Below are 53,901 nucleotides of genomic sequence, written 5' to 3'. Positions count from 1 at the left end.
ATTATCAACATATGATATTATGTCATATTAATAATATTATTTTTTTGTTCAGAAATAAGTTAATCAAAACATGGTTGAATTTTTAAAAATAGGATGGGCTAACCAGTGTACCAAAATCATGCAATTGGACCAATAGGCAGCCCTGCACCAATAGCATACGACGTCGTTTCGCTAGTTCAGTCTTCTTGCAATGTAAAACCCCTCGCATGGTTTATAAATCTCATGTAGAGAGACAGGGACCCCCAGATCTGTCCTCTCTCTCCTTGAAGCTCTAAATATGGCGATTAGAGAGGCTTTGATATTCTCGCTGACTGTTATCTATATCACTTCACTCGCTGCCGCCGATTCCATCCAAGGCTGTGGTGGATTCGTCGAGGTCAATCCCTTAAATTCATCTTTAACTTCGTCTATGTGTCTCTACTAAGTTTCCTGCCCCGTTTGGTTGCCGAGAAACCGTAGGAAAAAACAAGAAAATTCAAATTGTTATTGTCGTTTAAGGTTTCCAGTTCTTCTATTTTCTATGTTTTTTTTTCAGACTTTCTCCAAATGGGAGAAAAAAAAAAAAAAAACGAAGGATCTGAATTTTTGGATCTCTTCTGCAATTATTGAGTGGAGTCCGTCCTTTTTTATTAAATTATTTGATGTTGCTTGAGAATTTATTTCTTTAATCGGGAACATTGTAGTGTAGTTGTTGCTGATTTCTCTGACAAGAAGTTGTTATTGTAGGCAAGTTCGGATTTGATCAAGTCGAGGAAGCCAACTGATGGAAAATTGGATTATTCTCATATTACGGTATGAATTTTATACTGATTGTTATCTCTCCAATGAAAGTGCATGTTATATTGTATTGGTTTATAACAATGCCTAGGCAATTGAAGCTCATCCATAATAGACCCAAACATTTTTTGAATTGTTATTGAGCTGGAACAGTCCCTTCTTGTTTTTTATTTTTATTTTTTGGCAGTGATTTAAGGAATCATTAATGGAAGTTTGAGAAAGCAACTGATTTTAAGTGATTTTTAGCATTTTCCTCCTCTATCTGAGACTAAATGGAGCATTATTTGCTGGATTTAAGAATGAAATTATAATTAATTTTAACAAAGTTTTGATCTGGAACTAAAGAATTGTCTGTATATGTTTGAAATGCTCAGCCCAATCTGGGATTGCTTCCATAACCATAATCGATGCTAGGTTGGACTATTTGGTGTTTCACTGGATCTCATTGATTATATGTTGAAGTTGTATGCATTGAATGACAAGGCAGTTCATTGCAAGCTGAGCATTAGCACTTTCTTAACTATTAGGCATTTTTGCTCTCTCTGTATATCATGCAATTCTCATTTGATGTCCATTTCTCCTTGTGGCATCAAATGTCCAGTTGATGTTCCTGCATCTAAATTGAGAAAATGTCCTAAATTTCTTGTTTTCTATATCATTTAGACTTTGGATACTTTACTGGGAAGGGTTGGTGATATTGCTGAAACCACATTGGAAAGAAACTGTATGGGTAGCCCATTTTCGATTCTGATCTTGAAGGAAAAGAAAAAACCCAAAATACTATGTGATAATGTTTATGGACCTTTTTAGGCATTGATGTGAAGTTTAAATAAATGGATTGTTGTCTTGGTAGTCACAATTTTTGTAGTTTTCTTTTCTATCTACACCAACATTCTGGTTAATTGCTAATTTTGTGCTTCTGAAACATGGATACTTAAATTGAGGTTCTGAATGGTTTATTTTATCAAACTGTAGGTTGAGCTTCGCACAATTGATGGATTGGTGAAGGACAGAACTCAGTGTGCCCCAAATGGTTACTATTTCATTCCTGTCTATGACAAGGTATTTTTAAAGCAATAGTGTGGTTCATTCTGCATGAATGAGTAGAAAATGTAGTTGATTCTCATCAATAACTAACATTTCAATCAAACAAAGAGATAAAAAGAAAATTGGCACAACAAAACAAAATGATCATTTTCCATGTAATCAGTTGAGTCAGTGGAAAATATAAGTTTAAATCAAAACAAATAAAGTCAACATTAGTTCATTTTGCCAACATGCTATTATACTACCTTTTTTTTTTAATTGGAAAAAAGTGAAAACATATTAGAAATGCCTAAGTAGAGGTTCATCAATGTACACAGTCTATAGAAACATGCTATAATAATACTTGAGAATGTATTCCTTATGACAGTATCTTTCTGTAAGATGTTCTGGAAACTGGGCCATGGCTGATCATATATCAGTGGGACAGGTTTGTCGAAGCTAGTTTACCTAGCTAATCAATTACTTTTGGCTCTAAATATGATGATTTTATTTAGTCTTCTAAAAAATTTAGGAGGAAGTGGAGGCCTAGCGTAGTGTCTTGTCCCTTGGATGGGTTTGAGATTTATGCAAAAAGGACTAAACCAATTAAGCTTGGAATTGGACGTGTTGTGAGTTTTAAGTTTTTGGGTGGATTGTGGGTTCAAATTAGAAATGGCTAACTCTCTTTTGAAGGCACTTACAATTTTATACATGCTTATTTCATCATCCTTATATCTGCATGGACTCTCTGTTCTTTTCATTGTAAGTATTTCTTTTGCAGGGTTCTTTTGTAGTCCAAATCAAGGGACCAGAAGGATGGTCATTGGACCCTGATAAGGTAGAGGCTGTATTCTTGTTGAAATAATTTTCCAAATTGACAGTTACCAAATTTTCCTTTTATGACACAGATAGTCTTGTTATGAATTCAATCTGTAAATGTAGTTGCCATAAAATGACACCAACAATATCTTTTTTCAGGTTCCTGTCGTTGTTGATCATGCTGGTTGTAATGCCAATGAAGATATTAACTTCCGATTCACAGGGTTTGTCTGAATTTTTGTGTTATTATTTCTGTTTGCATAATTTGAAGTGTTTTTTTTTTTCCAAATAACTTTTCATTCCATTTCTGTTTGCATTATGGATCAAATAAGTAGTTTACTTTTGTTTCCTTTAGATATATAATATATTAACTTCCATATCATATTTGTACCTATCAAAAAAAAAAAAAAAAAAAAAAACTTCCATATCGTATTTGTAGGTTCACGATATCTGGAAGAGTTGTGGGAGCCGTTGGTGGAGAAAGCTGTTCACTTAAAAATGGAGGTCCATCTAATGTAAATATTGAGCTTTTGTCTCCTTCAGGGAATCTCATCTCCTCTGTTTTAACATCATCAGAGGGAAGTTACTCATTCAACAACATCATTCCAGGTTGGGGATTTTATTACTTTCCTGTCACAAGGTCAATGTGTTCTTATACATCATGCCACATTTTCTTTATCTGAAGTATTCATTTGCTAACTTATTAGGGTTTTGCTCTTGTGTAGGAAATTACAAATTACAAGCTTCACATCCTGATTTGACGGTTGAAGTTAGGGGTTCCACAGAGGTTTCATGCTTCTTGATTGTGTTTCCTTTTTTGCTTTCATTTTTTTTTCTTTTTGCTCTCTCTCTCTCTCTCTCACTCACTCATTCTATCTCTTCCAACTGAAAAAGGCGCACAAACATGCAAACATACTTGTGCATATATATATATATGTATGTATGTATGTATATATTTTTTATGAGATGCTTTTTCGTACTATACATTTATTGATTTCTCTGATTCTGAATATACATATGCTGCAGGTGGAATTAGGGTTTGGAAATGGTTTAGTTGATGACATCTTCTTTGTCCCTGGATATGACATTAATGGGTTTGTAGTTGCTCAGGTAAATTTACAGTAACAATAATTGCAGAAAAATGCAATTGCTATATGATTCTCCAAAACACTTTGTTTTCACTATGTTAATTGTTAAGAAATCAATATGCTGATAGGAAGCCCTATATACCTAGCAGCATGTCCAAATTGTTATGCTTGTTTGTTTTCGTTTTTTGGTTACATAATTGAGAAATGCTTTACTTGACTTAATTCAAGATAGATCACCTTGCTCTAATTAAATTAAAGGAAAAAAAAAAAAAGGAAAGAAATAAGATATCACATTGTAGTGTTATTGCAGCAGATATTTTACCAACAAAGATTTCAAGACGAATTTACTTTCCCTGCAAATAGTTGTGGTGTTCTAATCTTGCCATCTATCATTTATCCATCTTCTGCATCCTAGCTAAGGTAGCCAAAATTATTGAGAAAATCCAAAGGCTTATAAGTCAGGGTTGGGGGATAACAATAAGGTTCAAGGTTCATCTATTGCGCTGGGATACTGTTGCAAGCACTCTGGTCTTGGGTGCAAAGTGAAGTAGGAACCTTGCATGAATTGGAAAAGAGTTGTGGAGGTATCCCTTTTTGTCCCATGTGTTAGTGTATGCTTTGGAACTGGTGTACATGCTTTATGGTTCAAGGTTTGGAAATATCCCTTTTATTGTTTTGCTTCCTTCACCTATCATATCACTGCATTTAAATTGACATTTATTGCATATTTAGGCTCCTTTCCAAGGGTGAATTATCTTTGAACTTTTGTTTTCCTGGAATCCTGTGGATATAATTCCCCCATCTCATTGATCTCCTTGAAGTTTCCAAGGATTTGCAGGAGTTTAGATTTCGGATTATTTTAGGTTGATGTTTCTTTTCATGCAAGTTTTTTTTTTCAAGGTTAGTTTGAATTGATCCAGTAATCATCAATCTAAGCTGATTTAGTAATCATACCCATTGAATTCAACATAGCTGCTTGAACTGTAGCTCATAAGAAAGTATATGTGGAGCCCATCGGGGTGCCTACTTGGTTGCAAATTCCAGGATGTGTGATAGAGGCGCACGGTCCTTGGTTTTTTTCATGCTGCTGGTTGAATGCATTGCATTACCTGGTACTGATTGTGGCAGGCATGCTCAGCAGCCTGAGGTTTGAGTCCTCATGGAGAGTCCGAAGGGTTCAACCATAGAAGGTTCCTCAATTATCAAAAAAAGAAAAAAAGAAAAAAAGGAAAGAAATAAAAGAAAGTAGATGTGGAGTGATCCAAACCTCTCTCTATTTGTGTGCAGTATATGCTAGAGGTGTAGTGGGTCCTATAATCTATAGTCATTTCTTCATTGTTATTTTTATTTAATAATCATCAACTGCCTTCCCCTGTAATTGAGTCGATTTGGTCCTCTGAAGTGCCCATTAAATGAAACTAATGAAAGATTCATTTTTCTATTTTGGTAGGGAAATCCAATCCTGGGGGTTCATATTTATTTATATTCAAATGATGTATCAGAGGTTGATTGTCCTCAGGGTTCTGGTAATGCCCCTGGACAAGGAAAATCTCTGTGTCATGCTGTTTCTGATGCTGATGGGATGTTCACATTTAAATCATTGCCTTGTGGTATATCTCTATTTCTCTGTTTGCTTGTTTCCTTGCTGTTTGATATTCTCCTTATTTATATCATGCATGCACCTTTTAATGCTGCTTGCTTGATGTTCTTATATAGAGTTGTAGCTTCTATGATTACTACTTTTCTTAGTTATAAGTTTACAGAATGTTATATGGTCCATAATCCATTTGGCTTTGCTGTTTTCTTTTCCTATATCTGTCTTGGTTACAGTGCTTTTAATCCTATCATGACTAGGATTTGTGGTTGAAAAGTAATAATGTCCAGGTAGCAATTTAAATAGTGACAAGAAACTTCTTTTTGGTTGATTCCATGGTGATAATGGACATGGTTCTTAATTCTAGTGTTTTTTTTTTTGTTTCTATTAATGTGCCATTTCATCTTGAAAGTTGTCCTTTTAAAATATGTAAGCTATTTATATGTTTAATTGTATTAATTTGTTATAGATTAGTTGGACTATTACAAATATGTCCAATTGATTAGAATGTTATTAAGTCCTTTTCTGTCAGATTATTATAGAACTTGTATTTCACCTATCAGTTTCTAGGACTAAAACATTTTAATCCATATATGTAGAAAAAGAAATATGTGTTAAACTGGACAGCATCTTGTAACTTCATAGCATATAGAGAATCCAATATTCATGTTACATCGCCATGGACCAACTCTCAGGGGACTGGATGGAAAATTGGCTTGCATTTATATTCAGTGCATGTTTTTTTATTCCTGTTTCTGTAATCATTTGCTTGATTGTGTTAATTTTGTGTATCAAGTGTAGAAACCGAGGTTTTTCTAGCATTCTACTATATTAGATTGTGTAGAGAGTTGCTTTCATTATTTGGTTCAGCAAATGTATTGCCTTTATATGGAGCAAGTGCTTAGGTTGTGTGAAATGCTTACAGGGGTTTATGAGCTTATACCTTTCTACAAGGGTGAAAATACCATTTTTGATGTTTCACCACCGTCTGTGTCGGTGTCTGTTGAACATCATCATGTAACGGTTGCCCAAAAGTTTCAGGTATCATAATTTATTGGTTATGTAGTCAAAACTCAGACATTGTTTCCTCTCTTGCTATTTGTCACGTCCTTTTGACTTCAGCTTCTTATTCTTGCATGCCTCTATTTGAAATGTCTACAAACATGTCTATCAATATGTATGTATGTATGTATTCATGTATATGCATGCTGCTAATTGGGGTAAGATTATACATTATAGGACTATTCTTCTCCTATTTCTATCAGCATAATTATTATGATGACTGATAAGTGGTTATTACCCAACCAGTAGTACTGTGCTGGGAAAGAGACCTAACAATAATAATGTAAGAGGTAATTGAATGCATGATTTTTCGATGCCTAAGATGGGCAGCCTTCATCAGGCAGTGTCTTTAATTGGGCAATCCTTTCTCACCACTTATTGGTGTCATTCATGTTTCTAATTCATGTGAGATAGGAATACAGCTGTTCTAGTGGCTGTTTTAACTGGTATTAATATAGATTGCTTACCCGTAAATCTTATGCCATCTTCCTTTTTTTTTTCCTTCATTTTGCATCACATTTTCTTCACACCACTAAGTTTATGCTATTTATTGGATTGTATCAGAACTTCAGCAAGCTAGTAGATAAATGATTCTTCTCTGTCATTCTTGTCTCTTATTGGGTCTTAACAGAAAAATAAAATGGAACATTTATTATGTTTAGTGGAGCAACAAGTTTGATTTATTATTCAAAGATAATCTATCTCTCATGCAATGAAATTTATGCTATTTATTCAGATTGACCATATTAATGTTTTAAGTTTTCGTATTATAAACCTGATGTTGTAGTTACTGAATGTTGTTTCTATTTTAATTTTCTTTCATTTTAATCTGCTCCAGCTTCTTACAATTTAAAAATGTGCCATGCTTGTGATTGTTTTCCTATGAATATATTCAACTTAGAATCTTCTGGTATTGCAATTCTATATAGGTCACTGGATTTTCTGTTGGGGGCCGCGTTGTTGATGGAAATGATGCGGGAGTAGATGGTGTTAAAATTATTGTAGATGGTCAGGAAAGGTCCATCACTGACACACAAGGATATTACAAGCTTGATCAGGTATGATTATGTGCATGCTCTTAATGACTTAATTGACTCGATCAATTAATTTCTCTTGGAGCAAGATGTGCTGGTTTGTAGTGCTAATGGGGTGAAACTTTCTCCCTTTTAGCTTCCCCTTTTTGCCTTTGGCCTCCCAATTACAGCTACTAGGATGATTTTTGGCTTTGCGATCGTTCCATTTTCTTTTGGTTATTTGTTTTATCTTTTAGACCTCAAATTTCAACTTGATGAAGTAGTATCAGTAGGCGTCTTTATATTGTTTGTGCAAATCTCTTGCAAGATCTTGCTGCTGCTTGTGGAATATTTAGCAGATAGATTAACTTGGTTTGTGCAGTTGCACTGGGCCAATGCGGGTTTTAGTTTCCTGAGTTTTTCATTTTGTCATTTGAAGAGATAGGAGTTGACCTGGTTGATGCTTACTGATGGAAGAAATCGATTTCATGATTTAGGCTGTCCAAAACTCTTATACATGAAATCAATGAAGTTCATGAAACATTTTTATTGCAAGGATTCTGCCATACCTTTGACCATTCAGCTGATGGTTATGCTGAAGTTTTCATTTTAGTATTATTGAAATTGTGATCCTCTTCTCATGACATGGAATAAAATCCATATAAGTGCATCCATAAAATAATCCAGCCACTAAATTTGACAAAAAAGTACCTATTATAAAAAGATAATATTGATAACATCGGACCATCCCCTTGCACACATGTGCGCACACACGCACAAACACATGCCCACCCAATTGTTTGTTTTGTTGGTTCATATTTCTAGATCTTAACAAATGTATGATTTTGAAGCGACTTAATGAAACATTTTTATTGCCATTTTAGATGTGTTAGCGGTATTAATTAGTTCTAAAATATGTTATGTTTTTGGTTTTTATCTGATTTTTGTTTTTAAGTTGCCAAGTTGTTGAATGTCTAGGTTACATCAAATCGCTATACGATAGAAGCCAAGAAGGAGCATTACACGTTCACAACCTTAAAGGATTTTTTGGTAAAGTGTATAAAACAAATCCTACATTTTTGTGTTTTTAATCTTTGATGATGTTTATATTCCTTTTATGATGATTAGAGAATCTTTTCTTTTTTGGGTTATTTTTCTTTATGATGAATGACTTTGCTGTCCTTTTCTCTTTTATTGTTATTATTTTTAATTTTTTTTGTCTAGGTTCTGCCAAATATGGCCTCAATTGAAGATATTAGAGCAGCGTCCTATGATGTATGTGGTGTTGTTCGTATGGTTAGTGCTGGTTACAAAGCAAAGGTAACTTCAGATTTTATGTTTATCTTTCTTTTGCTCCTGTTTATAAATATTATAATTTTTATATTAAAATAATGTTGTAATATGGTACTTGATTTTAGTAATCTATCAAAAATAAAAAATAAAAATTGGTACTTGATTTTAGTTGGATATCACACTATTTTTTGTTTTTCTCATCTGCTACATTTTTATTTTAGGTGGCCTTGACACATGGACCAGAGAATGTTAAACCCCAGATGAAACAGACTGATGACACTGGAAATTTCTGCTTTGAGGTATGTCAGCCTAATGCTATAGTATTTGTTGTACCTTCACCTTCTTTTAGTATGAGTAATGTCTTACTTAATGCCATACACCATATTTGGAAATTAGGAAGGTGCTTGACTTGCTGCTTCTTTTACCTTGCCATATCAACACATGGTATTGGTGTGTTAACTCATGAGACTATAATTTCATTCACTTGTTTTCAAACCCTGTTTTCTTCCAAATACCAGAATTTTGTTCATTTGATTTCAAACTCTGTTTTCTTCCAAATACCATAATTTCATTCATTTAATTTCGAACTCCTGATAGAGAGACTCTGTTTTCTTCCAAATATCATATTTTCATTCATTTGATCAGAGAGGAAATGTTGCAGTTAATGAAAACTAGATTTAAATAAACTTTTAGCTTTGGTGTATAGTTGATCCTCACAAAGTTTGCAATTGTTCAAGGTTGTATGAATTTGTTACAATCGAATTTTGTATGATATCTGATTTAACAGAATAAGAAACCATAATATAGAATATCATGCTATTGTTGCTATGGTATAGGAAAAGTACAAAAAGGAAAATTGTTGATGTCTTCTTGTAGTTTTTTAAGAGCTTATTAAGTTAAAAGAGAATGGTGCTATGGTTATATTAAGTTAAAAAAAAATGGTGCTACTGTTATTAACCTAACCCTATAGGACACACAAGCACAATTTTAATTCTGCTGAATGGCCAGAAAAGGTAAGGTAATAGTTAATTGAACATAATTTCCTACTATGTTTTTGTCCATCCTTGTTAGTCATTGATTGTTGGAACTTCTTTACCCTTTCCTTGTCAGTTTTGTCTCTCTTATCACCTCAATATTTTTTCAGGTTCCACCTGGTGAATACCGTTTATCTGCTTTGGCAGCCACTCCTGAGAGTGCTCCTGGGCTTCTCTTTTTGCCATCTTATGTTGATGTTGCGGTCAAAAGTCCATTACTGAAAGTTGAATTTTCTCAGGTAAATTTTTCCTAGCTTAGCAATGTTAAGGTTCCTTCTGGGTTCTCTCCTCATTTTTGTATTTTGCCTTTGTCTGTGTCTTTACCAAAAACTTGCGCTTTGTTTTTATCCTGCATTCTTCAGAAATTGATCTTTAACTAATGGTCTAGTAACTTGGCTTTAGAGTTTGGCATGGACATGAAGTTTAACTGGTTTTTCAGGGTATAAGAGTGAGTTCCAAGATTATTATGAAGCTATAAATAACTTTGTAATTGTCTATCAAAAAAAAAAAAAGGTTGTAATTATAAAGTTATAGATAACGTTATTAAAGATCCATTTTCTTAATTATTCATATTTTTCTCTTTGAAAAAATTATGAGTCTTTGAGCAATGGGTGTTTAAATTACCTTATTTCGTTATGTTAGATGTGCAATTTCGAGAAGAGAAAACACTTCTTTCTGATATGTATTCTTCTAATATTCAGGCACTTGTCAATATACATGGTGCTGTGGTCTGCAAGGAGAAGTGTGGTCCATCTGTTTCGGTTACTCTTGTTAGGTTGGCTGGCAAACGTAATGAAGAGAGAAAGACAGTCAGTCTAACTGATGAGAGTAGTGAATTTTTGTTTTCAAGTGTCTTTCCTGGAAAATACAGGCTTGAGGTTAGAGTTCTCAGACTTTTATTTTTTCTTTAGAATTTATTCTATGTTTGATGCAGGTCCTTGTTGGGAAGATGAATGGAAAAAATCATGTGGGAAAACTATCTTATTTGCTATTTGCATGTATGTGCTTGTGCAAGTGTGTAACTTAATCAATTTTGGCCATTTTGTGATGCGTTACTGGGATGTCATTTTTCTTCTTCCATGCCATAAAAATCTTATCTCAATGGAGTAACTCTGCTCATCTCAGTTTGAAGAAGTTATAAAATTCTTTACTCTCCAGGAAATTTCTTTTCTTTCCCCCCCCCCCCCCCCCCGTAGCCAGAACTTCTAATTTAAAGCATCTGTCAGAGCTAAGGATGCATTCAAATTCAATTTGTTATAAGTTTGTCTCTGCTTAAGCCTCTTAATTTTAATGGTTGTTTTCTTTTTAGGTCAAGCATCTTTCTCCAGGAGCCGTGTCTGGGGAAGATAGCTGGTGCTGGGAACAGAGTTTCATTGATGTGGATGTTGGTGCTGATGGCATAAAAGGAATTGTATTTGTCCAGAAAGGTTATTGGATTAATATAGTTTCCTCCCATGATGTAGATGCTTACATGACTCAACCAGATGGTTCATCTGTGAATTTGAAGATTAAGGTTATCTCCATCCATTAATAATCTCATTATTTGAAATTTTCATATAACTATTATAGGACACTGTTCACACCTCTATGCTAAAATGTGAAATTCATAGTCTGCATTTTCATTTTCTCTTTCCTTCTTTGAACTACAGAAAGGCTTGCAGCATATTTGTGTAGAATCTCCTGGAGTACATGAACTTCACTTTGTTGACTCATGTATTTTCTTTGGGAGCTCGTCGATGAAGATTGATACATCAAATACATTGGTACAACACTTATATGGTTTTTCTTTCTCATGGCATGGATCATTTCCTTTTCCTTTATTCTCATATTTTCACATTGTTTTATAGCCTATCCATTTGAAAGGAGATAAATACCTCCTTAAAGGGCATATCCATGTTCAATCAAGCTCACTCAGTGGTGAATATGAGTTACCTGAAAGTTTTATTGTGGAGGTTTTGAATAGTGATGGCACTGTCTTTGGTGGTAGTCCTGCCAGACTTATATCCGGTGAAAATGATCAAACAAGTGCTTCTGTATATGAGTATTCTGTATGGGCCAATCTTGGAGAAAAACTTACCTTTGTTCCTTCAGATGCAAGGTACATATAGTTGGCTTGTTTTTATTTTGTTTTGTTCTCATATCTTTAAGGTTGAAAAATAGGTGTATATTATATTGCTAGAAATTCAAAAAGATTTGTGCCTTTTGTAACCTTAGAAAACACCTTAATCATTTTTCTGTGTATGTTATGCTTGTGCTTTCAGTAAGTTGTGGTCTGCAGACTTCATATCACTGTTTTGTACTCTGAGATGATATGCCAGTTCTCTTGTATGCTTGACATTGAGTAATTTTGACATGATGCTTCTCCTAGAATTAAACCTTCTGGGCCATTAACCTAAGCTGCAACGTGCTGCAGGAATAATGGTGAGAAGAAGATCTTGTTTTATCCTAGGCAACGACATGTAAGCTGTATTGGAGTACTTACACCTGCATAATTATCTCGATTTTGATCTGTGAACTCCTGCTCAATTCTTTGTCTTGTTCTTTTTTTTTCTTTTTTTTTTTTTTCAGGTCTTGGTGACAAATGATGGTTGTCAAGCTTCAATTCCTCCGTTTTCTGGTCGACTGGGCTTGTATGTTGAAGGATCGGTTTCACCCCCTCTTTCTGGAGTCAATATCAGGATTATTGCTGCAGGAGATAGCCCCAATGCTCTATTTAAGAAAGGTGACTTGGTACTGGGAACTACAACAGGGACAGATGGTTTCTTTGTTGGGGGACCTCTATATGATGATATAACTTACAGCATCGAGGCTTCAAAGGTTCGGAACATCTACAATGAACAGTTCCTTTAACATTCTTATATCACATTTGTGCAATAAAATTTATTAAGTATGCTTTCCATAACCATCTTAAAAGGTGATGCTTCTGAATCTTATTGTTGGAAACTTGGAAGTGATATCTGAGTAAATGCTTCTGATGTGCCTAACCAAGTACAGCATTGTGATGTTTTACCCAAAGCTGGAGTTTAAAACACTGAGGTAGTTACAGTGTTGTGTGCTTTATGTTTAGATTTAAACTTCAACATGAATTAATTCTCTCCTTGGAATGGCAGAAGTCTAACATAGAATTTAAACTTTTCTTTCATGCTCTGTTTACTGTGATGGTCTGGATGCCCTTACATTTGTAGTCAAATGTCTATTTCCCTCCTTTCTGGTCAAAGTGCTAACTCAATTGCTTTTCTCTTGAACTGCTGCTTTTCCATTGCTCATGTTCCATGTAGTTGTGATGTTTCACTGACCCACTTGTCTGCATTTCTTTGCCAATCCCTAATTAATAAAAATCTTCGTCTGGGCAAATATATTTTACAAATTGTATGTTTTTGGATAAGCTTCAATTCTGTTTGTCTTTCTCTTCTTTTCCATTGGCTGTCTTTTCCTTTGACTTGTTCAGAATCCCTTGGGGATTTGTATTTGTTACCTCCATTCTTCTCTTTGATGGTACTCTTATGTTTTTCCTAGACAATGTTTATTTATGCTGACTTTACTGTTGTTGTTCTTGCTGTATTATATCTTCACATAGCAATTCCTGTCCAGGACAAAGGACAGCTGACAGCCAACTTACTCTTGCACCACATTTTCATTGAATCTTGAACATGTCTTCCAAACTCTAGGTTGTGTATAGCCCCTAGATATAATTGAATGATGGTTCACATAACTGAAACAAGTATTTGGGGTAAAGGATTGGTTGATTTGAGTGTGTGTGGATGTTGCATTTATGAAGGTGAGTCATCAACAAGGGTGCCCAACTTCTAATTTAATTGTTTCTCTGACTGATATCTTTTGGACATTTGTTCTTATCATTGAATCTTTTTTTATTTTTGGTATGTAAGCACTAGTTTATATTTTAAAACAAGATGAAAAGGGCAGGTTAGCACATCTATTCTTCTCCTGTTGAATATGGTAGAGTGCTGGTTTGACTTAGTTAAATAAGTTATGTTAATTTGTTGTATTGTACAAGATCTGGGTGAGCATAGTACATACACATGTAGCACATATTTTCTTATATCTGCAATTTTCCCCCTTTTTTGTGTGCATTTCCTGATGTTTATCTCATATTCTGCAGACTGGCTATCATCTGAAACAAGTTGGACCTAATTCCTTCTCTTGTCAGAAGCTTAGCCAAATTTCTGTGCATATATATTCTAAAGATGATGCTGAAGAGCCTATTCCTTCTGTGCTACTATCATTGAGTGGTGATGATGGTTATAGGAACAACTCTGTATCTGGAACTGGTGGTGTTTTTCTCTTTGATCACTTATTTCCTGGAAGTTTTTATCTGCGACCTCTACTAAAGGTACTCTTGGATTTTTGCCATGTGATACTTACATGTGAATTACTTTTATTTTTCTTTTATATTATTATTGTTCCTTTCTTTCTTGCTGTCCCTTTTGAAACGCCCCTCTGATGTGAAATGGAGAATGCTGCATATAGGTTCCAAAAGTGAATGATCTTGTAAACATTCCTCAGTAATGAAAATAGCATTGTAGCCAAATATTTTTCCACTTTTGACTTAATAAATAACCATATAAATTGTTTTTTTAAGGTGGCATAAAATGCCGGAACACTAGAATTTGGAATGATATATTGGTATTTTTTTCTGATTGCTTTCTCTTGATGAAAAAAGGATTGTGCACCATCAACTCACCAAACTAGTTAATGATCTTATTTTTGTAGGAGTATGCTTTTTCACCTCCAGCGCAGGCAATAGAACTTGGTTCTGGGGAGTCAAGAGAAGTCGTTTTCCAAGCCACTCGTGTTGCTTACAGGTGTTATTTATTTTCTATGCTCCCCTTTCATTAGTCATTTCTTTCATTATTAACATTATTATTATTTATTTATTTATTTATAATAATGCTTAGGATCATAACCTTCTTTTAAAAAGTTCTTGAGGTCAATGTGATCGTACTCTAGTTATTCCATATTCATGGCACAAAATATGTATTAACGAACCAAAGTTGTCTTTCTCTTGCTTAGTTATATTTCATACTGTGGCCACATGTTTTTCTCTCTCATCATTGAAAAGAAAAACAAGGAAGTGCTGCAGACTTTGTCAACCTCATCCACTATGATTTTCATACTCTAGTTATTAGATTTCCATGGCACCAAGTTTGTAGCAAACCAAAGTTAGTGTCTTTGTCTTGCATAGTTATGTTTCATACTGGAGCCATGTGTTTTTCTTGCTCATCATTGAAAAGAAAAATAAGAAAGTGCTGCAGCTATAGCTATAGGCTTACTTTGTCAATCTTATCCTGCATGATTTATTTTTCTACATAAATTTTATCTTCAAAAAGGACTGGAATCGGTGGTTTCTCAATATGCTTTTGGCTATTGTTTAACTACTGCTAGTTTTTGATAAGGTAACCTTTTTGTCTAATTTGGCTACTTTGTTTACATTATTGGTTTGCCCTCCTCCACGTAACTATTTGCAACCATAAACTTTTTTAGGCTCAGAGACAAGCATATATTGGGTAACAGAGGTTCTTTGCCTGTTGGGTTTCTGCCATTTTTTGTATCATTTCCTTATTCATTTTTATCATTCATTTGTTCCCTCTTGATTCTTTATGCTGCTCATATTGTTTGATTTGTTTTCATTTATGGGCATATCTATAATCGTTCTTCTCCCCTCTTGAGAAAAAACTGCTTTTCAGCACATCTTCAAGGTGTAAATACAGATTTTATCTACTATGGAAATGTTATAGATTAACCATATAGGTTTCCTTATCCCTAGAATCTCATTATTATGTTGGTTCCCCCAAAGGAACTATCTTAAATCTGCTTTTTTGCAATTCCAACCTCCAATCAAACTAAAACCTTGTTTTCTGAACTTGCATCTGCTTCTATTTGAGATGCCCAACCAAATTGCTTGTGATCAGGAACCTCAGGCTATGTTGCCTTAAAAGCTAAAATTTGTTTTTTCTTTCCTTTTGTCAAAACAGTAAAACTACATAACAAATTTGTACTGTTCCTGAAAATGTCGACCTGCAGTTCTTACTGCATCTATTTCCTTATTGGAGCCTGAGACCCTAAGATGGTTCAACCTCTTTGCAGTGCTACAGGTACAGTCACCTTGTTGTCTGGCCAGCCAAAAGAAGGCGTTTCAGTTGAAGCCCGATCAGATTCCAAAGGCTATTATGAGGAAACAGTAACCGATTCATCAGGAAGTTACCGTCTAAGAGGGCTTCTTCCTGATACAACCTATTTAATCAAAGTGGTAAAAAAGGATGACCTCAGTAGCTCCAGAATTGAGCGTGCATCTCCAGAATCTGTCTCTGTTAAGGTGAGTTATATCTTATCAATGTTGATTTATTCAAAACGTAATGTTTTTTTTTTCCATTGTAGTTTTAGCCTTTCACAATATTTTTCAGCATGCCTGATGCAGCTTTTATCTCTTTCTTTATTTTTTTTTCTTCATCTTCTCCACTGTTTTTTTCTAACCTTTTTGCATGATATCCTCTATTGGTTACTGCTGGTGTGTAAATTGTGATTCACACATATATGATTCATTTGTAGGTTGGATCTGAGGATATCAAGGCATTGGACTTCCTGGTATTTGAACAGCCAGAAATGACCATTTTAAGTTGCCATGTTGAAGGGAGTAGAATCGAGGAACTACATTCACATTTACGAGTGGAGATCAAGTCCGCTAGTGACCCATCTAAGATAGAGTCTGTCTTCCCACTCCCGCTTTCTAATTTCTTCCAGGTGAAGGACTTGCCCAAGGGTAAGCACCTTTTGCAGCTCCAATCTGGCTTCCCATCCACCACCCACAAATTTGAGTCCGAAATTATTGAGGTTGACTTAGAGAAAAACACCCAAATTCATGTGGGCCCACTCAGATTTAAAGTTGAAGAGGATCACCACAAACAGGTCTGTTTCACTTTCTTCAAACAAATAATAATTCTTTTCATGATTAGTTATCACCAACTATGCATATTGCTCACCTACCCACACTCCTATTGGAACTGCTCTTCTGCCATCCAAACCTTCCAAACGATCTAGTGAATTTAGAATGATTTAACAAAATTTAACCATTTTCTTCTCCCTACCATGTCCTACAGGAATTAACTCCAGCACCCGTGTTTCCTCTCATCGTTGGAGTTTCAGTGATTGCTCTTTTCATCAGTATGCCAAGGTAAACCTACTCATTTTCTGACTTTTAAGTACTCGTGTATAATGGATGCTATTCTACCTCTAATTCTAATTCTAATTATTTCTTATTATTTTCTGTCTTAAAGATTAAAGGATTTATACCAAACAACGATGGGAATGTCGATGTCCGGAGCCACCTCAACCGCAAAGAAAGAAGTGAGGAAACCCATTTTGAGAAAGAAGACTTACTAAAAGCTAGAGTGATAGAAAGTTTTGGGATCACGAGCTTGCTTGCATGGAGAGCATGTGTACCGTTTGATACTGACCAGAGTTTTTATCTTTTTACATGGTCGGAAAAATTCAGAATTAAATGTACCCAGTAAAATTAGCCTTTTCCCCACTTTCCTTTTTCTCTCAAATTTTTCTTGATCCAAGTCAAATTTTAGCTTTGTAATTATACCTTTTTTTTTAGCTGTTGTGTTTTCGTGATGGTATAGGATGTCCATGCCTTGCGACTTCATAAGATTTGCTTAATGCAACTTTTAAGTACGGACCTTTTTCTAGTTTTATTTTTTTTGGGTAACGTGTCTTTTACGGTTCCTGATTGAGGCAAACATTTGGGATCTCCTACTTTGAGGGAAATGATCCAGCTATCCACGTGATTGTTGATTCACCCCGAGGAGATGGGAGTCACTCCAGAATCTATCCCGTGTTTTATACCACTATCGGGTCAGACCGTTATTTCCACAAGAAAACAAATCAAGAAATCAAATTTGGGAAAAAGACAAAAAATTGAGTTACAGGAAAAAATAAATAAATAAATAATTGAAGAATAAAAAGACAAAAGGAAGTGGCAGCCAACTGGTCAGTCAGCTTTATCATTGTGAACTGGAATCTACCGTATCCCCACTTCTCGTCGACACATCTGGACCGTTCAAGAAGGGCCCACAAGGCAAGTCGCGAATGGTCAAAGAGTGGACTGAATTCGCCAAAATATTACGTGGTGAGGATCCACCAAAGTGAGTCCGATCATAATAATGGAAGGGCAAAATGGTAAAATGGAGACGGTATAGGGCAAAATGGTAAAATGGTAAAATTGAGAGAGTATGGCGAAGATTTCAATGTCTGAGAGAGGACGCCCAACTCAGCTGGGGAGTCACTCTCAGGCTCTTCCCTCTTATCCCCTTTCCTTCTTTCAACTCTTCCACTTTCTCTCTCCGAAATGGCGTCTCCGACTCCCCCTCACTGCTCAATCACCGCCGCTAAACCCTACCAAAACCTCCACTACCCCCAAAACCCTACCAAAAACCACCACAACAATCACCACTGGTCTTCCCACAAAGTTTCCCTCACCAACCCTCTCCCTTCACCTCGTAATGCTGCCAAGCCCGGTGCTGCCTCCCCGCTACCGCCACCTCCACCAACCGCAACTCTAATTTCCCTTCTCTCTCTCCTCTTCCTCCCTCCAAGTCCGAGCTCACCGCCGACTTCTCCGGTCGCCGATCCACCCGCTTCGTCTCCAAAATGCACTTCGGCCGCCCTAAGACCGCCGCCGCCGCCCGCCACACCTCCACCGCCGAGGAGGCCCTACGCCACGCCATTCGCTTCGCCTCCGATGATAAGGGGATTGATTCAGTGCTTCTCAACTTCGAGTCTAGGTTGTGTGGATCCGACGATTACACCTTCTTGCTCCGAGAGCTTGGCAATCGGGGGAGTGGGCGAAGGCCATTCGATGTTTTGAATTTGCTGTGCGGCGGGAGCAGAGGCGCAACGAGCAAGGTAAATTGGCTAGTGCTATGATTAGTATTCTGGGTAGATTAGGTCAAGTTGAACTAGCAAAAAATGTGTTTGAAACTGCTTTAAATGAGGGATATGGGAATACAGTTTATGCTTTTTCGGCTCTGATTAGTGCGTATGGGCGAAGTGGATATTGTGATGAGGCGATCAAGGTATTTGAGACTATGAAAAGTTCGGGGTTGAAGCCGAATTTAGTCACTTATAATGCTGTAATTGATGCGTGTGGAAAAGGGGGTGTGGATTTTAATCGGGCAGCGGAAATATTTGATGAAATGTTGAGGAATGGGGTGCAACCTGATCGGATTACATTTAATTCACTTCTTGCGGTTTGTGGTAGAGGAGGGTTGTGGGAGGCCGCGAGGAATTTGTTTAGTGAGATGTTGTATAGAGGGATTGAACAGGATATATTTACGTATAATACTCTATTAGATGCTGTATGCAAAGGTGGGCAAATGGATTTGGCTTTTCAGATAATGTCCGAGATGCCCAGAAAGCATATAATGCCTAATGTGGTGACTTATAGTACAGTGATAGATGGGTATGCAAAGGCAGGTAGACTGGATGAAGCCTTGAATTTGTTTAATGAGATGAAGTTTGCCGGTATCGGTTTGGATAGGGTCTCGTATAATACTCTGCTTTCAATATATGCTAAACTTGGGAGGTTTGAGGAGGCCTTGAATGTTTGTAAAGAGATGGAAAGTTCTGGGATTAAGAAGGATGCTGTCACTTACAATGCCCTTCTAGGTGGGTATGGAAAACAAGGGAAGTATGAGGAAGTTAAGAGGGTGTTTGAAGAGATGAAAGCAGAGCGGATTTTCCCTAACTTATTGACTTATTCGACATTGATTGATGTGTACTCAAAAGGAGGGTTGTATCAAGAGGCAATGGAAGTTTTTAGAGAGTTTAAGAAGGCAGGTTTGAAGGCTGATGTTGTTCTTTATAGTGCTCTTATTGATGCGTTGTGTAAAAATGGGCTGGTGGAATATGCTGTATCCTTCCTTGATGAGATGACAAAGGAAGGGATTAGGCCTAATGTTGTTACTTACAATTCTATAATTGATGCCTTTGGTCGATCAGGAAGTGCTGAATGTGTTATCGATCCTCCCTATGAAACCAATGTGTCAAAAATGTCTTCTTCATCTTTAAAAGTTGTTGAAGATGCCACTGAAAGTGAAGTGGGAGACAAGGAGGACAATCAAATAATAAAGATTTTTGGACAGCTAGCTGCTGAAAAAACATGTCATGCAAAGAAAGAAAACAGGGGGAGACAGGAAATCTTATGCATCTTGGCGGTCTTCCACAAGATGCATGAGCTGGACATCAAACCAAATGTTGTCACCTTCTCAGCAATTCTAAATGCTTGCAGGTATGCTTCTTCACCTGATACTGCCTATCTTTCACCAAATTGAGGACCTCGTCATGTGAAAAATATTGAATCCAGAAATGTGGGTTTGGTGTGACTAATCAGTCATCTAGGACTCAATTTGCAAGCACTATTGTTTTTACTCAATTTCCTAATATATTATATTCATAGAACTTCCAATGAGGTTTTGCATCGAAACACTGGGAAAATTTCAAAACTGACCAAATATATATGAGCAGCACCTTCAGATTTGCTGACACCTATAGTCCATTTACAACATCTGGTGGTGAAACTAGGAATAATTATATAAGGATGTGAAAAAAACAATGGTTCTCAAACCGTTAGAGGTTGGGAGAATGGTTAAGAGGGTCTAAATGATTTGAGTTTTTCCTTTTCTATAATTGCAGAGTTGTTGGAGCTGCTATGCTCCTTTCCCCTTTTTAATGTCTTTATGTTAATTGGGTAAGAAGTGAGGAAAAGTTTATTCTATTTTTTAGTGGTGATATGTTCAAAGACCGTGGTTAATTGCTTTAAAAGAACTAAAAGAAGGGCCAAATACCCAAGGGAGGGACAAATATTATTTCTCAGCTGTGTTTACAAAGCTGTCTTACCCTTAGAGACATCTCAGAACGCGGTGGACAACATATTTGGCTTCAGGCAGCATGGCCATATGAATGAGTTGAATTTTGAGAGATAGTACTGAATCTACAATGTACATCATCATTATCATCCTCCTCGTAAGAGTTGGTTGTTGAGTGGATGCACTTTTAGCTTATATCAACTACATCAGCTGCAGAATTATTTTGATGCCAGGGACATGATATATGGCACATCCAACTGCTCAATGACTATAATATTGGAGTGTTCTGATCGATACCCTAGGATCTCAGATCTAGGACTTGCATTCTTAATTTAAGAGGAGAAACTGGGAAGGTTTAAGTGGCCTTTAGTTATCTAGAATTCTGAGTGATTACCTTGATGTTTTATGCATTCTTACCCATGTGCAATTTAAAAATTGACTAATGCAGTCAGCCTGAAGGCTAGAAAATCAAATTTTCCCATGGTGAATAACATAAGACTATGTTAAAAATTTCCTTGAACCCAATAACGGTGTTTATGTCTCTTTAGTTTGTACTTTTTCCCTTTATATGTCATCACTAGTCCTCTAGAACAAGAGACATTAAAGCGGATGAAACTGGACACACTTGCCTTTTCATGATGGCTTGGGTGAAATACTAGTTATCCAGGATTCCCTGCTCTTCCAATTCATTTGTGCTCTAAATAATTAATTAGTGGATGTATAGAACAGTGGGAAATAATTTATTGCATGTTGCCTTCTGTCACTGCTGTGTCTTTTCCCATAATTCATATTTCTAATATTTTTACTGAAAGTATAGGTAATTTCAGTTTTGTAATTTGCCTCTGGATGCAGCCGCTGTAATTCATTTGAAGATGCCTCAATGTTATTGGAGGAACTGCGGTTATTTGATAATCAGGTCTATGGTGTGGCACATGGGCTTCTTATGGGCTATGGGGACAACATATGGGTTCAAGCACAATCCCTGTTTGATGAGGTGAAGCAGATGGATTCTTCGACCGCATCTGCCTTCTATAATGCTCTGACTGACATGCTATGGCACTTTGGTCAGGTAATTTGTGAATAACCGTTAACCCAAAGTACAGGATTTTACTTGATCTGAACATAGTATGAAGTACAAGGTGTATTTAACTGGAGCAAAGACACTTTATCAATTGAACCTAGCTGGATAAATTCTTCTTCTAAGTCTCTATTTCCAATTGACATGAGAAGATGCAAGTGAAAAGGAATATCAGGAGTTTCTTCTATTTGATTGCTTTTTGCTATGGGGCTTTAGTTTTGGAATTCTATTTTGCAAGTCGTCTCATGTATTAAGCATCAGGGAAAAATCTTCAAGCCTTAGGAAGTTCATAATGAATATAGATCTCATGGTTCCTTCTATAGGGATACAATTTAGAGCTTGAGACAAACATGTAGTTTGAAAGTAGACTAGATTAGCATATTTTGATCGGTCTAGTGTTCACTCTTCTGTAACTGTCTTTTCAGAGACGAGGTGCCCAATTGGTTGTGCTTGAAGGGAAACGACGGCATGTATGGGAGAATATGTGGTCAAACTCTTGCTTAGATTTGCATCTAATGTCTTCTGGAGCTGCTCGAGCAATGGTGCATGCATGGTTGCTCAATATTCGGTCTATTGTTTTTGAGGGTCATGAGCTGCCACAGCTCTTAAGGTAATGGGTTATCCCTGTACTCCTTTATCTGCGTCCTATACTATTTGAACCAGGTTTTGATTAAAGACTAAACATTCAAGCCATGTCTTTGTACAGTATATTGACTGGATGGGGCAAACACAGCAAAGTGGTTGGGGATGGTGCATTAAGGCGAGCTATTGAGGCACTACTGACTGGCATGGGTGCACCCTTTCGGGTTGCCAAGTGCAATCTGGGTAGGTTTATATCGACAGGAGCTGTGGTGGCTGCCTGGTTAAGAGAATCAGGCACCCTGAAAGTCCTTGTTCTTCATGATGACAGAACAAATCCTGATCGTGCAAGATGTAGTCAAATTTCCAATCTGCAAACACTTCCCTTGTAGCTTTTTCAGTATGTTGCTTTTCTTGTTTCTCTTCTAATGTGTTTATTCCCTGTAATTTATGCAAGTAATGGGTAAATAGACACCTACAAACCCGTGGGAGATATCCCAATTTTGGCTTTGTATGTTTTACAGCTCAAGATTATACAGTTTAGGGAGATTCATCAGTAGTTAGTAGTTACTGTCTTCCACTCACTGGTGGCCTTTAATAATTATTTGTCATGATGTGGACGGGTCCATGAAAGCATTCCTGGACTGAGCTCTCACACTAGGGCTGGGCATAGTTGGGCATACCAAGTCATAACATTTTAGAAAATGCTAGTAGCTTATGTATATGAAAAAATGTGTACGTGCATGTGAAAAAAAAAATATTTTTTCGAATAATTCAAATTTTATGTATTGTCAAAGTCAAAGCTACTATTAAAATCTACAAAATTTTTATTATTTTACTAAACGTATTAAATTTAAATTTTATAAAATTAAGAGTCCTTTTGGCATGACTTGGAAGTGTTTTTATTTTATAACGCCTTTGTGAAAAAAACGTTTTTATAAGAATTTGATAAAGTGATTTTACTAATGTTTTAGATAATATATAGTATAAATAAAAAAAACACTTTTAATAATAATAAATTATAAAAAAGGATATTTATTACAAAAGGGAAATATTATAATAAATCAAAAACTTTTATTACAAAAAGATATATAAGCATTTATATTGTTAAAAAAAAATTTTAAAAATTATTTTTATGGAAGAGAAGTGAAATATGTAGAAAAGAGTGAGAAGAAAGTGAAGAGTGAAATGAAACGAATGATAATTGAAAAAGGGTTTTTAAAAATATATGAATTTTTAAAAAAATGTTTTAGAAAATGTTTTTCAAAATATTACCCAACACTTTTTTTTTTTTTTTTTTTTTTTTACCTTAAAGCAATTTTAAAGTATTTTTAGGGTTATAAGAATTTTTAAAAAGCATTCGCAAATCGACTCTAAATTCCTATTTTTTATTCTTTTTCAAATATTTATATGAAAAGACACTTTTCATTCTCTAATAATGCGTTTGAGAGTGATTCTAAAAATCGTTTCTAATATTTTTAATATTTGAATAATAAAAATTTTTAAGTAAAAAAAATATCAAGAACGTTTCCTAAAAATAATACGAAATGGTTATTAGTATTTGTCAATTTTTCCATTTCTCCATTCTTGGTTAGTGTACATATTCTTTCTTCAATGCACCAATTAACCACCTCCCTTGTACAGATTCCTTATTCAATGCACCAAATTTAAAAAAAATGACAACTAGTTCCAAATTTATGATGGTATATGCCACATGAAAGTCAAAACTCGATTCAAATTCATTAAAAATGAAATTATGCCATAGAAATTCACTTACCTTGTAGGCAATCCTATGAAGTACAAAGTAGTGCAAATTTTATAAATGTAATTTGTAATTATGGACTATTACAATTTTTATTTTTAAATGGCTACCTCTATGTTTCCTATCACATATTTTGGTATCTAGTTTCTTTACTTTCTTTTCATTGACATTCTTGTTACTATTTTCTATACTTACTCTAAAATCGATTTGATTTGTTGGTGATCTTGCGTCATATTGCTATATATATTTTGTTTTTTTTTTCCTTTTAATTTTATGCTTTCCTATTTCTCCTTTTACCTTCTCTAAACTATCCTAGAGTCTTCTATAATCTATATGACTCTTGAGCTCGTTTATTGCTGATTGTGCCCCAAATGATTGAGAATTAGAATCTCCGTCACGTGCGCACAAAAATTAGCTTCTTTTCAATCTATCCAACACACAAAATGCCAAAGATTGGTAAACTCACATGATTTTCTGCTTAGACTAAGAAAACTGGCTTCAATATGTATTCTTGAAGAAGATAAGTTCTTTTTTGAGTGATTTTTTTTTTAAATATTTGTAATTTATAATATTTGTAGTGACTCTATTTTTATTAGAAGCACTTTTATTAAGAATTATTTAGAATTGGTTTGAGATAAATTCATATTTTTAGCTCTGAAAGTTGAACTCAAAGTTAAAGTCATAGGAAACTATAAAAGTCGTAAAAACTCTTTTCACTAGTTTTATCAACTATTTCTCAATTATTTTCTAAAGTGAATGCAACATCAGCCTACAATCATGGACATTGATGAAAACGAGGACATGGTCATGATTGTGGAAAATTTTTTCTATATTATGGTGTTTAAATCGCACAACAAAAAATGAAGCAATACTAAGACAACATAGAAAATAAAAAGAATTCACAAAACAAACTTCCTAGGTCCATAAGAATAGAGTTATAGGTGTGATAATAAATATCATTATTAACGTACTTATGGTACACTGACATTTAGCTAACCTCACCAAATTTCAATAAAAGCAAAAGGAAGGAAGATAAGGATGAATTTCACTTATGGTGAAAGGTTAGACTTGACCTACAATGATATTGATTTCTTCATAATTCCTTATGAAAAAACCGAGTTTTTAGTAAATGATAGAAATACTTGTATTGATTAATCTTACTTTATGTATTTATATTACATTTACTATATTATATTTAGTTTACATCTTATGTTTTTTTACTCAAATATTATTTTACTATACTATTGAGTTTCAAGATGCACGAATAAAACATGTCTTGTAAATTATGTTACCATGCATAATTCTTTGAGATAAAATATAATTTTTTAGTTTCATGTAAAAACTAATGTAAGCACCATATCAAGTACTACAAATTTGATTGAAGGCTCCAAAAGAACAAATATTATGCTACTAGGTAGAATTAGATTGCAAATCAATTATATTTTTTATATTCTAGAAAATCTAGAAGAAATTTTTTATATTTTAAAAATATCCATAGAAATGGGTATCATATTGAAATTATGGATAAATGTAATATAAAATATTTTCATATTACTTCTATATTTATGACCAAAAACATATATTAGAAAAGTACTTAATTTTCTATTTCAAGTTGTATCATACAATCATAGAACTCATTGAATCATATGTTGTTGTGGATAAGATATTCATTAGTATAAAGATTTTTATACTTTAGCATGACCAGCTAGGTCATGCAAGATCTTAAATGATGAGTCAAATGATAGAACACACATGGACATCTACTAAAGAACCAGAAGTTTCTTTTATCTATTAAATGAGTATATGCCGCTTGCTCACAATAAAATTGATAGTTAAACCATCTTTCAGTTAAATGAATGTTGAATGATCAAACTTTTAGAAAGAATGTATGAGAACATATGTGGACCAATCCACCCACCATGTAGACTATTCCGTTATTTTACGGTATTAATAGATGACTTTAATAGATGGTCATGAGTTTGTTTCCTTTCTATATGTAATGTTACCTTTTTCTAATTAGCTCCTTGCAAAAGTAATTCAATCATGAATAAGAAGTATCATTGGTACTATTTACATTAGATGCATTCTCACTATAAGAAAAAGATTATGCAATATTATTAACTAAAGAAAAATCATTAATAATCAAACGATAAAGACCATTACTCCCATATTTTGCACAAACAACTCTTTCGACCTAAAACAAGTTTCATAAACTTTCTTGTCAAGGCAAGGAGCCAACAAATTCCTTCACGGGTATGTTTAGTGTACATAAAGCAGATCAATGGGAAAAGTGGTTTGTCTCCCAAAATATCATGAAAGGTGCTATTATCCATATAAACATGATAATTGCCAACTTTCATCTCTTTGATTTCATCAAAGTGTTCTCCATTGAAACATATCTAGAAGATCTCTAAAGTTAATCCACAATGCATGAGTATCACTAATAGCAAGTAAAGACTTAAAAACTAAGCAAACTAGGCCATGAGTTCTATTTCCTTTATTGTGATCACTAATAAGCAAACTTATTAAATGGCCTTCCTCCTTTCTTAAATTAATTTCTTTCTATTAGACTTCAAATAGTTTTTATTATAATCACTTGATGGTGAGGATTACTGTCATGGGATTATCTACCTCCTAGTTTATAATGTGAAAAACATTAATTAACCAAGTAAGGGAGATATGCCCAAAACAACCTATCCAGTTTTTTTATTTACTTAGTGAGTTTTTGAATCAAAACCTCCTCCATCTAGTTGACTTGATAAGACTTAATCCAATAGTATATAATTCCATGTGCATTTATATATAATTTTGGAGAATAAAATATATTAATAATTAAATTTATAAATAGCATGCAATATGAAGTGTTTTATGTGCTTCTTGATGCATCTTGAAATGTACTAACAATGTGCATTTTCCATTAAAATAGGGCTTTTTGGTCACTACACCAACAAGAGGTTGACTAGAAGACTAGAACTTCCTTTTTGATAGTGTGCTTTGCTCCTTTCCCTTCTATATTAATATAGAATAAAATTAATTAGATTATTCGGACAAACGATTAAAATAATTATGAAATTGGAAAAATAACCACAACCCTTAGTATTTTTTGGAGACATAATCCTCTCTAAACAATTTTTTCCCTTCTCTATTTTCCTCCAAAACCTCATTTTCCTTTCATTTATGACTTTATTTCCATCTCATTTTTACTACCCATCCCTCTCTTTCTCTAAGCTCATTTTTCTCTATTTCCTATCAAACTTCTTAGGCTTTTTTTTAACCATTATCTTTACTGTGAAGCCTAGGGATAGTAATTTCATGGGTTATTCAGGTGGCTCGCCCACCCACCTAGCTCGACCCATATTATGTCAAGTATGGGAATGTGATAATCGAGGATGCGGGTTTGGGAAAAATTTTGAAACCCAAATTAAGTTTGGGACAACAATCGCTCATATACTCTCTTCACATAACTCGTTTGGTGTTGGAGATAGCAAAAATGGCAAATCCCATGGTGTCAAAGACTTGGATAGTGCTAGAGATGGCAACAATGATGACTTTTAAGTTATCGAAAGCTATTCAAGTGAAAGCCAAAATGCATAATATATTTTTTAATGTCTTAATTACTATTGGAGCTTTAATTATCGAAGATGGGGAAGTCAATGACAAGGTTGGATGAAGCACAAGTGATATTGGCGATGGGAATGGTGGTAGTGGCAAGTTTGATGTTGAAGCTAGTATAAGGGCGATAGGAATTGATGTTGAAGGAGGAACATGACCAACAAGAGTTAAAGGTACGTTGGAGATATGGTTGGTGGGAGTGAAGCGAGACGGGGTGAGAATGGGATTATTATGGTTTTTGTGAACAGGAATGAAAATTCTTCTATTTGCCCCATTCTAGGTTTGGGGCAAGTATGGAAAATAGTTATTTAATTGGGACAAAAATGGGATAAGGATGTTTGGTTTTAAATCCATCTCATTAGCATTCCTCATGAAATATCATCATAACTTTATTGATCCGATTTGGTCTATCTCTTATCACCACAACTTAATTTTTAATTCAAGACTTGCAAAAAATTGATCTTCCAACATTTTTTAGATAAAAATAATTGAGATATAGAAATAGGGATAAACACTCTTATACAAGATCTCTGCTTACACCATATTGTATATGAAAGTGAAACTTTGTTATTTTTTTGGAGTTTGATTATTTTTAAATGATAATTGAATATGTAAAAGATTAATGTTGCTCTCTTTTATATATTGTGATATTGAGTACAAAAAAATGATATCATCCTCTTTTTTGAAAAAAAAAAAGAAAAAAAGAAAAAAAAAATTGTATATGAATAATTGAACCTATAATTTATCAATTAGTAACAACTCATTTTTAATGAAAAACGAACTCACTTGTTCTTTAATAATTTATGAATCTCATTGCTATTGATCAAACTGATATTGTGTTGTGTAAATGTTTTTGAACGTAGTTTAATCATAGTTAAGTTTTATTTACAAAATATTTAATAATTTAAGTTCTCAATCATATTTGTGCACCTAAAATATACTTTGGGTAAGTTTCATTTACACAAAAAGCTTAACCCAAATTAAGTTGTAGTTAAGTTTAAATCATATAGAAATAAATTATAATTAAGTTGTTAGTTGTAATAATCACTTCAACTATCTTATGGTTTTATTTATAAAGAACTTGATTGAGATTATTCAAAATGTGCATGTGGACTTAATTATGATTAAGTTTACCAAGTCATAATTTTTCATCGACAAGATTCATTGCTTATTATTGTTTGATTGTGTCGTATAGATAAAAATTTTCAACTAATTATTTACTCCTATTAGTTATTTTATTTTTTTTAACTTTTTATAATTAACAAGAGAGAGCAGTTAGTTATTTATCTCTTAACTTCATTTTTATGGTAAAAAATGGTGAAGCGAGCTTTCAATTTTTTTTTTTTATAATTATAGAAGAAAAATAAAAAAAGAGAGAGAGAGAATAGAATATAAAGGAAAATAGAGGTGGTTGTCTATATGTTTTGATTTCTTTTTGTGACCCATAATTGAGATCATTGCATATGAAAAAAACAAAACAAAAGGAAAAGAGAAAAATAGAAAATTACCCAAAAAGGCCACATGTAGCTTAGAGAATTACCAAGCAAATTCTACCTATGTCTATAAGTCACATATCCTATAATTCAAATTATGCCTTTTTTGGTCTTTTCCTCGTCCTATCGTCATTTAACTTTTGAAAGAAAACAATTTTCTAGTTTAGAAAACAAGTTGGACATATTTTTAATAGAAAATGGTTAATTCAAGAAATGGATTGTCTTTGTAAAGTATTTAAAGTAAGAATCGAAAAAGATGGAAAATACTTTGAAAGTTTTTTACATTATACATAAATGCACAGCCACAACAACTTCGTAAAAGATTGATTAAGAGAACTATTTTTTAAATTTGAGTTTTCAAATGCAATTTTATTTTTAAAAATAATTTTAAGAACTTTTCTCAACTATTTTTAGGGAACGTTTTTCACCAGTCAATTATTATTGGCTTTTAGTACGCTGGATTTTCACTGGTCTTTGTGCCTTAAAATGGGTATGGAATTGGAAGGGAAGGTAGTTGAGATCCATGTGTAAGAAATGAATGATTAATGCAACACGTAGAATTAGAGTGCAAGGCAGGTGAGACGTTTGTGTGAGAAATGAATGAGAATTAATTGAAATCTTTCAAATTTATTGCAGCAGTACTGTTTACATCCTTTTACGCCAACACCGACTTGAAAAGTCTCCACAGGTCAGACCCAGACCCACTGACTCACAGCTCACACTCACTAAGGTTGGGGGCTAGAGCTCAAACACGCTATAGGACGACGTCGTTTTGAAAAAAGGGAAAATGACATGCAACAGTGTGGGGCGTGGGAAGCATGGAGTTGGTTGAGAGTTGGGGTGTAATAAAAGTACACCGGCCATTAGCACTTGAGGTCAAAATAGTTGAAATTTACGGCTTTGTAGCAGACAGATAAGGGACAGCGAGCGTGGTAATGCCCTATAAATACAATTAGATTGTGGATGAGCACAATCAGCAAATTAACAAGCCTTGCTCTTCTATCTTGAGTGAAACATGGGGAAGTTTTTGAAAAATGTGGGTGTGTCTGTTATGGCGGTGTTGATGGTGATGGTGGTGGTGGGAATAGCAGAGGGGCGCCGAATTGAGAAGGATACGTTTGGTGAGAATGGTGGCGGTGGTGGAGGTCTTGGAGGAGGGGGAGGATTTGGAGGTGGTGCAGGAGGAGGTGGGGGTGTTGGAGGTGGTGCGGGCGGAGGATTTGGTGGTGGTAAGGGTGGCGGAGTAGGAATAGGAGGTGGCAAAGGAGGAGGGGGTGGCTTTGGAGGGGGTGTAGGAGGAGGTGGTGGCGCTGGTGGCGGTGCAGGTGGTGGCCTTGGAGGTGGTGTAGGTGGAGGTGGTGGTGCTGGTGGAGGTGCAGGTGGTGGCAAAGGAGGTGGGGTAGGTGGTGGTTTTGGAGGTGGCAAAGGAGGCGGTGTAGGTGGTGGTGCTGGTGCTGGTGGAGGCGCCGGTGGTGGCTTTGGAGGTGGCAAAGGAGGGGGCGTAGGTGGAGGTGTTGGTGGGGGTGCTGGTGGAGGTGTTGGTGGTGGTGCTGGTGGAGGCGCAGGTGGTGGCAAAGGAGGGGGCGTAGGTGGAGGTGTTGGTGGGGGTGCTGGTGGAGGCGCCGGCGCCGGAGGTGGCTTTGGAGGTGGCAAAGGAGGGGGCGTAGGTGGAGGTGTTGGTGGTGGTGCTGGTGGAGGTGCTGGTGCTGGTGGAGGCGCCGGTGGTGGCTTTGGAGGTGGCAAAGGAGGGGGCGTAGGTGGAGGTGTTGGTGGGGGTGCTGGTGGAGGTGTTGGTGGTGGTGCTGGTGCTGGTGGAGGCGCCGGTGGTGGCTTTGGAGGTGGCAAAGGAGGGGGCGTAGGTGGAGGTGTTGGTGGGGGTGCTGGTGGAGGCGCAGGGGGTGGCTTTGGAGGTGGCAAAGGAGGAGGTGTTGGTGGTGGTGTAGGTGGAGGCGGTGGTGCTGGGGGAGGCGCTGGTGGTGGCATTGGAGGTGGGTCTGGAGGTGGTGGAGGAATTGGAGGAGGCGCCGGTGGTGGTGCAGGAGGAGGATTTGGTGGTGGTGGGGGTGCTGGAGGTGGCGTTGGGGGTGGATTTGGAGGTGGCAAAGGAGGTGGTGGAGGAATCGGAGGAGGCGCCGGTGGTGGCATTGGCGGTGGGTTTTAGTTAAGAGGCTAGTACTACAATCCTACTGTACGTGCATGGCCAGCATGAGAGTAGAAACCGTTTGCAACTTCTTGTATTATGTGGGCCAAGTATTCCCGCTCATTAATAAATAAATAAAAGAATTTAAAAAAAAAAAAAAAAAGTTCTACTACTAATTTAGAATAAGCTCACATATTCACTTTCCTAAAATGTGGAAAAAAAATTTCCACATTTAGAATAATGTTTATACCATAAATACATCTCTCAATGTCACTACCTATTAAAGAAAATTAAAATTTAGAATTCTGAATCCACTTGAAGGGGGGATAAAAAACCCAGCTTACATTCAACAACTAACATGAAATGTAAATTTCATTTCGAATAAAAGAGAAATCTCAGAGAAAATGACCCATACACCCCAATCTACTTGAATTACATTTTATTTATACAGAATCGTACCATTTTACATTGGAGAAAAATAAACTAACAATCTTGCGTAGATAACTATTAAATATGGTATGATTATGGAGTTATGCTTAAATGTGCAATTTAGGCTTATTGATCTCATTTGGTCTAACCTTGTGCTTGACTTCGATAATTACTATCATTTGGGGCTGAAAATGAGTTTTCTCCATTCAAATTTAATTTAGGTTGGGCTTGGACAAGGGCTTGAACCTAAAACTTAACCCAGGCTTGATTGACAACAAATACAACTCTACCCGTGAAGTTGTACTTGGGCTTTAAAAAGACAGGCTTGAAGAAGTCATCTTTTGGGATATACTTGGGCTGGCGTGAGGATTCGGGCCCAAGCACCTTGAAGTGTGTTGATTTGCAGGAACCTCGCAGAAAGAAAAGGAGGGAAAAAAGACTACTTGGGAGTTGGGAGAAGGAAAAATAAAAATAAAAATAAAAATAAAAAGGATGTCTGGAAAGAAGGAAAGAAGGCACAACACGAAAGGAAGAAAAAAATAATAATAAAAAATAAAAAGTAATGGAAAAAAAAAAATGGAATCAGTGAGTGAGTGGAGACGTAGAAGGAACGTGTGGATGACAAGACTGAGACTTGAGAACGGGGAGGATGTGAGAGAGTGGTGGGGTGAGTAACTGGGATATTTTTCTTTCATAGTATTTTAAAAAACTTATTCATGATATGTTTTTATTAGTAATATTTATTGCTTAATATTTAGATATGAATTAAAAATATATATCAATGGATTACGCAAAAATCATTTAGAAAAAAAAAATTAGGTTTCTACAGTGATTTTGAAAATTTTGTTAAACACCAAACCTGTATTTGGTGTCTGAAAATAGTTAAAAAAATAAATTTCCTTATATTTTATTTCATCATAAAATATAATTTAAATTGATTAAAAATTTGTATACATGTAAATTATTTAATCTTCATATAAAATAAATAAGCTAAAATGAGTTTAAAATAATATATAAAATTAATTTATTAATTTTAAATCTTTTTATTTTTTCTATTTTTTTACACATTTTCCAATTATTAAAAAGGGTTTTTAGCTCATTTCAAAATCATCCATAAATAAATTAATAAAAAATAATTAAGTCAATTAAGGAAAAAAAAAGAAAAAAAAAAAAAAAAGGGCATCATCTTCATGAATCATATCAAAGGAAGGAAGCATATCGTGTAGAAGAGGAGTCTAGAGTTGCATGTTCTTCAAGGAACTCAAAGGGAGTAATAGAATAAATAAAGTAACAAGTAAAAGGAACGTACCAGTCTAAAATCTAATTATGGGCGTTCTTTGAATCTTTGTAGAAGATACGTGTGGCCAAAAAAATTCTAGAATTGAGGGGAATGTTTTGATGGATCATTGCCAGAATCATTGTTCCATTAACATCCTTTCGACATCATCATATTCAGAAAAAATAGAACATTAAAAATCTTGCTGAATGAAGTCCAAAATCTTAATTCCAAAAATCTCAGCTGACAAAACTTCATTCAACAAAGGATGCAAAATCAATGTGAGAATAAAGTATAATTAAACAATATAGATAATCCAAATTTATTAACATAAAATGCTTTTTGGTTTGTTGGGGTTGGGGAACTGGGGAAGGGGAGGAGGATCTAAACATTCAAAGCCAAAAAAAAGACCAAAGAAGGTTAAAACGCAAATACTTTCCATGGCCTTCTGGCTATGTTCCAGAAAGGTCACGTCCCTAACCTAACCTACTTTTTTCCTCATGATGACTTATGGGGTTGTCGGTTTTTATTTTTTATTTTTCTTAATCTTAATATCTAGTAATAATAATAATAATAATACCAAGTTCTTCACGAACCAACCCAATTGACTGAGTTGATCCTACGAAATGGAGAAAAAAAAAGCAAGTAAAGAGACAGAGTTAAAAAATATTGAAATAATATACGTGTAACCTGCTGAGAATTCTAGCGTCTAATCGATCTCTGAGTTGACACTTCATCATTCATCCTCATGACACCTATTTGTCACCCACAACCACTTCAGCTACAGGCTTACAACTTTCAACATTTTCAACTCTCTCTCAATTCAAACCAAACTGGAAAAAGAAGCTAATATGTAGAACCCATACATGCATGGGAGACATGCATGCCATGAATGGATGCTAGAATATCATCTGAGATTTGAGAATATCTTTGAGGTCACTGTCCATGGATGCAAGTAGGTAGTTGTTTTATCTTCTATCATATATAAAATTAGAAGGAGGAAGGCATCGGTAAGTACAGAGACCCAAAAGCCGCACATTGAATCCTCTTTAATCTTTAAAGATTCTTGATTCTATTTTATTTTATCCATTTTTCACACCCACCTCACTTGGTTGTTGTCTATATATTCAGCATTTGCTTCTCATTTTGCTGCAACCTTTCATCCTCGTGGGTTCTCTGAGTTCACTGGCTTTTCTTGTTCTGCAATTCTGTTGATTACTCTTTTCTTTGTTCTGTCTTTTTTAGAATCACATATTTCAGAACAGAATTAAGTTTGTTAAGTTTTTCCTTTCTAGTGGGCATTTGATTTTGATCTGATTTTCAAAGATTTGGCCTCCAAAATCAGAAGCACTGCTTCATACAACGGAAGTTTTGGGTTCCTTTTATTGAACACAGAACCAAGTTTGCTTTGGCTTTGTATCTTGAGTTCTCCTGATTTGTCAAATCTTTGTTGTTCCCCTATTTTTCTTTTTTCTCATGGCACCCCCTAATGATCCTGTTAAGTCAATTTTCAGTGTTATTGGGTCTGAGAGTCCTGTCCAATACTTTGATTTGTCGAATGGTAAGTTCAGTATTAAAGGTGTACCATTGCTCTCTGAAGTTCCCAGCAATGTCACTTTCAGTTCCTTTTCATCTATATCTCAATCCTCTAATGCTCCACTTCACCTGCTCCAGCGTGTCCAGTCCATGTCTTATAAGGGTGGGTTTTTCGGGTTCGCTAAAGAGGAGCCTTCTGATAGGTTGAAGAACTCCTTGGGCAAGTTCAGTAATAGGAATTTTCTTAGCATCTTTAGGTTCAAGACATGGTGGTCTACCATGTGGGTGGGGAGTTCTGGCTCAGATTTGCAACTGGAAACTCAATGGGTTCTCTTAGATGTTCCTGAAATAAGGTCATATGTCCTCATTTTACCCTTGATTGAGGGGAGTTTTAGGTCTGCTCTTCAGCCTGGTGTTGATGGGCACACCATGATTTATGCAGAGAGCGGTTCTACTCAAGTGAAGGCATCATCTTTTGATGCCATCGCTTATGTTCATGTGTCTGAAAATCCCTACGACTTGATGAAAGAGGCTTATAGTGCTGCTAGGGTCCATCTCAATACCTTTCGGCTCTTGGAAGAGAAAGCAGTTCCACCACTGGTAAACAAGTTCGGTTGGTGCACCTGGGATGCATTCTACTTAACTGTGGATCCTATCGGCGTATGGCATGGGGTGAATGAATTTGCTGAAGGTGGTGTTTCGCCAAGGTTTCTCATTATTGATGATGGCTGGCAAAGTATCAACAAAGATGGCGACAACCCGAATGAGGATGCAAAAAATCTTGTTTTGGGTGGGACTCAAATGACTGCCAGGCTCTACCGGTTTGATGAATGTGAGAAGTTCAGAAGGTACCAGGGTGGGTTGATGTTGGGTCCTAAGGCTCCTTCTTTTGATCCAAAGAGGCCAAAGATCCTGATTGCAAAGGCGATTGAGGTTGAGCATGCTGAGAAGGCTCGTGATAAAGCAATCAATTCTGGGGTCACTGATCTGTCTCCATTTGATTTGAAAATTGAGAAGCTGAAGAAAGAGTTGAATGAGATGTTCGGTGGGGAAGAAAATAGCACTTCAAGTGAGAGTTGTAGAAGCTGTTGTAGCAAGGTTGAGAACAATGGAATGAAAGCTTTTACTAGGGATTTGAGAACTAAATTTAAAGGTTTGGATGATATATACGTCTGGCATGCCTTATGTGGTGCTTGGGGCGGTGTTAGGCCGGACTCTACTCATCTCAATTCCAAGGTAGTTCCTGTTAGAGTCTCTCCTGGACTTGATGGGACAATGAATGACCTTGCGGTGGTGAAAATTGTTGAAGGTGGAATTGGGCTTGCTCATCCTGATCAAGCTGATGATTTCTATGATTCAATGCACTCCCACCTTAACAAGGTCGGGATTACAGGAGTTAAAGTGGATGTCATTCATGTAAGCATCATATTTCTTTCTTGAACCCTACACTTCATCTACCATAACATGTCTTATGTTTTTCACATAGAAATGCTTAGATGATCAAACTTACATTTTCTGTGCAGACACTTGAATATGTGTGTGAGGAGTACGGAGGACGGGTCGAGCTTGGAAAGGCTTATTACAAGGGGCTGAGTAATTCCATTTCCAAGAACTTCAATGGAACTGGGATCATAGCTAGCATGCAACAATGCAATGACTTTTTCTTCCTAGGGACACAGCAGATATCTTTCGGAAGAGTAGGTAAGAAAATCCAACCAATTGGTCTGTGTCTAGTATGCCAACAGAAAGCAAACATTTTGATCGTAGAAATTAAATCAAGAAATCGTTGCAATAAGTTCTCAGTCGAATAATTTCATTATGGAGGCTGATTCAAGTTACTACTGTTGGTACAGGTGATGACTTTTGGTTTCAAGACCCAAACGGGGATCCAATGGGGGTCTATTGGTTACAAGGAGTTCATATGATCCACTGTGCCTACAACAGCATGTGGATGGGTCAGATCATACAGCCAGATTGGGATATGTTCCAATCTGACCACCTTTGTGCTAAGTTCCATGCTGGATCAAGGGCCATATGTGGAGGCCCTGTCTACGTGAGTGACTCAGTTGGTGGCCATGATTTCGATCTTATAAAGAAGCTTGTGTTCCCTGATGGTACCATTCCCAAGTGCCTGCATTTCGCTCTCCCAACAAGAGATTGCCTTTTCAAGAACCCTCTCTTCGACAGTAAAACCATTCTCAAGATTTGGAACTTGAATAAGGTATTACCCACTTTGATAAATAATTCCATCTTTGATAATCACTTTAAAAAGATTGATTTCCACCAGCTATGATGGTGAGAAGCATCCACTTCAATTCTAATTGTTGTTTCAAGCTAGACACTCATTTCTCCACATATATTGTGCAGTATGGTGGTGTGATAGGAGCTTTTAACTGTCAAGGAGCCGGGTGGGACCCCAAAGAGCAAAGGATCAAGGGCTACTCAGAGTGCTACAAGCCAATGTCTGGTTCAGTTCATGTTACTGACATCGAATGGGACCAAAAGATAGAAGCAACAGGGATGGGTGAAGCCGAAGAATTTGCTGTCTATCTTGACCAGGCTGAGGAACTATTCCTAGTGACCCCTAGATCAGATCCCGTTCAGATCACCATCCAACCATCTACATTTGAGATATTCAGCTACGTGCCAATCAAAAAGCTTGGCCCGACAGCCAAGTTTGCGCCCATTGGACTTACAAACATGTTCAATAGTGGAGGGACCTTGCAAGAACTGGAGTATGATAAGTCAGGAGCTGAGACTGGTGTTAAAATCAAAGTTAAAGGAGGGGGGAATTTCTTAGCCTATTCAAGTGAGAAACCAAAGAAGTGTTATTTGAATGGCACTGAAGTGGACTTTGAGTGGGGGGTTGATGGCAAACTCACTTTAAGTCTCCCTTGGATTGAAGAAGCTGGTGGCCTTTCTGATGTGGATTTTCTCTTTTGAGTTTGATTCTATTTAGGTTAGACTAATTGATTACCCAGAAAATCAGTAATTTTAGTTTTCTCAATGCTTGGATTTGGTTGTGGGTTTGTCAGGTTCCGTGTTCACTGCTAATCAACTTGTAAAAGATGCATTCTCATCCTTCTCCCTCAAGTATGTCAGGATTTAATTCCTGAGTTAATGTATTTCTGCTTGAAACTTAAATGATATGTTATTGGAGATTAGCTTTTTCATCTGTTTGATTCTCCAGAAAATAGAAGAAGGAAATAAATAAAAAATCACTGTTCACAATTCCACTCTGTCCTGAACTCGTCTTTAAATAAGACAACTCATTAAGAATCCTGAATTGGATAAAGTTTGGGATTCAAACCGACCCCATTTTGGGGCATGATTGGACCACCAAGTGGGTAGCATTTATTGACTAATTCGTCTTTCTTAAAGTTTTAAGTGGATAATTGGATTAAAAAACCTTAACCTTTCGGGATTCTAGTGGACATTACAAGAGTATATTCACCTAAACCAAAAGGTTTATCTACCAAACAAAATTTTAAACACACTGCCTTTAAAAGGTGCGTAATCCATGGAAATCTTGTAGGCATAAAGAACCTTGCGGTCTAATCACTTGCCTTGCATGGTCCTTATTCTGTTACTAGTTAATATTATATCAATACGTTCAAGATATCCATGATCTAGACTTGCCCTTTTTTTTTTCTTAACTAATATTTTATAATTTTACCTTGCCAAGGGGCATTTGGCCACTGTGACCCAAAAACAAGCCCGTGAGAGTAAACAAGGCTCCACAGCGTAATCCATGGAAATCTTGTACGCATAAAGAACCTTGTGGTCTAATCACTTGCCTTGCATGGTCCTTATTCTGTTACTAGTTAATATTATATCAATACGTTCAAGATATCCATGATCTAGACTTGCCCTTTTTTTTTTCTTAATTAATATTTTATAATTTTGCCTTGCCAAGAGGCATTTGGCCACTGTGACCCAAAAACAAGCCCCTGAAAGTAAACAAGGCTCCACACCAAATATTTTTCTATAAACAAACACTGAGAGATAGCTCAATTGGTCCGGCCTTGGGTTTGCTCCCCAATGGTCACTAGTTCGAATCCTTCAAGACCATCGGAGATTTACTCGATCGTTAACTTCAGGACCACGTGAAATTAATCGAGGTGCGCCCACAGTTATCAAATGAAAAAAAAAAAAAAAAAAATTCTATGAACAGTGTGAAACAAATGTGCTTATTAACCACATAATAGAAGATAAGCATATCATACAAAAAATCTATTCAAAGAAACTATGAATTCTCTGAGTTTATATTTAGGAGGAAATAAGGAATAAATGGTTTTCCATTCTTTTTCTCATTTAGTCTCATATTTAAATAACTTAAATGACAATAAAAATTGAATAAAAGACAATCTCAGAATGAATAAAATTCCACTTATAAGTGGAATTTTAATTGATTTTCAATAAAAAGCATTTTAATTCCGTTAATGCATGAAATGATATAGAATATATTTAAATTATTATTTTATCCTTCTATTTTCATTAGATATAAATGACTTTTTTTGGTTAATTTTTTTAATTGAATAAATATTAATTTTTCTTAATCTTATTATTTAAAAAAAAAACTCTTAAAATATGTTATTTAAAAATGAATTAAAAAAAATAGAATAAAAATAAACTATTAATTCTTGTTCTCTATTGCAATGTAACAAAAATGGCGTGAAGTTTTTGCACCCTAGCTTAGGTTTGACGTAGACCAGGTCTGGAAGCATTCATGAAAATAACTAACCGTGGAAAATAAAAATAACTAACTCCAACACCATCTCAAATCGACAAGGAACATCTATCATCTGTCATTTTCAGCGTATGCGGACTCTACAACATCAGCAATAACACATGGAGCCTAATAAGGCAGGCATCCATCATCTATCCTTTTCAATGAATTCAAGTAAATGGAAAACGTCATGAGCAATAACACATGGCGGGTGACTAGTAGACCATGTTATAGTGAATGGTAGAATGGATAAACCTAATCAATGTCGGTTTGTAACAGCCTTCTACTCTAGTAAGAAACCAACCCATAGGTATCAACAAGAAAACTCCCGAGTCCCAACCAAGATTTGAGAAATGAGACCGAAAGAGGGGTGAGTCAATTGCGTGTTGAACATTTCAAAGAAGATTATCCTGTTTCTTTTGGACGGTTGATGGACCCAGCAACAACAGAAATGAAACAAGCTTCACGAAAAGTTGGATAATGGTAGACCACCAACTGTCAAATATTAACTAACTATAACTAACCCTTCTCTGAGGGCATTGAATCCTTGACTCCATGCAAGGATTTTGGATTAAGTGGGGTTGGACTGTTAAATGCGGGTCCACGCGTTTAATTTTTTAGAAAATGGTTCCTTATGACATAAGTTACATATATTTAATTTTTTAGAAAAAGTTTCCTTATTACATAAGTTATATAAATGCATACATCAATGAAATGTATCATGATATCTAGAATTATGTATGTATGGGAGACATGGGTTATGTGGAGGTTATTATGTTAAAGGCAGGTAAGAACAAAGTAACAATCTTTCAACGGATCTAGGAGTGCTTGAGAATTTTCTACCAGTCAGAATAAGACCGAAGGTTGATGATTTGGGGCACTTTTTCAAATCAGATTGTACATGATTTGTTTTGAAGCAGTGATTTCGCTAAGATCAAACTGTTGTTGCCGCCTCTATATCATTCCAAATGTCTTGATCTTTCAAAAGGGAAGAAAAGAGCTGAGGAAGTTAAAAACTTCTACCACATAAACTTCATCAAACTTCACTGTTGTTTTTGATGGCCAACTTCACCAACCAGAAAAATAAACACCATTAAAATTTCTAAAATTGTAAATCCAAACAAAATTTGTTGCATTGTAACTAAAGCCTAGAAAGAGGGCGCTATTAGAGAACTTGACAACACCTGGGCTTGGACAGGCCTAGATGTTGAAGCCTAGGACAATGATATTGCTCGGAATCCCATCGTGGACCGTACTTTACAGCTTATTTGCAATGTTTTTAAAACCGAACCGGTTATTGAACCGGAAAGTTACCGGTTACCGGTTCATGATTCACGGTTCACGGTTCATTGGTCGGACCGACGGTTGAACCGCGGTCGAACCGGTGACGTAATAAATATATTTTTTATTATTTTAGATATTATTTAAAATTAATAAATTCTATTTAAATTAGTAAAGAAACTAATTAACCTACCAAATTAATTGAACCCCCAAAAAGAAAAATATCAAACTAGAAAGGCAGAGTTTTTTATTTGAAAAAGAAACTACATTGCATGAATAATGACAATTTTTTTTTTTCTTTTTCCGTTTATTTCCCTTTCCCTCTCTTTTCTCTAAAACGTCGGGGAGTGGGGGGTTTACAGGCGACCAGGGGGTGTGGGATGTTTACAACCGGGAGAGAAGGTACCAGCCGGTCGGGGTGGTTTCCAGGCTTCCAACGGCAAGAAGGGGTTTCCAACGCCAGCTTCCAACGCCATGACAGGGAACTGGGAAGACTGAAAGAGGTGACGACAAGGAGGGTTGTCATCTTGTAACGGCCGCCAACAGCGGGCGGCAGCTGTTGCGGGGGGAAGAGGGAGGGTTTGGACTTTGGAGGTTGCAGGCTTAGGACTCCACAACGACGTCATTTTGATGTTGTTTTAAAAAAAAAATTAAAATCAATTGAACCGATCGGTTCGTCCGATTCACCGATTGGACCGTCGGTTCAAGCAGTCCAACCTCGGTTCAATCCCAATCCGGTCCCATTGACGGACCGGACCAGAACGGTGACCGACTAGCAGTCGGAACAATCGGACCGGCCGGTTCGGTCCGATTTTTAAAACATTACAGGTTTGGCGCATATGGTACTAAACCAAACAAGGTGGAGATAAAAGGAGAAAGCTTGTAGGGCCCAATAGTTTGGCATTCTACTGATCAGGTGAAATTTGGTGAGAAGATTTCCAAGGAGAACCAAAAACAAATAAAAATACCTAGTATGAAAATTTCCAATGAATTTGATGTGTCTATCGGAATTATTTCAATATGTGCTTCAATGGCAGGAGTTTATTTATAAATCAATGCATACTTTGGTTGACATATGATTTATATTTGCAGGAGGAAAAGAGAATTTCACTCACATCAAGCTTGAGGGGTATGTTTACATTTCAGATCAGGTTGGACTTTGCATACATTTGGACCTTAAAGGCTATGTTTGGTCCTGGAAAATGTGAGGGAAAATTTGAGATAACAAAAATAAAAAGAAAGAAAAAGTGAAGATAAATAAAAAATAACTTTAAAGTCAGTATATTATTTTCAAATGCTACTTTAAATGCATTTAACTTATTTTAATTTATCTATATAAAGATTAAATAATTTAAATATTAAGAAGTTTATAATTAATTTTAATTATATCTAATTTTCTTTAATATTTTACATAATACAACCAAACATAAAAAAATCATTTTTCTTTTTCTTTTCATAATGCTTTCAGGAACCAAATATAATCTAAGAACTTAATATGGGCATAGTAGAAGCATCAAAGGAGAAAAGTGAAAACGGTTATTTGGACTCTTCCTGAGCTGAGCTCTATGACTCGTGTTTTCTTCCATCAAATGGACATAGAAGGATGCAAAACTCAGTTAGAATCTCACAGATTTATAGAATAAAATTTCAATTTTACAGTGACTATACCTTACGGTTCCAACTATAAGGCTGGAATTAGAAATTAAAAATAAAAACTCAATAAATATCTACCAAAATAAACCAATAATTTTAGATGATATTGTGGAAGAGCTCTTCAAATTTCACTAATAGTGCACTACACTAGTAACCATCAAACTTCCAAGTATCATATTATCATCGCTATGTTCTCCTTAGCCTCAAGCTTTCCCCAAGATGCAGGCAGAGGTTTTGTCAAGATCATACAAGAGCAGACAAAAAATCATGTCTGTCAGAGGAGTCACTGGCCCATGACTTGGCTCGATTTATGTAACGATAGAATGATCAGCATGAATCAAATCCCTATATTCCAAATAGGAGCAAACTTAGCAGAGGGAAGGAGTTCACTCTGGCAGATGAGCAAGGAGGCAATGCTGATATATCCCATCTTATTTTACCGCAGCACAAGTGACCCAATAATTTCTTACCTACCCGTCCAAAGTGTTTACTTATGCACAAGCTGAAGAAAGAGAGGAGGTACCAGCCCCTTTCATACATTGGTCCTGACCACTGATGAGATGAGCAAATAAAAATTAGATTCCAGATTCTTGCACTTCCCCTTAAACACCCTCCTATTATTCTCCTTGCAAAGAGTTTTAAGGAGGCATATTTGATCAGCTCTCCATGTTGCTCTTGTATCTGGGCACAAACTCCTACAAGCTGGAAAAGAGACCCTATATATGAGGCACAACTAATCAATGCACCAACAAGTGATCACTGTTTCAAATCCCTTTTATGCATATCCTTCCAGGGATGGGAATTCCACAATCGCCCACCGCTACCTTACAATAAGACTCAGCAGAAAACTTCCCTTCTATCATCTACCCCAGTCTCTTCAACAAGTTCATGGGTCTGGCCCAAATACTCATTAACCAACTCTAACTTGCAATCACAGAAATGGCCAAAAGAAACCAGGAGTCTGAAGTAATTATTCCAAGCCCATCCCCTACATTCATCCTCCAATCCACATTACTCATAACCCTAACAAAAGGATTAAGAGAAACCTCTTTAAAGTCCCTTCTCCACCCAAACAACCAAAACCTCACCTTAGTCACATCTTCAAAAAAAGAATTAAATGTGTCTCTCCCAAAAACTGGCCACCCATTCCAAATGCTTTTCCAAATGGTAAAACTATCAGTAGCCCTGACACCTTGGAAACAAACCTGTTCCTCATTCCCATACTCCTCCACCTTCCTCCTCAAAAGATCCCTCTCTGCAACTGTGTCAAAAACTGCTTTAGCTGAAGGGAAACACCCAGAGGTTAACACAAGCAAATAATATGGAAAGTGCCAATCCCAGAACCTAAGTTCAGCACCAACTGATGCAACTTTCCTGACTGTCCCACAAGGATATGAGCACTCTTGGATTAAGAGGCCTGGTGTAAAAACAACTACTAGACAAAGAAGAACATTCCTCTGATGCTTTAACTCAATCTCATCAGCTGCACAAAAACCACTCTATTGTCTGCATACTACAAACAAACATGAAGCAATCTCACTGGCTTTACTCAATCCTGGCCACAACAAAGCTGTCCAGAACACCTCCCATACCCTAGAAAGAAAACTTCAAAAAACTCCTATCAGAATAATGACGAGCATCCTAAACACTAATGTCAATGTAGTATAAACTGTTGCAATTGTGAGGATGCTAAAGGTAACAAAAAAAAGGCATTTCATAACCACTTTGTTAAAAAGTTACAATATATTAACTCAACTTCTCTTCCATTATCTTTGATATTATCTGGCATATATTCTCCAAATTGTAATTGCTCATCAGCAAATTTGCTACCATAGTTCCAAAATCCTCCACTTCATCTTTCTAGTAAACTCAGGGGATGCAGAAGATAGAAAAGGTTGATATAATTTAGAGTTTAACTAGAAGATAGTATATAGAAATATGAGATCCACATTCAGTTCCCTGCCCATAATAACAGTTAAAGAGTCCATTCAACAATAATTAAAAGAATGCAGCTTGTGGCAGTCAATACCTTTATATTTGCCCAAAGCAAGCCTTTGATCTGGAATAAAGTGAGTCTCGAGAAACTTAAGCTGCAGTCCTGAGAATCCAGGTCCTACAGTTATACTCACTATGAGTACCAAACTTAACAGTCACAGCAGGTCAAAGTGGCAATGACAGCAAATTAATAAACAAAGAACAGAATCAGTTACTTAAGACAAAAAATACAAAGAGAATTTAATTATGGAAGTCACAAGTCAGCTCTCCAGCTCTGCCCAGAAACTACCCTTGGGAAAGTAGTAATGTCATCATCTCTTAATGGATTACACAAGACATGAAAATCTTAATTTTCAAATAATGATGTTATATACCATGAAAGGTAATCCAGTTTATTTCTATGATCAGGCACATGGCATAAATACCTCTAATCTTGCAATTTCTCTAAGACTATGTTTCATTTCCAGAAAATTTGAGAGAAAAAACCAAGGGAAAGGAAAAGTAGAAGGGAAGAAAAAATAAAGGAAAATTAAAAATAGATTTAAAGTCGATAAATTAGTTTTATATGACTTATTTCACTTATTTTCCTCTATCATATAAAAATTAAATAATTTTAAAATACATAAAGCCCTAACTAATTTTAATTATATTTGATTTTCTTTCATATTTTCAATAGTAAAACCATGAAAAAATTATTTTCCTAGTATGTTTTTTATTTCCTAAGTAATTTGCAGGAACAAACATAGCCTAAATAGATGCATTGAAAGAAAAAAAATGGTGCATGCCATTGTCTCCAATTGATAATACTGGAACACTTCAGAGAATCCACTCTAAGATTTCGAATCTAAAACCACTACAATTCACCATAATCCGTCCGAATCATTCTAACAAAAGAAAATTTGATCAAAATTTACTGAACTAATACTAGATTTTGTGTTTTTTTTCATCAAAATAGTATATGTTAGAACCAGACAGATTCATGCGCTGCAAAATAAATTTGCTGGAAAAGGAAAAAGGAAAATTTCAAACAAAAAAAAAAAGAAAAAGAGATGAGTTAGGGTAGAGAATATAGTTACCATCAATTCTAGTAAGCGAATCTGAAACAGACAGCATTTTCTTCCCGAACCACAACCCTAGATTTGCAAAATGAAGAGAAGGATAGGAAAAATGTAAATGGAAACTGAAATACGAAAATATCGATTGAACGGGAAATCCTAGAATGGAAATGAAAAGACAGATTACGAGTTTGTGCGTGAATCTAAGACCATAGAAAAGGTATCGCATCGGAAAAAGGTTTAGATCAGGCGGTTTTAGAGTCACGCACAAACTCCTCATCTCATCCTCATGAGCCTCCATCTTCATCTTCTGCAATTCGACAGTAAGGACTGGAGAGGAAGGAAGAGAAGAGGTGATTATTCTCCTTATAAGGGCAAAAAACCCTAGATGAATCTCCGATTGTGTGTGGTGTAGCTGCATCATGGGTATGGAGTTTCACCTCTATTCGGAGCTCTCAGCCACCGATATTGGTTGGTAGCGCTAGTGATGCTCACTCATTGTCGTGAAGGTTCTTGCGAAGCTGGCGACAAACGGCCTTTTCCTTGTTTGGATCGGAAAAGAATGTTTGGTTTTTACTTTTTAGAAATGGAGCATTTTTCTAAGAAATATTTGGTTATATCGATGGAATAATCTCAAATTATGAATCTAACCCTTTTTCCTTAAAAAATAACTCATTTTTCATGTAAATATCTTTTATCATTTCTAATATTTACATATAGGTCTTCAAATTAAAAGTTATTTTTATAAAAAATTATGAGTATTTTTGTCAAAATAAGATTTAAAAAACAAAAAGACAAATAATTAAATTTTAAAATTTGGGTTTTGACTAAATTTTAATCAAATAACCATTTTTTTAATTAACCTTTGATCGAAGAAATTCTGAGTTCATGTAAGAAACATAAACATTTTTTTTAATCAATTATGTGGGTTTCATACTCTATCGTCATCTGCATCCATTGTCGTTTGCTTCCAGGACTCAATCGCCTAATGGGAATGTAAGAACGAACGAATGGTCTGTCTGGACCCAAGATGATAGACGAATGGTGGTCTGAGTGGCTAGACGTCAAGCATGATGCTTGAGTTACCTCCAGGCATTGATTGAGTGTTAGGTAGTAGTCGTGATTAATGTAAGGATAAAATGCCAATAGTTAAGGCAAGACAGTCCTTATAGGCCATCAATAGTTGCCACAAGTACACACGCAATCAATCGTAGTTAATGCACCATTAAACTTAGACATTACATGTGAGCAAAAATAAATAGCCACTCATAATCACAGGAAATATATGCTACATTCTTTCCAAAAAAAATATATTTTTTTGCCCAAGTCAATTCTCTTACTTAATCTTCGGAGATGCATGCCTGAACCCCCATCAGGACATTCCTTTGTGCAGGACACGAATTATATCATTATTATATTTTTTTCAAAGATTTCTTTATTAAGAATTTTGGCTCCTTTTATATTTCAAGTCAAATAACTATTGTATCTTTCAATTTTATTTTATTTTTAAAATCTCTAACCCTAAAACCATACCCACTTTATGGCCTACCCCTCTCTCCTCTTTAGCTTAATCTTTTTCACTCTCCTCTCACACACTCTCTCTTGTGCTACCTACTGTAGCTCCTCTCCCGTCTCCCTCACACCAAATCTCCACCATACCCACGCCATTAGCCGTCAACCACTATTTTCTTCTCCATCTTCTTCGTCTTAGCACAGTCGTTATCATCATCCTTTTCATACCCGCACCACCGACATTGCACCACGACCACTCACTCATTGCTACTCGCATTAGCTCCACCGCACCTCCTATCTAGTTGCCACTCAGGCCATCATCGAAGCTCTACATTGTAACCAATGATGAAAATATCGATAATCATAGATATATTAATACTTTGTTTTATGGATATATCGATGGATATTTTACGAAAAAAAATATTGATAGATATAAAATTGATCAAAATTTATAAAAATATATAAAAAAAAACTTCATAAAAATATAATAGATATTTTAAAGTTGTTTTATTAAAAAAATTTATATATGTATAATATGATTTATCATATTTGATAATAATATCATATGCATCGATAAAAATATGAATTTTATAAGTATACATTTATTATTAAATTACATCAAATATTATTTCATAATAATATTATGAAATTTGATTATAATATGTCTAATTTTAAAATATATATTAATATTAAAATTATAATCCATTTAATTCAATTGTATTAAATGATATAAAATAAATTATGATATATATATATATATATATATATATAATTTTTTAATATTTAATTAATCTATTAATGATATTAAAAACACTATGAAAAAAATTATTATGATAATTTTTATATTTTTTGTAATAAATTAAAAGAAATTTTTGTATTTAATTATTAAATAATTATAATTAATTTACTCTTTAAAATTTTCTTTTAATATTTTTTATATATGATGACTTGGAATATATATTTTTAGTGCATTATATTTAATAAGGTCTAACTTGTCCTAGTGGTAAGGTAAGTTGAACCCCAAACCTTTTGTTAGCAAGTTTAACCCTCGTTGATCATCCGATATATCAAGAAATGTCGTCGATTTTTGACAATTTGCCCCAAAAGTTCGTCGAGAGCAATATTTCTCCGCCAAATATGGTTTCCATAACCTCCGATACATGATATATCGGCGATATATTACTGATATATCTCGATATTTTCTTCCATGATTATAACTTATCTCTGTTCCCCCTTTCCCTCTCATTGCCATCATTGCTACCCCTATTCTTCTTCATAGGGTTTTAATTTTTTTTCATTTATTTTTTATTTATTTGCGTTTTCATCTATTAATTCATGATTTAGGCCTCTCGATGTTGATTTCATTTGGACCCTTTGAGCCTTGATAAGTTGATATTCAGTTATTAGTTTTTTGTTTGCATGCTTTAGGCCTTGTATTTTGAGATAGTGTGTGTTGGGCCTGCATGTGGACTTGGATGTTTGGCTTATTTTATGTTCATATTGGGCCTCTCGGATTTCATTTGCTCATGGACTTTATTTTTTGTCATGCATGAGCCCATTTTCTAGACTTTAGCCGAGCTGTGGATGATGACACGCGGAGGGACAGATTTGAGAAGAGGATAGAAGGTTCAGCAAAACTATAATATATATATATATATATATATATACATATAGACTCATTTTCCTCAGTGTAAAATGGTCTACCCACGTTGGTGTGACTTCTAACACCTGTTAGCTTAATATTCTTAGGATTTCTTGAGCTGGAACCTTCTTTTTCCCTAGTGGTTCTAACTGGAATGGAAGAGCTTGAAGCTCTAAAGGGTTCATAAACAGAAACTCTAGGGCTGCTAGAATGTCTGAAAGAGTTGGAGAAAACCAGTTCTCCTCCTCCATCAGGATATTGAACAATTTGTTCAATCCTTTCAAATCGTTGTGCAATGGCTGGAATAACATTAGCAAAATGTCAGTTTTCAGGAAACTCAACATCTTTCCACAAGATCTTCTTGGGAATGATGAAATCTGACTTATCTAGCATATCTGAGTGAAAGTAAGTGGTCTCACCCTTAGGACTGGTCCAAAGAGCCCCAGATCCAACGCTTGTGTTCATGCTCTTATAGGCAAACCTAGTTATGATTGAAACATGACTGTTTCCTGGTTTGATCTTAAAGTCATGGGTCTTAATATGTAGGACAACAAAATCTAAGATGTTTGCATCTCTTATTCTAACCGTGAAGTTAGGATAACACTGGAAATAAACTGGGTCATCATTCAGTCTAGCTTGGACTGCGCCTATAATAGTATCTCGATATTCGAGATGCCTATTATCCCTTAAACACATGACAATAAAGGTGTTTAAACCTAATCTTGTCAAAGGCTTAGCTGCTACTTGAATCATACCAAAATATATGAAATTATAGTCATCTCTCTTATGCTTTTCATATATATATATATATATATATATATATTTGTTTTTTTACTTAATGAAGCTATCCAAAAAATTCTTATTATTAAATAAAGGACCCAAAAATCTCTTTTAATAAAAATAAGTTTCAAATTTTTTTTTCAATAAAACAGTCCAAAAAATGTTTTCATTAAATAAAGTGCCCAAATTTTATTTTATTTTTTAAAATTAGGTCTAAAAAATTATTTTCAAAACAGTCCAAAAAGTCTTTTTAGAAAAATGAAAGGTTCAGAAAATTATTTTTTCCTAATAAAACAATACAATTTTTTTTAATAAAAATAAGGTCTAGAAAATTGTTTTTAAAACTGTCAAGAGTTTAAAAATAAAAAATAAAAGTTCCAAAAAATTATTTTTATTAAGTGAAATCGCCTAGAAAATCATTTTTTTTAAATTAAAAAAGTCCAATTTTTTTTATAAAATAGAATAATCCAAAAAAAATCATTTTTATTAAATAAAATAGCCCAAAAAATATTCTTTAAAAATAGAAAAACAGTCCAGAGTTTTTTTTTTTAAAAAAAAAGATCCAGAAAATCATGTTTATTAATTGTAGAGCATTTTTTCTTTTATACAATTGATGAACTTTCTTTGACAAATTTAAATTCATTTGGAAAATTATCTTTTAGACAAAATTTAAAAAAAAAATCTTTTTTAAAATAAATTTTGATTTGGACGTAATTTTCATTAGTGGAAGTTGTAACTTTTTAAAATGAATTTTACTTTGGAAATAATTTTCATAAATAAAAATTGTAAAAATATTTCGGTAATAAAAATCACTTTTCAAAAATAAAGTTTGATTTGGTATTAATTTAGTAAATTGAAGTTGTAAAAATCATTTTCTTAATAAATTGAATTATAATATTCTTGTAAATTATCAGTCTCTTGGTGTGCTGGGCCGCATGGGGCCAAGAATGATTGAGCCAGACAGCCCAGTTCAGCCCAATTTTTAGCTGGACAGGCAAGCCCATGCATGACGGCCCGCCTAGCTCACTGAACATGGCCCCATCCCATTAGATACATCTTGCAAGGAAAAGTCCTCTTCCTATGGGAGCTTGGTCTTAGGCTGAGCGTTCATGCTTCGACTGGAAAGTGGGCCAACTTGGGCTTTAGGCTGAACCAGGGGAGTCTAGACCTCAGCCCAACCCAAATAAAGCATGGCCGCTGGCTAACGTTTTATATATGACAGAAAAATCATTAGTTGCATGTGGCCATGTCATAGCGCACATGCTCATGTGGACCTCAAAAACACTCTTTTTATGAGACACGTAAGCATCCACCCCTCATCCACCTAGGCCTTGATTTTGAGGTAGTTCCCTCCACAAAGGACTAAACAACAAAACCCAATTGGGAAAAGTATAAGAAAATTGATGAAATTCCAAAGTCCGCACATAAAAATTTAAAAAACCCAAACTGAGCACATGGAGAACATGGCCTGCCCATTAATCCTCAGGACAAAGAAGAGTTGTGTAGGGCACATTTAGAGGCTAATTGGGGCCACTTAAACTCAAAAATCATCATATGATGAATTAATTATCATGTTTATGGCTCAAAACTTGACACATAGAACATGTTCAGTAGTATATTTCATAGCTAATGAAAGATCAATCAATAATGAAAGACTAAGAGTCTAGCTAGGGGGGTTGGTCCATGTGCTATAGACTTGGTCTGTTTGTTTCCCCAGAAAATGAGGAGAAGAAAGAGATTCCATCATACTCCTAACCTCATAGTCTCCCCAATGTACTAAATGGAAAAGATGCATGCATTTTTTGTCCCCAAGAGTTGCTAAATTCAGACACGTTACACTAGGAAAAGGATAATTAAAGATCATTTGATGGAAATGTGGTTCATGAATGTCAGAGGAAAATCCAACTTATCCAAACATTAGGATTGAAATTCTTCACTTTTGTTAACACAAACATGGACAGGGCTCCATCCCTAGGCAATCCAATTTTCTTTGTAATTTTATAAATGGGTTTCCTGATTGGAAACATGGGCATGCCAAAGCATGAATCTTAAGGGCAAAAGCCATGTTGGTTGAGCTGGAAATGAGGAAATCAAGGACCCCCAACTCACATTATAAATGCATTGAATTTGGAAAGGTGGAAAAGGAATAATCCAGGATGTTTTGATGAGATGGGTCATGGGTGAGGGTGAATCATGTGGTTGCATGTGCATTAGGGCGGAGAACATGCCAAAAGCAACAAACAAAAGAACCCTTATGTACACTTGCCTCTCCTTCTATGCCCTTCATTTCTTTATTCAATATTATCCTCATTAGGCACCAACCCACTTCCCAAAGGACGTATAAATAGAGCCCTCACTGTGGCATTTGGGCAAATTGGGTCTTGTCTTGGGCAGCCAAAGCTCTCAATAGAAGTGGGTTCTCACTTTTTAGTCCAAATTTGGCACATTTCAATCATGGGTGCTCCTCCACAACCCCTCCTCATGTCCCTTGATTTGAAGGGCATGGTCCTAGAAACCAAGGACAGCTGCAAACCAAGTGGGTCTTTGTGGAGGAAGGTTTTGGAGCCTAAAGTCAAGAGAAGATTGCAAAGGAGGAGACAAAGAATTTTGATGAAGAGAAGGGCCCATCTCCCAGATTCTAGAAGGCCCACAAGTGGGATCCAGAGAAGGGTGAGAACCCTAAAGAAGCTGGTTCCAAACGGTGACTCTATGGGCCTTGATGGGCTGTTCAGAGAGACAGCAGATTACATTTTGTCTTTACAAATGAGAGTGGAAGTGATGCAGATTATGGTTAAGGTATTGTCAGATTCTGATAAGTGAGCAATTTCACTTGTGAAGGCTGATATCATTTTTTCCTTTTTTTTTTTTTTTTCTTATCATTCTTTTTTTCCTGTTGAATTCAATGTGATATCTCAGAAGTTGGTTTTGGAAGCTCAGAAATATGTATTCATGTTGTCCAAATTTTTACCAAAGTTTGGTCTTTTTTTTTTTGCCCTTTTGTTTTGTGTGTGTGTGTGTGTGTTGAAAAGTGAAATGGGTGCTTGGCATTCACTTTCTATTCTCCTTGCTTTTAGCCTTTTATCTTCACATCCATCCAAGACACAAGGAAAAGAATTGAAGGAAATGCTGTTGAAATTATATATTTATATAGAATATCATTCTAAGGTTTCTATCAAAACTATATTTTGAATTAAATTAATCATGAGCCTTTTTATTTTGAAAATCATACTTTGGGGTGTTAATACCATCTACAAATAATATAATATTATTTTTATTTTAACTTTATTTGCATCAAATAATTTATCTTTATTTTAACTTTATTAGCATCAATGACCTTATTCTATGTCGGTGGAAGAATTGTTTTAAAAATTATTTTTTATTCTTAAAACAAAAAACTATTTTCTAAACTTGAAAAACCACTGGATAGTTTTTTTGGTAAAAAAATAGTTTTATCAAAACATGGTGTTTTTACTTAATTTTTAGGGGTTCTTGTAAATATTTTTTAAAACGATTATTTAAACATGAAAAATATTTAAAAATTTTATTTTTAAAAATATATGAAAATAAATTAAAAAAAAATGTTAAAAGAATATTTTAAGTTTTTAAATGGATTTCCATTATAAAACTATTTTCAAAAATTGATTTTTGAGGACAGTTTTTAGAACAATTCCCAATCGGGTTGTGAATTATGTCAATAAACTCATTCAACCCATTTTTTTTTTTATTATTTTATCCAATAACATCTAATAAAATTTTACCAACTCTATTTTATACCATTGCAATTAAATTTAGGAAATTTTTGGAAAATTATTTATTTTTGAAGTTGAAGAGTAGCTAAAAGGGCAAATCAAGAACCAATAAATATTCCACCCATCAAGGGGGACATGAAGGGCCCACCATATGGCCCATTTATATGTGAACAAACGGGCAAACAATCAAGAAAAGCTTGAAGTGATTGCATTCAGCACATATGTTACATATTACTACTATCACATGTTGCCTAAGGGAAACCTAATCCAGGCCCTAACGACGTCGTTTCAATCTGATGTCATTGCTGTCTAATCCTCCTTTTTAAAAGATTCCCGGGCTTGGAATATTTCCCATGCCATATTGCATCAAAGTGGGACATTCGTTTATTTTATTATTTAATTAATTTTATTTTTCATTATCAAGTCAACTAATCAAATAATTTTATTATAAAAATAAATAAATAAATAAATAAATAAATAATCTATAGGGTTGAATCATTCTAATTTTGAATATTTATGATTCCCATAAATAATTGTTTAATTTTCCATCGTTTTTGTCATCTATTTTCAAATAATTTTTTAAATAAATATGTCATGTATTTTTTTTTTCTAAATAAAGGGTTTTTAATAAGCTTAACTTACTAGAAAGTTGGATCAAATGGTCTAATCTCAAATCCTCTATTAAAAAAAAAAAAAAAAAAAACCATAAAATCCTCTAATACATGAAATCTTTTAGGTAAGATGACATTGACATCATATCCTATAAGCGTATTTTAAGAATTGACATTTCGGTAACTTATTATCTGATTTAAGAACGATATTATTGCACTCCAACATGTTCATCCTATTTTCATCCAAAAATCCTAGAAGCTAACCTCTTTTGTTTCCCCTTTTTTCCCGGTATTCTAATATCAAGTATCCATTTTACTACACCAAAAATTTATAGAAGCAATAATTGTAGAGGAGATAAGGCAAAGTAGAATGTTGAAATGGGGCACAAGGGCCAAA

General features: G+C 35.2%; 6 protein-coding genes across 32 annotated transcripts; 5 read left to right on the top strand and 1 right to left on the bottom strand.

Annotated features, from left to right (window-relative positions):
* The first annotated feature begins 226 nt into the window (after positions 1–226).
* On the top strand, positions 227–17,421 carry LOC117918660 (nodal modulator 1). Its single transcript, XM_034835471.1, has 27 exons — positions 227–376; positions 727–792; positions 1,753–1,839; positions 2,585–2,641; positions 2,782–2,846; positions 3,062–3,231; positions 3,348–3,409; positions 3,649–3,732; positions 5,161–5,320; positions 6,230–6,345; positions 7,296–7,424; positions 8,358–8,429; positions 8,604–8,699; positions 8,894–8,971; positions 9,817–9,945; positions 10,408–10,584; positions 11,016–11,219; positions 11,356–11,469; positions 11,554–11,804; positions 12,120–12,165; positions 12,275–12,523; positions 13,827–14,057; positions 14,438–14,529; positions 15,812–16,040; positions 16,274–16,630; positions 16,822–16,895; positions 16,999–17,421. The coding sequence occupies exons 1-27, from the start codon at positions 278–280 to the stop codon at positions 17,102–17,104; spliced, it is 3,600 nt and encodes a 1,199-aa protein (XP_034691362.1). The 5' UTR covers positions 227–277; the 3' UTR covers positions 17,105–17,421.
* Positions 17,422–17,979: 558 nt separating this feature from the next.
* LOC117918661 (pentatricopeptide repeat-containing protein At2g31400, chloroplastic) lies at positions 17,980–22,819 on the top strand. The gene is given in 6 exon segments (XM_034835472.1): positions 17,980–18,252; positions 18,255–18,566; positions 18,569–20,015; positions 21,445–21,661; positions 22,096–22,280; positions 22,377–22,819. Coding segments are annotated over 6 exon segments (2,604 nt in total). The 5' UTR covers positions 17,980–18,074; the 3' UTR covers positions 22,642–22,819.
* Positions 22,820–30,001: 7,182 nt separating this feature from the next.
* On the top strand, positions 30,002–31,432 carry LOC117917863 (glycine-rich cell wall structural protein). Of its 4 annotated transcripts, none has more exons than XM_034834307.1 (3): positions 30,007–30,477; positions 30,556–30,651; positions 30,736–31,432. In XM_034834307.1, the coding sequence occupies exons 1-3, from the start codon at positions 30,132–30,134 to the stop codon at positions 31,275–31,277; spliced, it is 984 nt and encodes a 327-aa protein (XP_034690198.1). In that variant the 5' UTR covers positions 30,007–30,131; the 3' UTR covers positions 31,278–31,432. The 4 variants fall into 4 exon arrangements, with proteins under 4 accessions (XP_034690196.1, XP_034690197.1, XP_034690198.1 ...); XM_034834308.1 differs by having other exon boundaries at positions 30,014–30,477; positions 30,556–30,663; positions 30,814–31,432; XM_034834305.1 differs by having other exon boundaries at positions 30,002–30,477; positions 30,556–31,432.
* Positions 31,433–34,106: 2,674 nt separating this feature from the next.
* On the top strand, positions 34,107–37,672 carry LOC117917230 (stachyose synthase). The gene is made up of 4 exons (XM_034833432.1): positions 34,107–35,913; positions 36,021–36,198; positions 36,351–36,718; positions 36,865–37,672. Exons 1-4 carry the CDS (start codon positions 34,438–34,440, stop codon positions 37,438–37,440), a joined length of 2,598 nt encoding a protein of 865 aa, XP_034689323.1. The 5' UTR covers positions 34,107–34,437; the 3' UTR covers positions 37,441–37,672.
* A 1,478-nt stretch (positions 37,673–39,150) lies between these two features.
* LOC117919032 lies at positions 39,151–45,764 on the bottom strand. 24 transcript variants are annotated; one of them, XM_034836071.1, is made up of 4 exons: positions 45,398–45,644; positions 45,232–45,288; positions 44,190–44,273; positions 39,151–40,292 (listed from the first exon to the last, which is right to left on the bottom strand). In XM_034836071.1, the coding sequence occupies exons 1-4, from the start codon at positions 45,632–45,634 to the stop codon at positions 40,263–40,265; spliced, it is 408 nt and encodes a 135-aa protein (XP_034691962.1). In that variant the 5' UTR covers positions 45,635–45,644; the 3' UTR covers positions 39,151–40,262. The 24 variants fall into 24 exon arrangements, 17 of the variants coding, with proteins under 17 accessions (XP_034691962.1, XP_034691954.1, XP_034691964.1 ...); XM_034836073.1 differs by lacking the exon at positions 39,151–40,292 and adding an exon at positions 40,819–41,702; XM_034836075.1 differs by lacking the exon at positions 39,151–40,292 and adding an exon at positions 40,819–41,702 and having other exon boundaries at positions 44,190–44,258.
* A 5,834-nt stretch (positions 45,765–51,598) lies between these two features.
* Positions 51,599–51,964, top strand: LOC117918208 (transcription factor UPBEAT1). Its single transcript, XM_034834716.1, has one exon. The coding sequence runs from the start codon at positions 51,599–51,601 to the stop codon at positions 51,962–51,964; it is 366 nt and encodes a 121-aa protein (XP_034690607.1).
* The last annotated feature ends 1,937 nt before the right edge of the window (positions 51,965–53,901 follow it).

Source organism: Vitis riparia, chromosome 7 (assembly GCF_004353265.1).
Source record: "Vitis riparia cultivar Riparia Gloire de Montpellier isolate 1030 chromosome 7, EGFV_Vit.rip_1.0, whole genome shotgun sequence".
Classification (NCBI taxonomy): Eukaryota; Viridiplantae; Streptophyta; class Magnoliopsida; order Vitales; family Vitaceae; genus Vitis; species Vitis riparia.
The sequence above is the reverse complement of the archived record's forward strand: the minus strand, read 5'-3'. Positions and strand labels throughout refer to the sequence as shown.

Bases quoted from the DNA above. Each gene is read 5' to 3' on its own strand.
- LOC117918208 (XM_034834716.1), top strand. From the start codon at position 51,599: ATGGGTGCTCCTCCACAACCCCTCCTCATGTCCCTTGATTTGAAGGGC.
- LOC117917863 (XM_034834305.1), top strand. From the start codon at position 30,132: ATGGGGAAGTTTTTGAAAAATGTGGGTGTGTCTGTTATGGCGGTGTTG. The intron at 30,478-30,555 runs GTGCTGGTGGAG...GAGGCGGTGTAG, and splicing joins TGGTGTAGGTGGAGGTGGTG to GTGGTGGTGCTGGTGCTGGT.
- LOC117919032 (XM_034836057.1), bottom strand. From the start codon at position 45,634: ATGATGCAGCTACACCACACACAATCGGAGATTCATCTAGGGTTTTTT. The intron at 44,289-45,231 runs GTAACTATATTC...TGGTACTCATAG, and splicing joins TTCGCTTACTAGAATTGATG to TGAGTATAACTGTAGGACCT. The intron at 43,766-44,189 runs GTATTGACTGCC...AGTTTTTTGAAG, and splicing joins TGCTTTGGGCAAATATAAAG to TTTTCTTTCTAGGGTATGGG.
- LOC117917230 (XM_034833432.1), top strand. From the start codon at position 34,438: ATGGCACCCCCTAATGATCCTGTTAAGTCAATTTTCAGTGTTATTGGG. The intron at 35,914-36,020 runs GTAAGCATCATA...TTTTCTGTGCAG, and splicing joins TTAAAGTGGATGTCATTCAT to ACACTTGAATATGTGTGTGA. The intron at 36,199-36,350 runs GTAAGAAAATCC...CTGTTGGTACAG, and splicing joins GATATCTTTCGGAAGAGTAG to GTGATGACTTTTGGTTTCAA.
- LOC117918660 (XM_034835471.1), top strand. From the start codon at position 278: ATGGCGATTAGAGAGGCTTTGATATTCTCGCTGACTGTTATCTATATC. The intron at 11,805-12,119 runs GTACATATAGTT...AACGTGCTGCAG, and splicing joins TTTGTTCCTTCAGATGCAAG to GAATAATGGTGAGAAGAAGA. The intron at 14,058-14,437 runs GTACTCTTGGAT...TTATTTTTGTAG, and splicing joins ATCTGCGACCTCTACTAAAG to GAGTATGCTTTTTCACCTCC.